Source organism: Gossypium hirsutum, chromosome D04 (assembly GCF_007990345.1).
Source record: "Gossypium hirsutum isolate 1008001.06 chromosome D04, Gossypium_hirsutum_v2.1, whole genome shotgun sequence".
Lineage (NCBI taxonomy): Eukaryota > Viridiplantae > Streptophyta > Magnoliopsida > Malvales > Malvaceae > Gossypium > Gossypium hirsutum.
Genome location: NC_053440.1, coordinates 1,667,746 through 1,724,410, shown reverse-complemented (window position 1 = coordinate 1,724,410; position 56,665 = coordinate 1,667,746). Strand labels below are relative to the sequence as shown.

General features: G+C 35.5%; 4 protein-coding genes and 2 long non-coding RNA genes across 10 annotated transcripts; 1 reads left to right on the top strand and 5 right to left on the bottom strand.

Annotated features, from left to right (window-relative positions):
• Positions 1–770: 770 nt before the first annotated feature.
• LOC107931610 (cytochrome P450 714A1) lies at positions 771–4,981 on the bottom strand. Of its 2 annotated transcripts, none has more exons than XM_041091610.1 (5): positions 3,602–4,981; positions 2,576–2,802; positions 2,236–2,489; positions 1,491–1,863; positions 771–1,399 (listed from the first exon to the last, which is right to left on the bottom strand). In XM_041091610.1, the coding sequence occupies exons 1-5, from the start codon at positions 3,888–3,890 to the stop codon at positions 974–976; spliced, it is 1,569 nt and encodes a 522-aa protein (XP_040947544.1). In that variant the 5' UTR covers positions 3,891–4,981; the 3' UTR covers positions 771–973. The 2 variants fall into 2 exon arrangements, with proteins under 2 accessions (XP_040947544.1, XP_040947545.1); XM_041091611.1 differs by having other exon boundaries at positions 2,236–2,486; positions 3,602–4,599.
• Positions 4,982–19,469: 14,488 nt separating this feature from the next.
• Positions 19,470–22,371, bottom strand: LOC107931563 (uncharacterized). The gene is made up of 3 exons (XR_001693269.2): positions 21,513–22,371; positions 20,825–20,865; positions 19,470–19,977 (listed from the first exon to the last, which is right to left on the bottom strand). It is a non-coding gene; the product is annotated as an uncharacterized lncRNA (long non-coding RNA).
• A 1,041-nt stretch (positions 22,372–23,412) lies between these two features.
• On the bottom strand, positions 23,413–25,645 carry LOC107931603 (pentatricopeptide repeat-containing protein At1g10270). Its single transcript, XM_016863539.2, has one exon. It carries the CDS (start codon positions 25,568–25,570, stop codon positions 23,684–23,686), a length of 1,887 nt encoding a protein of 628 aa, XP_016719028.2. The 5' UTR covers positions 25,571–25,645; the 3' UTR covers positions 23,413–23,683.
• Positions 25,646–27,079: 1,434 nt separating this feature from the next.
• On the top strand, positions 27,080–32,833 carry LOC107931539 (uncharacterized). 3 transcript variants are annotated; one of them, XR_005912311.1, is made up of 6 exons: positions 27,080–27,274; positions 27,611–27,646; positions 27,749–27,869; positions 28,760–28,994; positions 30,218–30,301; positions 32,585–32,833. It is a non-coding gene; the product is annotated as an uncharacterized lncRNA (long non-coding RNA). The 3 variants fall into 3 exon arrangements; XR_001693264.2 differs by lacking the exon at positions 30,218–30,301; XR_001693263.2 differs by lacking the exons at positions 30,218–30,301; positions 32,585–32,833 and having other exon boundaries at positions 28,760–29,262.
• Positions 32,834–35,244: 2,411 nt separating this feature from the next.
• Positions 35,245–38,871, bottom strand: LOC107931536 (protein PLANT CADMIUM RESISTANCE 10). 2 transcript variants are annotated; one of them, XM_041091609.1, is made up of 3 exons: positions 38,458–38,871; positions 38,015–38,247; positions 35,245–35,681 (listed from the first exon to the last, which is right to left on the bottom strand). In XM_041091609.1, exons 1-3 carry the CDS (start codon positions 38,646–38,648, stop codon positions 35,602–35,604), a joined length of 504 nt encoding a protein of 167 aa, XP_040947543.1. In that variant the 5' UTR covers positions 38,649–38,871; the 3' UTR covers positions 35,245–35,601. The 2 variants fall into 2 exon arrangements, with proteins under 2 accessions (XP_040947543.1, XP_016718935.2); XM_016863446.2 differs by having other exon boundaries at positions 38,487–38,871.
• A 3,831-nt stretch (positions 38,872–42,702) lies between these two features.
• Positions 42,703–48,543, bottom strand: LOC107931605 (acetyl-coenzyme A synthetase, chloroplastic/glyoxysomal). Its single transcript, XM_016863541.2, has 18 exons — positions 48,150–48,543; positions 47,719–47,865; positions 47,459–47,614; positions 47,250–47,372; positions 46,970–47,138; positions 46,336–46,418; positions 46,121–46,222; positions 45,959–46,047; positions 45,768–45,858; positions 45,076–45,189; positions 44,594–44,670; positions 44,391–44,469; positions 44,166–44,234; positions 43,903–44,078; positions 43,693–43,749; positions 43,491–43,581; positions 43,288–43,386; positions 42,703–43,194 (listed from the first exon to the last, which is right to left on the bottom strand). Exons 1-18 carry the CDS (start codon positions 48,351–48,353, stop codon positions 43,009–43,011), a joined length of 2,112 nt encoding a protein of 703 aa, XP_016719030.2. The 5' UTR covers positions 48,354–48,543; the 3' UTR covers positions 42,703–43,008.
• Between the last annotated feature and the right edge of the window lie 8,122 nt (positions 48,544–56,665).

Sequence of the window (56,665 nt, the reverse complement as noted above, 5' to 3'; positions counted from 1 at the left end):
AATTTTTAATCGGACTTAAAGCAATTGAATATCCTTTTTAAATCTCACCATGAAAGTTTTGAAAATCAAAAGACAAACTTATTCTCGAGGACTAAAAATGCCATGCCCTAATGTATTGGGTGTGTCATTTTATTACTCCAAGATAAAGAGGTCTTTGGTATTCGCGTCGATTTATCCATGCATCTTTTATAAAATTAGCACTAATAAGAGAGGGGAAAGATCGTATTTTAAAAGCTTTTCAAAGTTTCAACACTAAGACATAAGATGATCAATTCGGTACCAATTTTGGGCGTTACGAGGGTGCTAACCCTTCCTCGTGCGTAACCAACTCCCGAACCTGTTTTCTCAAAATTTGCAGACCTAAAATTATTTTCTAGGTGATCCGACCACACCTTAATAAAAGATCGGTAGCGACTCCATTTCCATTTTCAAAATCGATACCTATTTTAAAAAATAAATAAATAAAAAGTGGTTTCGACATCACATAATCCTTGTCCCTTTTCAATAAGAGAATGAAAAACAATTTTTTTTCTCCTGATTTTTAGCATTTTTAGTTGGATTTAATTTTTTTTTTCAATAGGAAAAATCTGATTTGTCATTCTCCTATTAGAAAGGGATAAGATGACGTGGAATCACAGTTTCATAAAATCTTTTCTCATCTATGCAAAAGTGGACAGGAATGAATCAGACAATAGTTATCCCAATTTGGCCCCTTTACAATCCAACTTGGTTTGATTCGAAACACTTACCTAATATCACCAAGTAATTAATTAAAATTTAATTTGATCGAAAATAAACATAAAATAAAACTTGTGTAGCAATACAGGCAGTATTGGAAAAGCATGCACGCACGGAATTAAGAGATCCAGATTTAGCAAGTGTAGCAATTGCAAGCAGAAGCAGGACAAGGAAAAAGATAAACTAAAGTCGTGCCTTTGTAACCTACTTAGGAATAGGATAGGATAGGAAGGTGTTAGATGTTTTGAATTAGAATATGTACACCATTACCAGGCTCTACGATCATTCTATAAGCAGGAGAATGTCGATATTTGGGCGACAGAGAGAAAGTAAATTTGGAGATAATGAGGGCAAGGACAATTTTTAACTGAACCATTGCCATGTTTCTGCCTAAGCACAAGCGAGAACCCACTCCAAATGGAATATAGGCTTGAGGGTACTTGCAAGCTTTAGAAACGCCATCACTGAACCTCTCTGGCTTGAATTCATTCGCATCTGAACCCCAAATCTCAGCGTCCCGATGCAGAGTTGGTATCAGCGTCCACAAGCACGTTCCCTTGGGAATAGTAACATTTCCAAGTTGGATCTCCTCAAGCGCCTCCCTTGACACAAATGCCGCTGGCGGATATAAACGCAAGGCTTCTTGAATCACCATCGTTACCTGCAACCAACACCCTTGTATAATTTGTTAGCTTTAACTTTTAACAGTAATGAGGAATGTGAACTGAGATGTGCTCATTAATTTTACTTACAGTTTTCAGGCGGGACACCGAGTCTGCATCTGGCAAGCTGCCCCCGCAAACTTGGGCCACTTCTGCTCTAACACGAGATTGCCAATCAGGCTGCAGCGCAAGCAGCATGAGGCACCAGGAGGCGGCAACCGCAGTAGACTCGTGGCCAGCAAAATATATATTCTTGCAGTTATCAACTATGAAGCGCTTGGATGAATCCTCACCAAGACTTTGGTCATTCAATGCCCCTTCCAGTATCAAGTGCAATAGATCCTTCTCTGATGAACATGCCTCTTTGCATTTGCTTTCCCGCTCTTTCACTGTTTCCCAGATTAGGGACTCTATCTCTCTCTCCAAACTCAAGATCTCATTTTGCTTCTTCATTGGCAGAAGTCTGCATTTTCAATTGCATGAATGTCTATAAAAGACAAAAGGGTATAAACACATGTATATCTGGTCAAACTAATGTGAGATTCATAACTCGTTGCCCCAAGTATCATCATTCATACCAACTTGTAAGGTATTATCCCTTTTACCCATTGTATTTCATGGTTTTTTCTACACAAGACCCTGCCTTTGCTGAGCTCCTTGGGAATATTTTTAGTTGATCACTCTAGATAACTATTAATCAGTTGTCTAATGTTTTTAACATTAAGGGATATGATGGAAACTTGGAAGGAATGAAAGAGAGGAGATAACATCTATATGCAAATTGACAGGTAGATGATTTATCTGAAACTCATGATTAAGACAAGCACGTACGTACCCATAGCCTGGAACTCCGAAAAGAAAGCTTTGCTTGGAAATAGCTGTTTGAAGTTTCCTAAGCTTGGAAAATATCTCCCTGCCTTTAGCATAAGAGCTCCCAAAACAAGCTCTAGCGATGACATCTGCTGTGAAGCCCCTCAAATCCTCATCCACTCTAATGTCTGCCATCACACCACTTTGGGCCTCAATGCTGTCCTCCCACTTTCTTACAAGAGGTTGCATGGACTCCACCATTAGCCCCACCATTACCTGCTAAATTAAATTTCACTCCATTAATTGCATTGGTTTCATCATTGCTGTTAGTTTTGCACGTGACTTATATAACTCTTAGTGCATACCTTGACCTTGTCCATGAAGAACTCAGGGGCAATTATTTTCCTCTGCTGTGCCCATAGGGGGCCATTGGATCTCAAAATGCCATTGCCGAGCATAGGTGCCAGTCTCTTTGTTATGTAAGAGGGCTTACCTAAATCCAAACTAATGTATTGGTTCATTTCTTTCACAAGCTCTGCCTGGTTCACATACAAGTGCTGCCTTGTCCCTGTTGAATACGTGTATATTGGACCTGCATTTTTACCAAAATTGATTGCTAGACGATGTTCATGTAAATCTTAATAAATACCATGTAGGACAAAATTTATAAAGGTAAAAAGAAATTTCTTATCTTTTACACGCGTCACGTGCGCATTTATGGACAAAAACTATAACGCAAAAGAAGAAAGAAAGCGAGGGGTAAATAATTGATTGACCAATATACGTGTTGGATATTGAATTATTAATGAATAGGGACCAGGTCTGAAACTGAAACACAAAGTTGACTGAAAATCCGCGTTTGCCCCCGCAATGCCAGCTCTGTTCCTGGCAGTTCTAGTTTTAAGGCTATTCCCTCAGATTCATGACTTGTTAAACACTAGACCAATCTCCTTCAAATACTCCTACTAATATTATATCTTCAAGTCGTTGTCAGTGTCACCCACCCACCCTGTCTGTGTGTTGTGTAATAAGTTAATTAATTTTCCGTAGAAGAAATTAAAAATAAAATTAGTGCTGGTTTTCTTATTTCTCCACACTGTACAAATTGTGGAGATTTATGTGACACTGTAGAGTAATATACCCCCAAAGAATCTGCGCCTCTGTTTCTCTTCTGGGTTGGTTGACAAAGTTTACCCAAAAATGATCCATACAATATGATGTTGCATGTGATAATTGCAATGGTACAGTGACAAACATTAAGAAAAATGAAAAACAGAATAGCAGAGTTGTAAAAGGAGTGTTTGCAGAAATATCCCACTTCATGGGGGGAAAAGGAAACAATGAGTTGTGTAGCTTAGTAGTTAAGTAGTAGAAGAGAGGAAGGGTGTTACCGTATTCCTTTCTCCACTGCACGAAGTATGGGAAGAGAGAGGAAGTATAGTCGTGGGCAACAATATCGGCATTATTAGGAGTGGAGGTGAGAGCATTCAATTGGATCTTTTGCATCTCAGGGAGGTTGCCGTATATGAGTGAAGGTGATGGACCTTTGATACCCTGCATCCACAGCTTCCTCCTCAGCCTTTCCGACCTGAACCACATGCTGTTATACAGATGATGAACCAAAAACCAAACCGCTCCCACAACAGCAACACTTATGGACAAAATATGGGACTTGTCCATTTTTTTTATTTTCCAACTTTAGTTTTTCCTATAGCTATAGATTATGTATTATTCGAAAGCAGAGGGAGGGAACATGAATGAAGGTGGCGGAAGCAAGAAGATGATGAGCTTCTATTTATAGCAACCAAGTAGGTGGAGTAGAGAGGGGTAATAGCCTATAGAGACATTAAGCTGGAAGCAAAGGGGTAAAGAAGCACGCGCATGTCATTTTCACATTCACCCTCCTATTATTCGGCCTCATAAGTTGATTGGACGCATTGGACTGACGTTTGATAGACCTCGACCCCAAGGTTATTGGATTTGGGAGATTGAGGGTCCAGAAAGGGACATCACTTAACCCTTTATTTATATAATAATAAATTATGCTCTATATACACCAACTTGTTGCATTTATGTTTTAATCACTACTCAATCACTATTATTGTCTACTTATACGGTTCCCTTGCTTTAATTCCCTGGATCAGTGACAGTAAATTAGACTAGTAGTGAACTACCTTAATCATACTAGGTTGATTTATAGGTGTTGTAGGATTAAAATAGGAATTAGCCACTAGATGAGATGCATGAATTTCTGAGAAATGTATGACGATGGCAACTGTTTTGTACTACTAGTAATATGGAGATATTCATTTGTATGGAGAACAAAACAAAATGAGTGACCCACATGGGATAATGCAATGCCGACAATTGGGGTCAACAGTGAGTGGATGGATGAATAAGCTAAAAAAGTAATTATAATAACAATAATATTTGGTTGTAGTAGAAGAAAATGAATATATAGAGAGAAAGAAAGCCTTCTCTGTATCGGTATCTGTTGCGGAAAGGATCGATTTGAGAACTCCGATATGACTACAAGTAAATTGACCGGAACGAAAAATAAAGTGAACACAAGGATTTACGTGGTTCGGCTTTAATGCCTACGTCCACGGGCAGAGGCGAAAAGAAATTTCACTATAACAAGATGAAGATTACAAGTGTTTTACACTCAAGACACAACCCGAGAACCTCACAACTCTCAACCCCTATAGAAAACCCGAAAGCTAAAATCCTAGCTTTCAAAGAACAAGCTTTGCTCTCTCTTGGTTTGGGATGATGAATATGGCTAATGAACCTCTCTATTTATAAGAGAGTTCAAGGACATAATTGTCCAAAACTTTGGCAAAGATTTGTGGTTGAAAATGGACACCAACAACCATCCACTAATCCACTACCACCAACAACCCACTACCAACAACAACAATCCACTACCAATTTTAAGCCATTTCTTAACAAATCTCCACCTTGGCTTGAAATTTACCAAGCTGAACATCATAGTGAATTCCTCGAACTGGATCACCTCTTCCAAACGCCTCTCTGGCGCTAATCAATCCCGAATACCTATCAAGTCCAAGCAATGCTTGAACTTATATGCAGGGATCACCTTAGTTAACATATCTGCAGGATTCTTCTCGGTAGCAACCTTGCTGATAACAATGTCACCTTGCGTAACATGTTCCCGAACAAAATGATATCTGACATCAATGTGTTTGGTCCGTTCATGAAACATCTGATTTTTAGTCAGATGTATGGCACTCTGGCTATCGCAAAATACAACAGTGAAATCCTGTTGTAAACCCAAACTGCTTACTAGACCTTTCATCCACAATGCTTCTTTCACTGCTTCTGCTAACGCCATATATTCCGCCTCAGTCGTAGATAAGGCTACGGTAGACTGTAACACAGCTTTCCAACTAATGGCTCCTCCAGAATAAGTGAAAACATAACCCGTCAGAGATCTTCTTTTGTCCAGATCTCCAGCATAATCAGAGTCCACATAGCCCGTGACACTGCTAGTGCAGTCACTCTGATCATATACCAAGCATAAATCTGCAGAACCTCTCAAGTACCTGAGAATCCATTTCACGGCCTGCCAGTGTTCCTTGCCAGGACAACTCATGTATCTGCTGACCACACTAACTGCATGTGAAATGTCTGGACGAGTGCAAACCATTGCATACATCACGCTTCCAACTGCACTCGAGTATGGAATGTGAGACATTTGCTGCTTTTCTTCATCAGATTGTGGTGACAACTCTGCAGAGAGTTTGAAATGTGGTGCCAACGGAGTACTCACAGTTTTCGCTTTATCCATGCCGAAGCGTTGAAGAACCTTTTCAATGTAGTTCTTCTGCGACACACGAAGCTTGCCCGCCTTGCGATCTCTGTGAATATCCATGCCCAAAATTTTCTTGGCAGCACCCAGATCCTTCATCTCGAACTCACCACTCAACTGCGACTTTAACTTGTTGATTTCCGACATGTTTTTGGAAGCAATTAACATGTCATCAACATACAGCAACAAATAAATGTGCGAACCATCTGAGAGCTTCCGATGATAGACACAAGCATCATAGTCACATCTTGTGTAACCATGCTGAATCATGAAGCTATCAAACCGCTTGTACCACTGCCTTGGGGATTGTTTCAATCCATATAAAGACTTCTTTAATAGACAGACATGGTCTTCTTTACCAGGAACTGTAAAACCCTCTGGTTGACGCATGTAGATTGTTTCCTCGAGCTCACCATGCAAGAACGCCGTTTTTACGTCAAGCTGCTCAAGTTCTAGATCAGACTTGGCCACCATGGCAAGTAATACACGAATGGAAGAATGCTTTACGACTGGGGAGAAAACTTCATTGTAGTCAATCCCCTCTTTCTGAGTGAAGCCTTTAGCAACCAATCGTGCCTTGAATCTAGTTGCTTCAACCCCTAGGATGCCTTCCTTTTCTTGAAGACCCATTTGCAACCAACTATCTTCTGGTTACTTGGCGGCTTAACCAACTCCCAAGTATGGTTCTTGTGAAGAGATTCTATCTCCTCACTCATAGCAATTGCCCACTGTGCCGACTCATCACACGTGACAGCCTCATTATAACTGGAAGGTTCTATACCAATGGACTCCGCCACACTGAGCGCGAAAGACACCAGATTAGCGTAACGCGGATTTGGTTTGATTTGTCTCTTCGTTCTTCCAGTGGCAATGCTATATGGTTTTTCTTGAGGTGACTCATCTTCATCGGAATCTTGCACCTCAACTTGATCATCCTGGACTGAAGTACCTTCCGTAGGAATTGGAGCGTCCACCTGACACTCCACCTGCTTCTCAACACCGTGATCTCCCATTCTATCTGACACCTCCTTTTCCCGGGAATTTGTGGTGGATCGAAGCATGGATGACTCATCAAAAGTCACATCTCTGCTGATGATGAACTTGGACGAAACCGGATCAGGACACCACAACCTGTATCCTTTCACCCCTTGGCCGTATCCAAGAAATATGCATTTCTTCGCCCTCGGTTTGAGTTTTCCCTCATTTACATGAGCATACGCAGGACAGCCAAACACTCTTAAACCAGAGTAATCAGCAGGAGAACCAGACCATACTTCCTCAGGAGTCTTCAGCTCAATAGCTGTTGATGGAGATCTGTTAACCAAATAACAAGCAGTATTAACAGCTTCAGCCCAAAATTCTTCACCGAGCCCAGCATTTGATCGCATGCAACGAGCTCGCTCCAAGAGAGTTCTATTCATGCGTTCTGCAACTCCATTTTGTTGTGGTGTTCGACGAACAGTGCGGTGTCTCACTATTCCTTCATTTTTGCAGAACTCATTGAATTCACCTGAGCAAAACTCCAAGCCATTATCCGTCCGGAATCGCTTGATCTTCTTTCCTGTTTGATTTTCGATCAAAGCTTTAAATTGCTTGAAGTTGATGAGAACCTCATACTTGCTCTTCAGAAAATACACCCAAACCTTTCTCGAGTAATCATCGATAAAGGTAAGCAGATATCTGTAACCACCTTTAAAAATTGTCGGAGAAGGCCCCCAAAGGTCAGAATGGAAGTAATCCACTGTGCCTTTTGTCTTGTGAATCCCAGTGCTGAACTTTACCCGAGTCTGCTTACCGAAGACGCAGTGCTCACAGAAATTCAACTTTCCTGTACACTGCCCAGACAATAATCCTCGTTTGCTTAGCACCGATAAGCCTCTCTCGCTCATATGCCCGAGCCGCATATGCCATAACTTCGTGGTGTCAGAATCTAGATCATCTGATGATGACACTCCCGCAACACCTGTAACCGAGGAACCATCGAGGAAGTAAAGGCCCCGCTCCAAATTACCACGTATCACAGTCAAAGCACCCGAGAATACCTTGAGAACTCCACCTTCAGCAGAGTACCGAAAGCCTTTCTTGTCCAACGTACTCAAAGAGATCAAATTTTTCTTCATTTCTGGAATGTGCCGAACATCAGTTAGAGTTCTAACAATACCGTCAAACATCTTTATACGAACTGTGCCAATCCCCATGACTTGACATGCGTGGTCATTTCCCATTAGTACTGAACCAGAATGCTTCTCGTATGTTGAGAATGCATCTTTCGAAGTACTTATATGAAATGTAGCTCCCGTATCAAGAATCCATCTCCCACCAGCGTAAGAGTCGGATACTGCAAGAACGATCTCGGCATCACTTGAAGAATCTGCATCAGCTACATTCGCACGATCATTTTGTTGCTCCTGTGATTCTGATTTCTCCTTCCTTTTCGGACAATCTACCTTCATGTGCCCGTACTTCTTACAGTAGTAGCACTGTATTCTCTTCTTGGACTGCGATCTAGGATGGCTTTTACTTGAACTTCCACCCTTTGCCTTGGATCTTCCTCGAGCAACCAAGCCTTCGCCTTCATTGTTTTCGACCACCTTACCAGTGATTTTCTTCCTCAACTCACTGGAACTTAAGGCATTTTTCACCTCCTCTAGAGTCAGGTCATCACGACCGTACATCATTGTATCAACAAAATTCTCATACGAGGGAGGCAAAGAACACAAAACAATTATTGCTTGGTCCTCATCATCGATTTTGTTATCGATATTATTCAAATCCATGATAATGGAATTGAATTTATCCAGGTGCTGGGAAACAGGTGTACCTTCCTCCATCTTCAGGGCATAGAGTCTTTGTTTGAGGTAGAGCCGGTTCGTCAATGACTTCGTCATGTACTTGCTCTCTAACCGGAGCCACAAACCGGACGCGGTTTTCTCATCCGCTACTTCTCGTAGCACTTCATCTCCTAGACATAGCAGAATAGCACTATGTGCTCTTTCTAGCATGTCATCCTTTTGCTCTTCCGAAAGCGTGCTTGGTAATTTATCTTTACCAGACAATGCTTTTAGCAATCCTTGTTGAACCAGCACTGCCCGCATCTTGATGCGCCATAAACTGAAACTATTTTTCCCGGTAAATTTCTCGACATCATACTTAGTCGATGAAACACTTGTAGCCATAATTTGGAACCTTTGAATGAATGATAATATTTTCTTCCTGATGTGAAAGATCAGACAAAGCTGCAGTCACAGGGCAATTCAGAAAATATTATCACTCCTTCAACTACGCTCTGATACCAATTTGTTGCGGAAAGGATCGATTCGAGAACTCCGATATGACTACAAGTAAATTGACCGGAACGAAAAATAAAGTGAACACAAGGATTTACGTGGTTCGGCTTTAATGCCTACGTCCACGGGCAGAGGCGAAAAGAAATTTCACTATAACAAGATGAAGATTACAAGTGTTTTACACTCAAGACACAACCCGAGAACCTCACAACTCTCAACCCCTATAGAAAACCCGAAAGCTAAAATCCTAGCTTTCAAAGAACAAGCTTTGCTCTCTCTTGGTTTGGGATGATGAATATGGCTAATGAACCTCTCTATTTATAAGAGAGTTCAAGGACATAATTGTCCAAAACTTTGGCAAAGATTTGTGGTTGAAAATGGACACCAACAACCATCCACTAATCCACTACCACCAACAACCCACTACCAACAACAACAATCCACTACCAATTTTAAGCCATTTCTTAACAGTATCTGTACTATGCCTGGTTTGGTGCAAAACGGAAATGAAATAATGCAAAATGAGTGGTCCAAAGACGAGGAAGATAAGTGGGAGGTCAAAAGAAATTGAAGAGATCTGGGGAGGGAGTGAGGACCATCAGCAGCACCGTCTAATTAGTATTATTCACTTCATAGAAGAATACTCCTACTATATCCTTCCTTTGCCTGAAGGATCACTTCCACCTCAGCCTTTGTACCGATTTCTTCATATCTAAATCGGGCTGTGTGGGGCTTTGCTAGCCATGCACCACCTTTTCCTTTCGCTTAAATAGGAGTAGCAGGCGCTATTAATTTCATGTAATCCCCTAGTAAAGTATTCATTTACACTACTAAAAATGTTTTCACTTGTAGGTGGTATTCACCTGCCACAATTTGTAGTATCAAATTAAGTATTTTTAGGCATTTAAAACAACTTATTTTTAATTCATTTTATGTCATTTTAATACATTTTTAGTTTTAGTAGCTTAGATTTAATTATTAGCAAAATAAGCGATTTTATGCTTTTTTCTAATATTTTGACGACCCATTAGGCCAACGCGGGCCTTAGGAATGACTAATAGACTACTTGAGTGTGCAGGGTGTCATTTCAGGCCAAAAAAATATAAACAACAACTACATAGGCATGCAAAGTCACAACAAAGAACTTTGAAGCCAAAAACGTAATCTTGGGACGAAATAGGACGTGTGTGTATCCGTATGCCTAGACCGACCAGGTATCTTAGGTGGTAAACCTTAGTGAAGATGAGACCTGACAGGTATTCTTAGCTTAGGGTGGTAAATAATTCAATTAAAGTTAATTAATAGCTTAATTATATAATTAGGGATTTAATCGATCATAGGTCGAGAGCTCGAACCGTTGATACTAGAAATAGGAAATTCCATTAGGTTAATTACTTTAATTGGTTTAATTAGTTTAATTAATATTTTAATTCTGAATCAACACTACTAACTCGTGACTCAAATAGATTAATAATTATTTTAATAATAAATTTCTTCAATCTGCAATCCCTTTGATATGATCCTCATAATATTTACCAAGTGTTTCGTTGTAAACTAATTATATTACAATTTGACATGTTCGCTTCCAGATACCACGATTTTTACTCTAAACGTTCGCACATCTGGAGACAATTATATATAATATAACAAGGTACATAGGATATATATGTGAATGGCGTTCTCCCATTTTTTATTTATATCTAATATATTTTTAAACATGAATTTAAATATTTATTAATATCCTGGCATTCCCAAACATTTTTAACTAATATTTATTAATTAACATATATTATAAATTTTTATCTATAATTTTATATTTAAGATAAACTTAAAATCTATCTAATTTTAATAAATATTTTAAATATTAAAAAGAGTATAAAATATAAAATGAATCTAGATATGACTCGTATATTAAAATATTGATAAACTTAAAAGTAATTAAATTTTATACGGGTTTGTTATGAAACTTAGGAAAAGAAAGAGAACTGAATTTCAATCCATACTAGTACCTAGGAACTATATATGGAAACTAACTAGTCAAAAAATCTAAGTTATAGCCTACTTTGCATGCTAAAATACAGATTTATATTAATATAGAACAAATCTTAAGTTATAGCCTAATTTGCATTTTAAATTATAGATTTAAATTAACATCCCCCTTCAAACTCAAGGTGGTGCTGTGGATTGTAGCTTGAGTTTGGAAACTAAGTCGTGAAATCTGATTGGAAGATGTGTCTTTGTGAAAATATCTGCGATCTGAGATGATAAGGACACAGAAGCAAGGTGTGGAGTGCCCAAGTAACATGATGTTGTACAAAATGACAGTCAACCTCTATGTGCTTTGTACATTTATAAAACACATCATTATAAGCTATCTAAATTGTACTGTGATTATCACAATGTAGAACAGTAGCAGTAGGAGATGAGAGTCCTATATGTGATAGCCAGAAATAGGGCTTAATCGGAACAGTGGTTTCGTAACCACAAATCTGAAGTGAAATAGTTTAATTTTATAAATTTTTATTAATTACCGATTGATTGAAATATTGTGTGAAAATATGAATAGGAAATTTTAATGATTTAGTGCCTAATTGAATTTTTAGGACTAAATTAAGAAAAATGCAAAGTGTGACTAATTAGTGATTAAAGGACTTAATTGAATTATTGCATGAAAATGGAAATGTTTATGTGACAAATATACCATAAATTAGTGTTATGGACACATAAGGGTAATTCTAGAAAAATATCTAAGTAAGTGGGTCAAGGGCATTTTTGTCAAAATTGAATAAAAGACAAAATAAGATGAAAATAAGTGTTCATCTTCTTCAAAAATTAAAGAGCTTGCTGCTGAAAATTTCATGTCCCAATAGCTAGGGTTCTTGATTTTTCTAAGCTCAATTGTAAGTGATTTCTTGCCCCGTTTTTAATTATTTTAGTATTTTTATGTTTATTGAAGCTTGAATTTCATGTTTCTACCATTTATTTTAAATGAAATTAAAGTTTAAAAATTGATTCATTCATGATATAGTTCTAATTTGATGAGTGATGATAGATAATGAATGTTTGAAGTGCTAATTACGAGTTTTACTAGATGAATTTCGATCAAAATGTTGAAAAAGGACTAAATTGTGAAAGATAGTAAAGTGTGCATAAAGTTGTGATTTTGTGAAATTGAGGGCTGTTATGAGCATGAAATATGATTTGGTGAGGTTTGAAATTTAAGAAATTTAGTGAATTTTATTTTTATGAGCTTTGGGATGAAAGTGTAATTTTTGAAAAGTTATGGGAAAAAATGTAAGTTTGCCAAAATATTGTGTATGAATTGTATTTGAATGGAATGTTGATAAAATATATTAAATTGTGTTAATATAGATCAAGAAAGAAGAAATAGTGGAAGTGATCGGGGAAAAGAGAAGGTTATCGACTAATTTACGAAAATAGTCTTTTTGCATCTGAGGTAAGTTACGTGTAAATAATAGCAATATATTTTTATAAATTGTGAATTATATTTGATATGTGAATTAATATTGAATGTGGAAGGAAAATTGTTCATGAATTATTCAAGTGATAAAGTGTTTAAAATAAAGTGTTAAGTGTAAATTCCCGGTTGAACTTAGGAATTGAAGTGGATACAAGTGACATGTCACTAGAGACCAGTGTTACAGTGTTACAGCGAGTCCCGGGTGCTGGGTGATCTAGCATGTGTTGCAGATACCTGACAGCTTGTATGAGTAGGCCCGTGGACATTTCCAGTGTTATTGATCAGTTGTAGCTTCGGCTACAATTTAGTGGTAGCTACAGCTACATATCAGTGGTAGCTTCGGCTACATTTCAGTGGTAGCTACGGCTGCATATCAGTGGTAGCTTCGGCTACATATCAGTGAGGCACTTATGTGCTAATTCTCTACGTATCTATGTATATTCCAAGTGTTCAACGGGATTACTAATGAGTTAAAGTGAACATGAAATGAAGTGTGTATGCAGGTACATTTGAAAGAATGAGCATATGTGATAAAGGTTAAGTGTATAAATGTATGTGCAAGTGAATTGGTAAGATTGTGCATGTGTAAGTGATTGAAATTGCTAAGAAATGTATTGATTAGTTATATGTTAAAAATGTTAATTATTAAATGAGTATTTATTGTTTACATGTAACTTACTAAGCTATTAGTAGCTTACACCTTTCTTTCTTTCCTTTGATTTATAGTGTTTTGAGCTTACTCGAATTGAGGATCGTCGGAGCCTCGTATCACACTATCAACAAACTTCTCGATATTATGTGATTTCAAAACGTTTAAAGTTATGGCATGTACAGAAACTTATTCATTTTGAGTATGTTCATATGATATGGCTAAATATTAGCTATTGAAATGGTTAGTAAAGAATATGTTTTGGTGTTATGTATGCTTAAATGGTAATGAAAACAAAGAAACTATAAAAGAGTAAAAATTTTGCAGAGAAGCAGTTTTTGGACAGCAGCAGTGACATGAATTTGAAAAATCACCAAAAATAGTATAAATGGAATTAGAGAGTTAATGATATATAGGATTAAAGCTTATCAAGTCTATTTTTACATAAAAGAAATGGTGTAGGAAAAGGAATTTTATATTTTGAGATATTTCAATTTTAGTGAAATAGGGTTATAATGATTTTTGAAGTCCTCTGTTCTGACTTTAGAAAATCATTAAAAATTGTACAGAAAGAATTATGAGTCATAATTTATATGTATATATTCCTTAGTGAGTATATTTTCTATAGAAACAAGCGGAAACACCATATGAAATCTGTACATTGTGATAATTGATTTTTAGTGAGTGGTGGTCAGAACCATCGGATAGTGAAATAGGGGAGTCTTTAATGAATAAACTGTACTAATTGGCTAAAGCAAAAATTATAAAAATTTTATGGTAAAAATATACATAAGTATAGTTTCAGGGAAAATTTACGGATTTAAATTTTGAGTTTCGTAACTCGATTTATAATTAAATTAGTGACAGTTGTGCAGGTGGACAGTTTTGTTGTAAATCGTGAAATTAGTTCTAATAGTAAATTTTTATGCTCCGAACTAGTAAGTTAAGTTAGATAACGCCTCATGCTCGACTCCGGTAACGGCCTCGGGTAAGGGGTGTTACACTATATCTTTAAGTAGTCGGCATAGCCAAAGTAACTTCGAAGTGGCACCAGCAAGAGCATGATATTTGGATTTGGTTCTAGAGTGAGCAACAACAATTTGTTTCTTACTTCGCCAAGAAATAAGGAAACCTGTTGGTGCAAGAAACAGCAACAAGCTGATTTAAGCTTGCTTAAACAGCAAGTCTCGAGACTTGCAGCAGAAACAATCAAAACTTGCAATGGAAAACAGAAAAGAAAGAGAGATTTTTTTTTTTGAAGTTTTCATTCATATTTTAAGAAGGCATAATGCCAATACATATATGGGATTACAATAGCAAAACAAACAAGTTATCACCTAATAACTTACCTAACACCACTAATTTGCCTAGTAACTTGGTAAACTTGTTTGAATACATAAACAGCTACCTAAACTTGTCATTCATCACTTAGTTACATCAAAATGCAGCTACCAACTAAGTTTGATCCTAACTAAATACAAAACATTCAATTAAAGAAACTAAATGGATAGCTTCAGCTTGCTGCACCAATTTGCTGTTGAAGCACGTTCCCTGTATGGCCACCTTTGCTGCTACATGGGAGCTGACTTCAACAAAACCAGTTAGAAAGTCAAACCATACAAAGCACGTTAAATTTTGCACACTTGATTGGGAGAATGAGAATACCCTGGTGTAGGATGCATGTAGATTTCCTCCTATAAATCACCATTGAGAAAAGGCAGTCTTGACATCTATCTGATGCAATTTCCAGCGTTTAACTACAGATATGGCCAACAGACTACAAACAGAAGTGAGACGAGCAAACATTTCCTCATAGTCAACACCATACTCTTGGGTGTATCCTTTGGCCACAAGTCGAGCTTTATAGCGCTCAACAGAGCCATTAGAACGGGTCTTGATTTTTTTACACCCATTTATAGCCAGTTGGTATCTTGTCAGGAAGAAGATCAGCTAAATCCCAAGTATGAGTTTTCTCTAATTCCTAAAATTCATCAGACATTGTTTGCTACCAAGAAGGAATAGTACTAGCCTCACGATAGGATTGGGCCTCATGGAGGGTGATAAGGGCAGAAAAAACAATGATAATCTTTTAAGTGAGAAGATGGTTCTCTTACTCGATTAGACCAACAAATAACAGAAGTAGGAATAGGATTTTTAACTGGTTCAGATTCAGTGGATGTAGAAGAGAAAGATGGAAGAGAACTGAGCTCATCGAATGCATTAGAACAGGGGAACAACTCAACAAAGAAGAAAACTTAACATCTTCCCAGAAGGTAACATGTCGAGAGATAAGCAATTTATTGGATATTGGCTCCCAACAACGATAGCTTTTATGCTCAATGTCATACACAAGAAAACAACAAAGACGAGCACGAGGTTCAAGTTAAGTAAGTTCATGAGGTTGGATGAATACAAAGCAAGCACATTCAAAAGTTTTGAAAAATGAATAATTTGGAGAGTTGTGAAAAAAGCGTTCATACAGAGAGAGATCATTAAGAACTTTAATGGGTATATGGTTGATTTTATGGAGTAGTTTCCCCCCATAATTTTTAGGACATTTGGCTAAAAGAAAGAGTGCCCTAGTGAAATCTAGGATGTGTTTATGTTTACGCTCAGCTCGGCCATTTTGTTAGGAAGTATAAGAACAAGAACATTGAACTTGAGTGTCTTGTTGAGCAAAGAATTGGAGAAGAGATGATTCTTTGTATTCTGCAACATTATCTGTACGAAAAGTTGTTATAGTAAAAGAAAATTGAGTTTTGATCATATTAAAAAAAATAATTGAAATAGCAAGTAGTTCAGAACAATTTTTCATAAAGTAAATCCAGGTGAAACGAGAGTAATGATCAATAAAAATAACAAAATATTGAGAACCACTAAAAGTTGAAATCAGGGAAGGACCCCAAATGTCAGAGTGAAAAAGTTCGAAAGGAGATGTAGTAAGTAAAAAACAAAGTTGGACGTCTAGCAAGCTAACACTCAAGACATTTAAACAACTCAAATTTGGTGGATTCTAATAATCCATGAGCCACTAAAGGACAAATTTTACTTTCAGAGGCATGACTAAGTCGAAGATGCCACTGAAGTAAAGAAGATTGCTAGGTGGTGACAGTAGAGATAGTTTTCTTAGGTAGATGTAGTGTGTTATGAATAGTAAATTTATTATTATGGCTTAATATAACATTTGGTGCCTGAACTTGACACGTTTTTCTAATTTGGTACCTAATTTTTTTTGTACCCAATTTGGCACCTAAACTTGGCTCTTTTTTCTTTTTTTTTTCTAATTTCGTGTCTAAGCTTTCCTTTTTAGGTTCAACTTGGTACCTAAATTTATTAAATGTTATACAAATTACGCATAATATTAACTGTGTTAATTTTTTTATGCTACAAAAATATTATCAGTACTAGAGGAAATTCATGTTAAAAAATAAGTATTGAGCTATACTTAACGAATTAATACTAAATAAGAAAAAAATTTTAAAACCCCAAATTAAAAGAAATTCATTATTTTTAATAAATAAAATAATTAATTAATTAAATAAAACTAAAAGTAATTGAACATATAAAATACAAAAAAAATATCATATCATCTGTCACATATCAGTCATACATTGATTATTTTTGCTACCTCATAGAAAATAACATTTTTAGTATACTGTAGTAATTTATAAAATGTTTGACAAGTACCAAATCGAACAAAAAAAATTAGGTACCAAATTAGGAAAAAGAGTAAAGTTCAGGTACCAAATTTGTCCCAAAAATATTAAATACAAACTTAAGAAAAAGTGTCAAATTTAGGTACTAAATTAGGGAAAAAGTGTCAAGTTTAGGTACCAAATTGGACAAAAAAAGTTTTAAGTACCAAATTAAAAGAATGTCAAATTTAAGTACCAAATATTATATTAAGCTTATTTTTATGTAATGTATATAGTGTATACTTCACCTATAAATTATACGAGTATGCAAACTAGTATACATATATAGGGAGGCGTTTGACACCTCGCAAGCATAAAGGACTTAAAAAGAACCAAACATATTTATACATAACGACAAATTGATGTGTGTATAGCGTGGATGTCATTTTCTTATCCAATGAAGGGTTGTCAATCTTACATTAGTGAGGAATTCTCTTTTTTCTTCTTTGCTATATAAACACATACGGCTAAGTTGTACAAGATTAAAATCACAAATTTTGTTACTGTTGAGGGTTTTTTTAGATTTTGGATTAAATTAATAAAATATGTAAGTATTGGAAGACTAAATTTATGATCAGACTAATAAAAAAACTCACCTAACGATAATTGATGGAGAGGAGAAGTGACTAAAATATTCAAATTTAAAAACTTCAGTAACTAAATCCAAAAAAGTAATAATTAAGTAACCGAAAACAAAAACCAAGTGCATAATTGAGTGTAACTGGTAAATGAAACTTGATTCTTTAAAGGGAAAGTGAAAAAAAACACGTCAGTTTGCTACAAGTTTAGTCTGACTATTCAATGTTGTGTTCAGTAACAGTATTGATCAGATAATGAAACAGAAACGAAAAACAGAAAAGTAAAGAGATTTTGCACACAGTCGTTTGTTAACGCAGTTCGAAAATAATTCTATTCTACGAAGCCTCGTTCGGTGAATGATTTTTATTCAACAATCTTCTAAATCACTTATTAGTTTAAGCCCAATATACTCTTACACAAAAAAAATCATTGCAGCCCCAATACCGACCCTAATTATTACCAATCACTCAACCCAAAAAACTTCACTTACATCAAATAAAAACTTTCCAATAAAAGTCTTAACACATTAGTGCAAAAATACTAAATAAAATATACACAAAAAAACCAGCTAAAAGCACTCCAAAATACACCTACAAATGTGTGGCATAACAGCTTATTTATAAGCTTCACAAACAGAAAAGATAAGCTCAAATAAATTGAGATCAACGTAACTTTTTGTAGGCCACATATATTAAAAAATATTTATTAATAAAGTCTCAAATAGCATAAATCTCCTTAAAAATAGTCATAAAACATGTCCTTTAGATTGAGAAAAACTCTGATCATAATCGAGTCGAATTCAAACTTTTAAACACATTTAAGCGATACACACCACTTCGATTTTGGCTTTAACTACTGAAATGAGAACTTCCAAAAAGTCTATTTGCTTATTAAAACAACATCCAATAAGGCTCACGTCAAAAAGGACAACATATATATGTCCAAGCTGTCTTGTGTCTTGATTGGCTAAATCTTTAACTGATTAGGTCACTTAACAAATATTGTTGGACAACATTGACTCTAATAGAAAGTTATAAATCTCTCTATTTGGTTTGTGTTTTCTTGCTTATTAATATTTGATACTTTTGACATTATAACCTATAAATTTTTTGAAATATAAGTTTTATCACGAGTTGTGATTATCTATATTTGTTTATATAAGTCTAAATGTGTTGATTAGTAAATAAATCTTAATACTTTGGATATTATGATTTAATGATGTTTAGTTGTGTTTACATGTGTTAAATTGATATTCTGTATTCGTGTAATATTTGGGTATATTTTAAATACAATTAGGTGAGGTTTAAATGTTTGAAAATGTTCATTTTAGGTCATTCGGCCATTAAGTCTCGAGACTATTGAAACGAATTTCATTTAAATTTTGCATTCAAGAGCCTATAGACTCAAAACATATTTGTAATAATCTTGAGACAATTGTTTTCGAGACAAGTGACATTTGTCTCGAAACAAGAAAACATCAAAGATAAATAGATTTTGCCCTACTCCAAGTCTCGAGATAAGAACCTCTTCTCTCTAAAGATTCAAACATCAAAACAAACAAGAGAACCTAATTTCGAGACATAAAGAATTTTGTCTCGGGGCACAATTGTAGCATCTTGAGACATACTAACTTCAAAGCTAGAAGTCCCGAAATAATTTTTGACCAGGTCTCAAGATATAGATATCCCTGTCTTGAGACATAAATTTGAAATTTAACAATCGAGTTAGAATTTGTATATTAAAATTATTTTGATGATTGAATTAATTGCATTTGTGTTACATTAGCTTAATTTGCTTCACAACTTAATATGACATCATAGTCGAGTCTTATATCCATGGATGCGTACTTTCCATTCACCCTTTCGTACTTCCTCAGATTCTTCTGTATTGTCGATTGGATGCTGCTAAAGTTAATGAACGTGAGATTTCTAACCTTGAAAATATCATCTGTCTTTATATGCTCCGGTGGTATGCATATATTTCCTTGGGAAGCCCATCCTCACTAACAAAAGCTTCATCAACATCCTACTCAAAGCAGCCAAAAAGGCGAATCTCATGTTCAACACTAGGACACCATTCGTCGCTTTCACATATTCTCTCTTCATAGTCTTAATTTTCCTTTCTGCATAATGCAATCTCCTTAAATTCTTTAATATAAAAGGCGTCTCTTTTTTTTTTTTTGGTTATTGTGGCCATTAACATTGCCTCAGCAGTTTGAAGTCCAGATTTCATCATAGGACACCTCTGCATCAATATTATATTAAACTGAAAAGTTATGTATTGAAGAATTAAAGGCTGAAAAATTAAATTATAAAATTACCTAACATACTTCTAAAGAAGATTGCAAGTTAATGAGCATTTTAAGTTTTGCTTTGCATAACACAACATAGATCAAATTAAAATATTCAAACAGAAGGCAGGGACAAAGGTGAAAATTAAACTAAAAATGTCGGACATAATCCTCTAATCAGTCACAAACTAACTAATGCATCAAGAAAGAAAGTAGTAAAAAACCTGGCTAGCTTAACACCCACGATCGATTTGACATGGAAAATAACAACTTCCATCTTCAATATACACACTAAAATAAGAAACCAACTTTATGCAAAATTAAAGCACAAGTAATACATCTTAAAACAAATCAATCTATCAAAGAAACATGCTAACCACATATCTAAGAATCCAGATACCCAAAAACAACTCTATAACCATAAGCAACGCATCCTTAAAAGGTTGTAAAAATCACTTCAAAGTTCTATCTCAAGCAAAGAAAATAAACAGAGAAGATTCAAAATACGTTACTCGGACTCCGGTGTGAGTGCCAAATATGGGTACGGTTAGTTTTTCTCTATATTGGAAGGATCCTTGGAGGTCATATCCCAATATCCATGTGTCAGACACAAGTGTTAGATATGGGTACTTCATGATTCATGAAAAATGAAAAGTCCGAGCAGCATAGCAATATAGTCTTTAATTATTAAAGATTAACAATATTTATTATTGTCAAATGATTTTTTCTCGATCTTCAACTAATACCCAAAACTTTAAATCAAGAATTAAATCAAATTACATCAAGTAAAGATGATAATACCTTGAAATGAACCCTGAGACTAGAACCCCTTGCCTTACAGGCTGCACAAAATGAAATTGAATCATTGTTAAAATATTAGCACTACACAATGAATCCCAACCCACTAAACAAAATTTAAGCACGCAAAAAGGAAGTTTCACCATTTGTCTTAATCAACCAATACCTGCGATAGGTCATTTATTTGAAGGATTATATTCTTTTAATAAAATTCCAGAATTCAATTACTTAAAGGTTTGGGCATAATGATATATCTGGGTTGGTTTCTAGTTGTTGATTCTTTATATCGTGCTAGCAGAGGTACTTTGTCGAATAATTGGTATGCCTCTGCAAGTTAACAAATACTCATGTAGAGTGATCAACATTTGACCATTATTTGCTATGTTAACACCCCTTTTTGTTTAGAAGGATGGGCTAAAGATATCAACCAAATGATGAGTTATAATTATTAAAAAATTACATCAAGAAAGCTTAAATGCATCCAAAATCTAACAATATTAAATCATTAGTTAAAAACCCAGAAAAAGCTTTAAGTTTCATAACAATTTCCAATCAATAAACATAAACATATAAAGCTTAAAGATCCTCTCAAGCCCTTGAGATTCAGCTTTGAAAGATAATACGAAATGCATGCAAACAACTAAAATCAACTTAGAATTGAAACCCAACGGTAAAAAAAAGAGCAACATACCTGCAAGAATGGTGTAGGACAGCATCAAGGATATGGCTGATTCAAGAGGAAATGGTGACTAACGCAAGAAAAAGGAGTGGCTGGGTTGGTGGTGGAAGATGTTAGAAATGTAAGGGGCAAAATGGGTTTTTTATTACAGTCATTGCCCAATGACTGATTCAGTGGAGCACCGGTCACGCAACCAAACATGCCATTAGTTCTGCAAATCCAACTAACCATAAGAAAAGCTTATTGATAGAAATGAGCAGGATGTCTGAATTGAGAAGATCGGTGCTGGTATGATCTTGTTGCAGAGCTTCCTGAGAGTGTCACTGATAGTGACATTGCAAGGAGGTCAGCAGAAGTTAAATTGGAATCTGATACTACTAATGGAGCAGAAAATATCAATGACTAGTGAAAACTGGAAGACAGTTCATGCCGTGCAGTAGATATCACAGATAAATTTGATGTAGAGGAAGCTAATGGAAGGTCGAAAAGCTCAGCTGAATAGAGTCAACAGAGTTGAAACAGATATCCAGAGAGATGATGGAAAATTAGTCTGTTTGCTGTAGGAAGCCTCAAACTGAAGACATAAAAAATCCACCACAAGAGCAGAGGTGGATTTTATGACCATAATAAGGAGAAGAGAAATCAAAAACTGACGCAATAATGCTGGAATGCCTGCTGAAAAGAAGAAAATTAGAGCAATGCAGACACATTCTTAAAGAGGGGAAAGCATAAATAGCTTCCATAGATGTGAATATTTTTGTCAAAAGGATCGTCCAGGGATTTAAATTGCGGTTGCGATCGCGTTTTCGGTCGCATTGCGTTTATCGCGGTTGCGGACATAACGGATGCTATTGCGGTCATTGCAGGTATCGCGGTCGTGAATTTTACATTACTTATTGTGTATTGCGGGTATAGCGGGTTTCGGCAGTAGCGGTTTCGGACGGTGCCGCTACCGCTATATAACGGCCGCTATTTCGGTAACGGACCGCTATTTAAATCCCTGGGATCGTCCAACAAAAACCAAAAAATCTGTTAAGAATTCCCAAAAAGCTACTTACGAATCTTTCTCAACCTGCTAATACAAGGAAACTCCAAAATCTTCAACCACAAAGAAGGTTTCATCAATTATCTCCCTTACCTGCTATGCTTGTAAGTCGTAGCCCTCAACACCATCACCAAGAGCAGCAGGGACATCACCGCTAAAACTTCAGGTGGAATCCCTTCTGCTGGCAGTATGCCGACACATCCCAAACCTCAGTTAGCACAACCAGTACCTTGACCAAATCTGAAAATGAGAAGTTCCCTGCCAAAATGAAGAAATGAGAAGGCAACCGAGACCAATAAACTAGGATTAGCAGGTGTGAATGAGAAGCAGCAAGAAATTTTGATTAAAAGCAGCAAAATGACAAAGACAAGTTTCAGCAACACCTGGGGATTCTTCCAGTATAGTTCCAGTGAAGTCTAGTTTGTATAATAAGGCAACAAAGAAACGTAGCGTAGTTCCACTGGAATCAAATCCATTTCTCCATAAAGGTTCAGGATTGATACAATCAGTCTTGTTAACAAGACAAAAAGTCCACCTCAATTGGAAAACACTGATAATTCTTTTGATCAGGCTAACATTCCTTTTGATATGCATCATAAAACCACCCTTTTGAGCTAGGAGCTCTCCCTTTGTCTCTATTGAGATTCTCAATGAAAATGTGATAATGTGAATTCATCTAATCACAAACAAATCTAAAGTATGCTCTCGCACACACACACACACTCTCAGAGATACCAAGTGAGATTGTATTTGTAGCAAAAAATAAGGAAAATTTCACATAACGTTTAATTCAACAAGCATCAATAGCAAATATGCAGTTGAATATACATATATATCACGTTAAACCCAAGAAGTAACTCCACCAAATAAACCTTAAATAGCTTTGCCAGGCATCCTGACTGATGATTAGTGTTATTACTCAACCCAATGACAAATAATAAGCAGTTCTAATACAATTTTTGGCATAGAGTTAATAGAGAAGTCAAACAAGGCACAAAGCTATTGTATCAAACTTTCAAATATATTTGAGAGATCTCCTCCAATACAAGAATAGCTAAACCATCACAAAAACAGATGCGCAAACGTGATCAGTTCCAGGGTGACAAACTGAACGAAACCTTTCACCCTGCATCAATATCTAAGTTGATCTCCATGACAATGACTGCTGTCCTGGCATTTGAGAAGCTCCTGAAAATTGCTGTCCACCTGCCATTTGTGGAGAACCTGATGACTGCCATTCACCCATCTCAGCAGGTCCAGAGGGTGACCGTGGTGACTGTCCAAAAGGTCGAGGTTGACGCCCAGGGAACCTCCACCTATTTTCATTTAAAACTCTATCAAGTTCTTCATTCCTCCCAACTTTCCCAAAAGCTCCACGCACGAACTCCTGCAATGCAGGAGTAACACCGATGGAATACTTCATCATCTGGTCCAGAACATCTAGGCTTTTGTCTAGCTCATCAGCATTGCAAAGCCCTCTGACTACAACATCATAAATAGAGGCATCTGGTTTAGGCTCTTTCTCCCCCATTTTCGCCAAAAGTGTGGCTACTTCCAAGTTCTTACCATTCTTTAGAAATTCACTGAAAACCCTGGTTCCAAAACTGGCAACCACCCTCAAACCAGTCTCGACCATCTTGGTAAAAGACCGCAGAGCATCATCAACCCGCCCTGCTTTCAAGTATGCGTCAATCATGGTTCTATACATTGGAACATCTGGTGTCAAAGACTTACCACACAATTCTTGGAAAAACTTCTCCGCCTCAGATAGCATCCCATGTTCACAAAACCTTGTAATAATATTATTATAACCAGCCACGTCCATGGCAAAAGGCTTGGATCCAGGCTTCGTTCCTACCTTCTTAAATGTTTTAATGGCCTCCTCAATGTTCCCCAACTTGAAACACTCATTCACCATGATATTGAAAGTATCTGAATTCACCGCCTGTGTGTTAGGAGGGGTATGATTATCCAACATATCTTCGAACAAGGTCCAAGCTTCTTTGGTCTTCCCATGTTTAAGCAAAACCTCCAAAAGGGTATTACAAGTGGGAGGAGGCATCTTAAATTTCCTATCCAACAAAGACTTATACGACTCCATGGCCTCCTTATCTTTTCCCTGATTAAACCACCATTCCATAAACGTAGCATTGACAACCCCGTCATAAACCAAACAACGCTCTTTCAACTCATCAAACAACTCATTGGCTTTGTCCAAATTCCCCAAATTCAAAAACCCTGATATAAGGTTGTTGAAAACCAAAGAGTCGGCACCGTGCCCTTTATTCAACATCTCCCTCAGCAGATCCACTGCTTCCCCTATCCTCCCAGCATCGATCAAGCCCTTGGTCAAGTGCCTATACGTCACCGGAGAGGGGTTAAAAGGTGCCTTCTCCAAAATCTCGTGGTAAACTTGGATAGCAATATCAACTTCACCCCTATCGCAATGGGTATTAATCAAATTGTTGTAAGAAACAACATTTGGAACAAGATCAGATTGCTTAAAGAAAAAATGAAAAAGAGCAATTGCCTCGTTGAAGCGTTTGTTGCGGTACATGGCCGCGATGATAGCGTTACAAGTGAAGACGGTGGGACGAGTAGAGGAGAACACGGAGGAGCGAGCAAGAAGAGAGGCGGCGTCTAGGTCGGAGGCGCGAATAAGCGACTGAACACGGTTGTGAAGGTTAAGGCGATGGCCAACGAGGGCTGAGGTGCTGTCTGGAAGTCTTGGGGCGTTAGGGTCACGAGTGGGAGGGGCAGAGGGGGCAGAGGCACGAAGGGCATGTATCGGAGGCTCAATTCGCAAACGGCGCTTGCGCCGGCGGCGTTCAGCAGCGGCTTCTTCTGCTGAAGTGAAGGCGTAAGAGCGTTGGGGTGGGGGAGGGGTGGGAGGACCTTGGATTGGATTTTCGGAAGCAGGGTTAAGCGCTACATTGTGGAAGAAGTGGGTGAGGAGAAGAGAAGCGGCGGGCTTGGGAGGGTCTCGGTTGATGGAGCGGAGGAGGAGGAGGCGGAAAAGGGACATAGTCGAATTGAAAATGAGAGAAACAAAAATATGCTAAAACCCTATACAGAAACAAGTCCTGCTTAAATCTTAAACCTTAGCACTTGCTGTCTGATATTTAATACCCAACTTTTTTTTAAGTTACTGAATTTTGATCCAAGTGATAAAATAGTCACTGACCATTTACATCAAAGCACTTGTGACGTTCGTGGTCTGATTTACTTAAATATTGAGTTAGTCATTAATCATGCATATGTAACTCATATGCTTTGATATAAGTGGAGGTTTATGCTCTAAAAATAATTGAGCTCATAGTTGATATGTTGGGTACATGATTTGTGTATGGCATGGCTTTACTAGCAATAGTGGAATTTATAGTTCAATTAAAAAATTAATGATATCCTCATATTGGCATTGTGTGGATTGATAAATATGGAATATGGCAACGAGTTGCTTGTTCTCGAACGAGTCATTTATCATAGTTATTTGTTGATAGTGGTCATATTAATCATTAAGAAGACACAATGGTGACAATGAGATAAAATAAAATTGTATTGAGTGAACGAATTTAACTCAAATGAATCAAGGATATCATATGAGGGTAACACACATAATGAAGTCATTGGACAAAACAGCTGGATGAATTGTTCTCGTAAAGAGTATTCAATACAGAGTTTTCAATCATGATACTTCTTGTGGACTGACTCCATGATTAAGTAATTGTGAATTATCGGAACGATGCTTCTAGACATAATTGCAATTACTAGAGCCTAATTGTATATGTTCGATTGGTCCATCCGCTAGCTTAACAAAAGCTTCATCGAACTGCATTTGAATCAGAAGAAAATTCTACAACTTTGGAAATAATTTAATTGAGTCAAATTATTCGATCTGGAATTAAATTAAGTGGTTGTGAGAATTGTTCAACTAGAGAATTTGATTAAAGAAATTTTTTGAAAAATTAATTTAGAAAACCTAAGTGATTTTTAGGAAAATTAATTTTGATTAAGTAAAATTAAATTAATCAAATTAATTAAAATTAATATGATATTTTTGAAAATTAAATTTCAAGTCAGATAATTGGCCCAATGGGTAATTGAACTTGAAAATTGGACCTGAGATCATAAATTGGGTCCCGGAGCCTAAAACCGAGACCAATACTCAAAAACTGGTTAAACCAGACCTAGTATGTGAAATCGGATCGACAATCCAATCGGTGGCTAGACCAAACCTATCGGGTGGTCATTGAACCAGACCGACCGGCAATTAGGGGTGTGCAAAATTCGGTTAAAACCGAAAAAATTCGGTTAACCGACCGAATTCGGTTAATCGGTCGGTTAACCGAATATTTTCGGTCGGGGGTCGGTTAAGAATTTTTTAAATTTTCGGTTAACGGTTAAATCGGTTTGAAACCGGTCGGTTAACCGAAAAAATTCGATTTAACCGAATTTTGCAAGGTAATAGGCCTTAAATTAAGCCCAGCCGGCCAGCCCAATATATTTTTTCTCCTCCAGGCTCCAAGCCCAAGAACTAAGCCTTTTCTCAATAGCACTCACTTAGCAGACAGCAAGCAGCCAAGCACAAAGTCACAACTCACAAATCTGCCATCGGGTTCTCAACTTCTCATTTCTCAATCTGAATCTCAGATTTTCAGTCGGGAAAATCCACCATTTTTGCTATCCATTTCTCTTCCAGCACACTAATTGACTAATACCCAGAGGCCAGGTTTGGTTTCTTCTAATTTCCCTTTGTTTTTTTTTAAATTTTAGGGTTTTGTTTTCATTTCTCTCACTGATTGAACTTTGAAGTGGCTTTGGAAAATTAACAGTGGAGACTAAACCTTGTTATGGCTTTATATAGATGCACATGTGCACATTTTATAACTGCTTTCAAGTGAAATTGGGATGAATACTTCTTTTAATGTATCAGGGTATTTGTTTTTATCTTATAGGTTCTTCCCTTGATTGACTGCTAATGAATTATGTTATTTGATTTTATTCTCTTCTGTGCTTTATTTATTTCATTAGTTAAGTGTTTGACAGACATTTTGTTATCTTTCAGATATTGTTTATCGGGGTCGTCTGATTCTATGATCAGGTACACAATTTGTTTATTGTTTCACTGTTGAACCTCATGCTGTTTTCAACCATAAATAATTTAAGACCATGCCTTTCAAGCAGTTGTAATTTTAACTTGTAGGCTATGGGAACTTGGTCAGCAACGCTGTGTGCATTCATATGCTGTGCATACGGATTCTGTTTGGGCACTTGCAAGCACCCCAACCTTTAGTCATGTTTATAGTGGTGGTAGAGATCTTTCTGTAAGTGTATATTCATGCCAAACCATTTTAATGGACAAGTTTATCATTTTTTGCCAATGTTTTGATGTAGAATTTGACAAGATAGTTATGCCGATGTAGGACAATTGGCTGATTAGTATTTCAGGCTTGTTTGAGATTAAAAGATGGGAAATTATGAGAAGAATTAGGGGTCTATAGATATAGATTAGATGTAGGCAAAACCCTGTGCTGTGCTAATACCATTATAGGTTGAATGGTAAATTAAGGGCTAAGGGTTTAATTTGAAAATTAATTTTTATGAGTAAGGTTATGGACTGAAAACAATCTTAGAAATTGCAGAGCAAGAAAGGAGAATAAGTGATCTAGGTGCTTTGCTCATAGAGTTGCATTTCCTTAAACATTGCACTGGGGCAAAAGCTTGTCACTATAGTTGCCAAAGTTCTTGTAAATTTTTTGTCTAGTAAACCATGCTCATTAATGGAGATTTAGTATTATTTATTCATACAAACACATGGGATCCAGAGTAGGAAACTTCCAAAACTGACTTAATGCGGTTACAACTCTTATACAATGAATAGAAACTTAATAGCATAAGAAAACCAAATATGGATTCACTGCATCAAATTCTTCAATTTCCTCTAAATTTTTTTTGAAACCACTCAAATATGTTTGACATTTTAAAATGAAGTGAACAGAAAATGAAATAAAACGTTGCAACTTTAACTCAATGAAACTTAATGTTAAGACTTTAAAATGCCTGTTCTAGCTTAAGTTTCTGAATTGGTCTGGTAATGAATAAAGGCCATAATTTTAAATATTCTTAGCATAATCTTTACACTTTCTGACATCCTTGTCTGTTACTTGTAAATATTTAGCTTTAATTCTGAACTTGTGCTTTGTACATACATCAGTTATATTTGACAGACTTGACAACTAGAGAGTCTTTTGCTTTGCACAAAGGAGCATCCGATTTTGCAGCTGGCATTGCATGATGATAGTATATGGGTTGCAACGACAGATTCTTCGGTTCATAGATGGTCTGCTGAAGGAAAAAATCCTCAGAAGGTCTTTCAAAGAGGTGGTTCATTCTTGGCTGGAAACCTGTCCTTCTCCAGAGCACGAGTTTCCTTGGAAGGGTCTACCCCAGTAAGTATAGTGTGTGTGTATTCATGTTTGTATATGTTTTGGCTTACAACAACACACCACCTTGTTTATCATGAAAATTTCTCATAAATCTTTTTTTTTTCTCACTTTCATTAATTTGTGTCAAGTATTACTAAATACGTTGAAGTATTAATGTTCCTGTTTCATTTGTTTCTTGCTCACCCAACCCCAAGAAAAAGAATAAATATTAGATTGTCCTTTTGTTAATCATGATATGCTTTGTTATGTATATCCCTTTGATGCTTGGCTATGATTTGTTTTAAACTTTATCTTCTATCCTTCTCCCTTCATTTCTGTGCTGACATTGTCAATTTTGTTAATTATATAGTGATTTAAATCGGTTAAGTCGGTTAAATCGGTTAATCGGTTAAATAGGTTAGATCGGTTAAGTCGGTTAAATCGGTTAATCAGTTAAATAGGTTAAATCGGTTAATTTTTAACCAAAAAAAAATCATATGATTTTCGGTTAATTCGGTTAACCGAAAAAAATTCGGTTCGGTTAATATTTTTTTTTTAAAAATTCGGTTCGGTTAACGGTTAAAAAATTTTGGAGGTTGGTTAATTCGGTTTTAACTAATTCGGGTCGTCGGTTAACCAAATGCACACCCCTACCGGCAATAACCGAACTGGCTCGAGGTATCGTAAAGGCTTTGCACCTGCATCACTGAACACAGCGGTGTCGACGGCTCCAACAACGGCATTCCAGTGGCCGACCGTGGTTGGTCTTCGGTGGTTGAGCAGTGGAAGAGTTACACTCTTACTAGGACTCTACCAGAGAATTTGATTTCAAATTAACTATTCCAAAAATAATATTATTTTAATAGTTTAATATTAAATTTAACTTAATACCTATCTTAATAGTATTTTATTAATTTAATATTAAAGTGATTATTTTAATATTAAATTTAATTTAATATTTTTCTTATAAATAAATATTCTATTATTTTAATAAGATTTAATATTAAATTTAAATATTAATTTAAATTTAATATTAAAGTGATTAAGTTTAATCATAGTTGAACTCTCTAAACTCTCCCTATATAAAGAGACTATTGGGTCATTATTTTACATACACTTGAATTCAAGAGAAAATTGTATAGAGAAAATTCTCTGATATTTTTTTATTCATAAATTGACCAAAAAGTTTAGAGAAATTATGAAATTACCCCATTGATAATTTTTGTGAAAAATTTTCTGATTCGAAGCGAGCCCACACTCAATAGATGTGAGCTTGAGGATAGCGGAGAAGAGTGCTCGGACGAAACGCGCATCCTAGACAAATCGAAAAGGTACAATTTTGATTAAGTGTTTATTACTTTAGATATCACAACCAAGATCTTGTTTTGGAAAAAAATTAAAACTTTATTTTCCCTAAATTTATTTTTTGCCGCGTTTTCCAAACTCGTTTTCTCCAACACTTACACCTTAGGTGTTCCCCGTGTTTATAGTCCCGATGGACTACCAAAAAGCCATAACGTCTTTTAGTTATGGTCTTAATCTCGTTTACCATGATGCCATGGCGTCTTTCAGCCATGGTCTTACTCATTTTTGTCATGATGCCATAACATCTTTTAGCTATGGTCTTACTCAATTTAGGCATATAGCCTCCGATCGGTTCCATGACCTTGCCATGATCTTCACTCTCATTTCATTCATTCCATTCTTTCGTTCCACTGTTCTTAACCTTGATGCTCGAACACCGTAGTGTCCCCTCTGCAAGGTTCGAAGTTTCGCACATCACGTTTTGCACTCAGCAAAACCCTATGACAGTATCTAACAAAACCATCTATTTTTCTCGTTCCTAACTCTACCTAACCCATGGTTAGTCACCCCTAACATAATATGCATGCATTAATCATACATATCATGCAGAACATCAGTAAGTAATGCACTACGCCAGATAATCATTCATCAATTACCTAATATTATGATCAACAATAACATGGCAATTACTCATAACCTCATATAAGAGGACGAAGTGCAGACTCTCATTGTTTTTCCATCATTAACAGCTTAGCTAATCCAAACGCTAGAACTTCCTTTGTTCTAGTGGCTAAGCATGACAACCATGTTATGGTTAAACCAATGGTGGTAAATTTTTAGAAACACAGAATCTTAAATTATACAGAATCTTTGAAAGCCTTGTTCTACTTTTTTCCTCAGTTCCTAAACATAGAGGAATATAAGGAAACTAACCAGTTCCTCAATTTCTCCACCATTAGGTTTAGATTTACCCTTTTGTTACGACATGCAGAGATTTCTTCATTCGCATTCCCTTTCTCTTTAGAATGATTGAAGGAGATGATGTTAGGGGGAGGTGAAGACTACTAAACAGAATTGAGAGAATTTTGTCTTCACTCTCGCCTATATATATACTCCTTAGGCATGGTCTTCACGGGCCCTTCCCACCATTCATTCTTAATCATTTTGTCTCCCACTTTGGATCTTGTCAGTTCCATTCCAACCGAACCAGAATTAAAATCCAATTATTCACATTTCAGTCTCTAAATTTTCTAATCTTCTACCAGAGACCGACAATTTCTTATTCCGTTAAACTGAATCCTAGTTTTCCAAACCCTCGAGTCAATTTGGGTAACTAGGTGTTACATACTCATTTTGTGTTTTGAAAGGTAAGTTCTTGTGGAACTTCTACCCTTACTTGTTAAATAGGTATGCTTGTATTTATTTTCATTACATCTATGTTTGAGCATAGTTAAGGTTTTGGTGGAAATTGGCTTACATTGCTAGTAAATGTGATTGAATTGAAACAAAATAAGATAAATGATTGACATTATATATGTTAGTGTAACTAGGGGAATGTCAAAGATCATTAAATGTATGTATAATTCATGTTCAGATTCAATCGACAGAACTCAAAAATTGATATGTGACAGTATAGGGTATGAATATGCAAATATGAATGATTGATGCCCATGTGAACTTAGTAAAAGGCTAGGATACAATTGACACGCCAATAGGATCAATTACGCGATTGTGTACGGGATAGTTGATGATATGAATATTATGATAGGTTATTTCGGGATCTAGCATTTGTTGCGAATCATCGAGTATTCATTGTCTCCACGAAGACTTTGGTATGGTGGAGGGATGTATTTGAATATGTTTAAACATTTGATGCATACAAGCTTTGCACTTCAAGGCCTTAGTGTGGTGTAGTTTATCCATATGTTCAAGTCCGTTTTACTAGAGTTCATTGGACGAAACATTGAAATTGAATCTTAAAATTGAAAAATAAAATGAATCGAATTTGATAAACTAATATGATACATGATTCACATGAAATGGTATAAACTTATGAATTGATGATAGAATATGGCTTTGAGATGAGTAGATGTGGCTTGGTACAAATTTGTGATGCTTTGAGCTATGTTATAATGTTTGATGCACATGAATGCTTATGTTTCTTATGCTCACTTTGTTGTGACATTAAGTGCCATGTTCTAGCTAAATGTATGCCAAAACATTTGTTAGTTAAATGCTCACCTATGAACAAGGTAAGTGTTGTAATTTCCACTTGAATGTTCACCTATTGTTATTCTCTCTACATATAGATCTCCAACTTGCGGAACTTACCAAGACGGATCAGTGCAGATAACACACTATTATCAAGACGGTAGAAATGTTCATTTTGGTTCCTAATATTGTGACATGTATATAGGGTCATTTTGTTATATAAATTATCATCTTCAATGTGAATGTCAATATTGTGTTTATGGTTAAGGTTATGTTTGCATGTTAAGCTTGACATATGGCTTAGTTTTGTCTAATTTGATAATGCTAATCCCATTTGGATTCTTGAATTCAAGGGTTACATAGACCTTATGTGTTTGAACTTGGAAATGTGGTAACTTGGTATGTTAAGGTTGGTAAATGGCTTGGATATGTCTAGACTTTGATCATGAGTTTTGTACCATTTGAGCATTTGATTTCAAAAGTGTGATAAGTTTAATTTGGTATAATTTGGCATGATATGATATTTGACGAAATTGGAATGAAATTTTATTGTGATGTTTGTCATTATAGGTCACAAAATTTGGCATATTATGTGAAATGATATATTGAAACCAAAAGGGATTGAAATTGTTGTATTCTGCCTACAAAGTCACAATACCACCTCATGAATGTGGCGACACCATCTTTCAACATTGTGACGTCCCCTGTTTGAGGTCGCAATGCTAACTTGATAAAGTTTGGAAACTTTACATTTTAGTCCTCAAGTTGCGATGTCAACCAAATGTTCTGGAAGTTGTAACATTGTACCCCTAAAGTCAAAACTCCAGCTCGAAACATTTTGGAAACTTTGTAGTTTAGTCCTCCAATAGTCTCAGGGTTATAAAAAGAGCTTTCTTAGCTCTTATAAACCCTATATAAGATAATATATTATAAGATAATGATGTAATGATCACGGTTGTGGATATATTGTGTTGAATGAATAGAAATGTTGCAATTGATTATCGTTGCTCCAACAATGGTTGTGACATCCTGTAGCTTGGATTTGGCGATCGAGTCGAGCAAGGAGTGTTACAATCATGATAGTTTAAAAAATATTCTTAACTCTTATGAAAGCCTAGGTACATGCCTTACTAAATTACCATTCAAGAGATTTGGTGCGACGAGTTTTAGGCTCCAACAATTTCATTCATCGAGGATCCATGGTGAAGGCGACACCAAGAAACTGAGATGGGGGCAATCGAAGAGAAAACACAGGCCAAGCCAGGAGCTGCTAACAGGAGGAGGACCCCTGCAAGTTGGCCAACAAAAAATTCTCAAATCGCTAGTAAAAGGACGATGAACGAGAAGGCGAAAGGCAAGATATTATTTTGTCGGTGGAAAGAGAAAGACAAACGAGAAAAGTAAAAGAAAAAAACTTTAAAAACAAAAGGAGGACAAAAAAAGAAAGTTGGGCAACAACTGGTATAAGGTCGACCGCACCAGCGAAACGATAAAAGGGCGTTTTGTTTGCTTAAGGGTTTTTTTAGTTGCGAGCTTTTAGGCATACACATTTCTTACATATTCGTACATACCCAATTCATGTTTATTAGTCCTCCCATGACAACCAAATTTTCCCTATACAATATTAGTTCATAAAACATTTTATAAGCAAGGTTTATTAAAACTCAAGTTCTCAAGTTACTCAATTACAAAACTTTAAATAGTGAAAGCTTACAAACATTCATCCACATGCTTATTTCCATATTTATAATACATATTCTTAAATTCCCTAAACATGTTATCATAATAAAATATGAGTATCTAAGGGTACTTACTTATTGGATGCATAAATACTCAAAATCAAGCTTTCAAGTACTTGAATTCATTTGTGTCCAAGCTTGAGATTTCATTTCTCAATATTTCCTCATTTTCATGAACAAAAATACGACAAGAATGTTAATACATAATCTTTCAAAGCTTTCCCAAAGTAATTAATACCAAATATCAAACTAGGGAAGATGAAAAACACAATTTCTTACCTTAATGAAACTTTATCTCTCTAGCTTCAACTTTCTCTCTCAAGACTCAACTAGGCCCTTGCTGCAAATGGGGAAAATTGAAGGTGGAAATAAGTTTCCAAGTGATTTTGACAAAAATTCAAGGTTTGGGTGTTGAGTTTTAGAGAAATCTTAAGAAAAAAACATGAAAAATGAGAAAGAAAGAGAGCCTCCATGGAAAAGGCTGGTCGGCAGCACAAGTTGGTAGAGACGAGTTTTCTCGTATTTATTTTCCCTTTTTAAACCAATTAAAAATATTAAACCAATTAAAAGTTACATACATTTGTAATGTGTGGTCTCAATCCATCGTCATACAAGATCTCATTTTGTTGGAAAAATCGATTTGAAACAACAGAAATAAGAACAACAAATTTTTTTGAAGTTTCCATTAAAACCAGACTATTTGTGATGTTTATAACAATATATCTATCACCAAAATTATAAGTATTTTGAGAATATTGTTCTTAGAAAAGAAGTTGTATTACATCTTAATAAAAGAAGTATTATTCTTAGAAATCTGAATCTTTTTACGAGATAAACCATCGGTTACAATAAATTGTTCGAAGAATCGGGATAAAGGAAAGACAATTAATCTAAACTTTCCCGTCAATCACCTGCTGACAATCATAACACCTGCCAAGTTAAGATGCCTAAGTGGATATATTACATCAGATTGCTCCCGGAATCAAATGGTGATTTGGTTCATCCAAGCAGACTTAATCTTTCATAATTAATATGCTACAATTAGAGCCTTTTCTAGCAGCACTTGGAGACATTTTTACATAAATGCAGCCCAAAAACAAGAAAACCAAACAAGTGGTGTGGTCATACTAATACAATCTAATATCATATTAGAGACCTTCCTTCATGGTAGTAGTCTTAGAACAAAAAAGTTAATAGATATCCTGGTGCTGGGAGAAGATTTGATAAAACATATGAAACAAGTACAACCCACTACAGAAACAAAATTCCAAGTAATAGCACCTCATTACTAGAGACCTGATGATTCCATTGTCTGGACGTCTGGTGCAGTTACGACAGCCAGATTAAGATCAGGGGGTTTAGGGTCCTCTGCCCTTTCACGAATCTCCCTGTACTCTTGACAAATGGCACAAAGATGGCAGAAAAAGTGAGTAGCAAAGTCCCCACAAGGTGCTTCCTGCATCAAGCATTAACAAATACTATTAATAGTTAGCAAACGATGCATCCAATGAAAGTGTAAGCGGATGGATAGAAATCTTATTAAGCTGCTTAACATATAAAAAGAAAGTTGGTGTCACCCAATGTAATTCATTCTAACAGATACTGCCGAACGGAAAAAAAGAAGAAAGTTACTATTAGATTATTTCACAAAATCCTGTTAATAATAGTTGAAACAATTTGCCTGTGTATGAAAAATATTTAAGATTGTTTAAAGGTCAAACCTTTACATTGTTGATAACGTAAGATCCATTAATTTTGAGTATGATGGCAGGATTAAATTCTTAGATATCTCACCAAAAGTAAATGAGGTGAATACAAAAATCACTCAACTTATGTGCTAAAATATAACCATTTCCCATCTTTGAAACCTTGTACTTAGCAGTACTTCTGAGTTCATTTACCATTTTGCATCCAGACCATGTTAATAAAAGGTATGAGATACAAGCACTTTAAATCTAATAAAAAGAACCCAAAAGTATTTCCCTATAATCTAGTCTCAACAATCCCTAGTAACTGTACCATCTATACACATTGTGACATGAGTTACAAAGAGAGGTTTCCAAATAAGTAGACTTCACGTAAAATATACGCGTACTTTGTGCAAGTACTGAGGGGAACTTGTTATTTTTCCCCTGCTGATGAACTGTTTGAGAATGCTTCTTGTCCTATTGTGTATATCCATAATCCCTGATAATTCAGAAAAAGGGTGTTCTAATGAAGTCACATGATAATTACCTAGAGTTGAGGCCACCTCATGGAAGGTTACCTCCTGGAACTCCACTTCATGGCATAGTCACTTTCTTATTAGGATTTTAATGCTTTGTGAAGTAATCCTATCAATTCAATTGGTGGAGCTCAATTTTAATGGAAATAATAACAGGAAAGAGGGAATCTTTCCATTCTTTGGCCTTCAAAACCAAAAGGCCTTTCCTTTGGGTCTAATATTGTTAAGTATTTCTTTCCATGGAAAATAGAAATTAGATCTCAAGAGTAAAAGTGATTCGAAAAAAAAAAGTGACTCAACCAATTGATTAATGGTACCCAAAAAACCAATGGAAGGGTGAATGGCAGTTCAGTTTTGCAAAAACAGTTCCCACTGTCCCATGGCATGTTAATAAGAAATTGATAATGGAATACGATCAATGTGCTTCAAAGATAATCCTCCTTGTGAAGAATAGTCAACAGTCAGATACTAAAACATTAAAGCAGTTAATGCATTGAGCAAAGAAGCTAATTGAAGGATTAAGTTAAGATTACTTGGAAATTGGCCCAAGGATAACTATCAATGAATCCAAAAAGATATTTTCTGTTTGCTACTGAAAAGAACTTCAGCACCAGCTATCTAGGTTTCAGACACTTTGTATCTAATCACAGTTGGAAAAGACAAAAAAGGACTCCATGTTTGAACCATAGCACCAACTTAAAAATACATTTTCTCCTAATTAAATACACCAAAGATGCCCAAAAACACAAATTATCCACACCTAACTTACATCACATGGTTAAAGCCTGAAGTTTCCTAGTAAAGGATCAAATTGTTATAAAACTCCCTGGTTAAGAATCAGTCCTTTAAACCCTTATTGAAAGAGAACTATTCACAAACCATGCTCACAAATATGATACGAATATCCTCCAATAAATTAAAAATCTTGATTTGCTCATGAAAGGGAGACCTAAGTGGGAGTTTGGGACTAGCAATAACTTCATGGAGAATAACATGATACTACTATTGGGAAATATGCTATATTAAAATCATTTAGATAAAATCTTATGCATGCATATGTATTGCTTACTATCCATAAATTAATCTTGGTTAAAATTTGAAATTACACAGGTTTACATATTAGCTTCTGACACTGTCACTTTCTTTCCCGTACAATGGGGAGGCAAATAAACTCAGGAAATGAACCTAACTTTCAAATATGATCAATAAAAGTAAATAACTCCAAATATAGTCCATCTGTATTCTCTAGCTAGTAATATTTAACAAAAGTAAAACCAATCATTTAGAGAAAATATGTGGGCAGAGTGGCAGCACGGTTGCAATAAGCTAAGCAGTATGCGCCGTTTTCAACTTCTTAGGCTCTACTTGGTATGGAGGATGAAAAGGAATGAGAATGAAAATTTTGTTAATCTAATGGTTAACCTACAAAGTAGGAAAGTAGATATGAATCTTAACTATTTGATTAACTAATGTTCCCTCCTCACTCCTTTCCATCCTTCATATAAAGCAAAGCCTTAAAGTTTAAACAAAATTAAGGATGAAAACAGAATTAGATATGCAAATACCTGCAAATTGTATCTGGAGCGAAGTGCCCTCCGATAGCCACAAGCATAACAGGAGATAAAGCATCCAAATCCAGGTAAAGACAAATAGAAGCCTTGAGTTAAGACGCAGCAGAGAGTGTTGACAAGGGCCCAAAGAATGAAATGGGTGATGCAGGATCCGACTAGAGTACCAGAACCCAAAAATTCTGCATTCTTTCCAAACAAATAGCAGGGGAAAAAGAGACCTATACAACCTGTGCATTGCAATGGGATACAAGTATTATTATTCACCAAATCACAGTGAGTGACAGTCTCAAACTCAGTTGAGCAAATGACCATATATTCTTTGCACAATCACCTAAGACTTTTTTATTTTATTTCATTAACTGTGACAATAGAAGCCTAAAACTCTGTTGGATAAAATTTCCCGAATTTCTCCAATCAAATAAAACTCATAGAGGCACCTGACAAACCAAAAGTCAAAGTAGCATACAGCTCTGCATGTCATCGCAGCAAGCACAGATTCCAGAAGACCACTGAACAGACTGAGACTGCGGCGGCGACGGCGACGGCCTTGGTTCACCATCCCCCTCCCCAGTAGGACGAGGAAGGTCTTCGTCCGACTGCCCCAAGGGTATGTAAGGCGGTGGGACATAGCTGCTTCGGCTTTTCATCTTGAGTTGCTTCTGACCGGAAATTGTGTTTTTTGTCTTCGAGACTGGCGATTAAAGGATGGATTTGGAGCCTCAGATCTGAATCTGATGGCGTCAACACGGGCATTTTCTTTCTTCTATTTAGACGATGAGCAAATGTAACTTCCTTTTTACTCGTTCGGGTGTTGTTAAGGTAAATTCGCATGCCGGTGGGCTTAAAGAGCCGGTCGCATTGTGTTAAAAAAGAAGAAATATAATTAAAATATTAAATTATTTAAAAAATATTATAATCAAAATTTTATGTATTCAATTATAACAAATTAAAATTTATGTATCAAATTGTAATTTAAATCGAAATTCATATAACTAAAATGTAACAATTGAACCCAATTTAGCCTAACCTACCATTTTAACTAGTGAGATTTATCCACAAACATTCACAAATAAAATATTTTAAAAATTATAGAAATCATAAAGAATTATTAAAAAATTAAAAATTGTCCATAATTTATAGTGACATTCCATTCCATATGTGCAGATGTTGATTAGATAATCTCTCTTGAAGGAAGAAATAAATACATAATAAAAGAGAAAAAGAGAGTGAACCTAATGACTCATTAAACTCCAATTCATACGGAAAAGATGCAATTTATGGTTTTTATAATGTTTATATATTTTTTTTCTAAATTTTATAATTTTAATAACTCTAGAATGAATATTTGAAGCTGGACGCTTATTTGTCTAGGTTCATTCTAGACTTTTTTTAAATAATATTTTTTTTTATTTTCTTGGAATTTTTTAGTTGAGGTAAAACACCATGTTAACATTTGTTAGTTGACATGGTGTCAGTTAACGGCCACTTCAGCGTTGTCGTTAGTTTCTAACAGTAAATATAGTGTCCGTTAGGTCAAAATTGTCAATTCATGGCTCAATTGGGTGCAAAAAGTTGGACGGGGCTTAATTGATTTTTTTAAAATACTTCAAGGGCCTTTTATATCATTAAGCCTAAAATTTAATTTGATTAAAATACTCAACAAATCTCCCTATTAACTTGTATTTCCATAATGCCATATTTACCAAAACCTGCCATGGGTCTATCTTGAACTATGCAGGGAATTAACTGAGTCGAATCTGTGCTTAGAAGCTGGAAGACTTCTAGCTTTCGACTTGTGCATTGCCAAATCAAAACTAACCCGGATCTAATTTTCACGAACATAGTGCCCTAACTTTTCAAAACCTGCATCCAAATGAGAACCTCGCTTTAACGAAAAAATCATACCTTTTTCCCTCTTATGACCAAGTTGCATTCGCTCCAAACGAGTTGACTTCAACTTCGTAACGGATGAGGGACGTCTGATTTCACTAGTCACTGTAGAACCTTCCAGAATATAAAGATTGTTGGTCCTTTTACCTCTTAACAAAACGAGAGCCTTACGAGACACCTTAATATCGCTCGATTTGATGTTGATTTTATAACCTTTCAAGTCTAAAATACTTAAGGAGATGAGATTCTTTCATAAATCAAGTACATACCTAACATCTGAGAGTGTCCTAATCGTCCTATCGTGCATCCTAATTTTAATAGTACCAATACTGATTACCTTATCGGATGAATTGTTTCTCATGCGCATAACTCCACCTTCAACCGAATTGTATGTGGAGAACCATTCTCTATTTGGACACATGTGGAAAGAACATCTTGAATCTAGGATTCATTTGGACGTAAGCTTGGAGTTATCGCTTGTTGACACTAACAAGAAATCATTACCGCTTTCATCAGCCAAAGCACTAGCTACATCTTCCTTGTTACTCTCAGCAACCCTTTTATTTCGCAGTTTATAACAATCTGTTTTGACATGACCTAACTTTTTACAATAGCGACACATTTTGTCTTGCTTCTTTGATGCTACTTACCTATCCGCCTTACTATCCGAACCAAACTCATTGTCGAGTTTGTCTTTACTCAACAAATAACCCTTCACATTCTCGAGCGAGAGTCTATCTTTGCCATAAATCAAGGTCTCCCTGAAAGACTTATATGAAGAGGGTAAAGATCACAGCAATAGCATAGCCTGATCTTCATCGTCAATCTTAACCTCGACATTTTTTAAATCATTCAAAAGAGTAATAAATTGACTAATGTAATTTCTAAGAAGCTCACCTTCGTTTATGGGAAACGTAAATAAACGTTGTTTCAACACTAAATAGTTAGCCAGAGACTTAGTCACATAAAAAGTTTCTAACCTTTTTCACAAGGCGGATGGTGTTTTCTCCATCAATACCTCCTACAATACCCTATTCGCAAGACACAATTGGATTGCAGACAAGGTCTTTTAATCAAGCTCTTCCCATTCTGTCTGATCTAAATTCTCAGGCTTTTTCCCGGTAATGAACTTTTTCAGGCCAGTCTGTCCTAGAATTGTCATCATCTGAACTTGCCACAGATTGAAATTTGTGACGCCATTGAACTTCTCAATGTCAAAACTTGTTATCATCTCTGAACGGCTTGATCTACGAAAATGAACTAGTTTTGAACCACTTGTTGGGGGTCAACCCGATTAAGAAACGAGCAAGTAAAAAATAGCGAAAGAAATTGAGAAATTGAACACAAAAATTTAACATGGAAAAACCTTCCAAAGAGGATAAAAAATCATGGGTAAAGATAATTTTACTATAATGACAAAAGATTGAAGAGTATAAAAGATGGAGATAAAATCTAAACCCCGAAACCCGAAAATAAAGAACCCTCAAAACGTAAACACAAAATTCTCCAAAAGTGTTATGGGTTCTAATCTTTAATGGGTGTATTTTCTAAAGTTGTAAAAGAGTTTATTTATAGGCTAAATTCGTAGGTCAAATAATAATAAAATAACCTAGACTAATCAGAATTCGATTGAAACAAATAAACATAGTTTAACTTGGAGATTATCTCTCAAATTTGATTGAAATATGAGGCATACTCAACAAAAAAAAAATATTTTTGTATTATTTAATAAGTTTTGTTTCCATCGCTAAAAAATGTATGATTTTCATATTATTTGAGATGTTTAGTTATTATTATTTGATACCAACAGTTTTACTATTTTGTATTTTAATAATATTTACATAATTGTGAATTGTGAAATATTTTGTTAAAGGCAATGAATTATTAAAGTCATAGTTCATTGTAATGGTTCTTTATAGGTGAAACTTCGACTGGTATTCAAATGACAAGTTATTTTTTTATCACTTAATATTTGGTTGTTTTTCACTTTTTTTTATTTTCATTATTTTTAAAATATCATTTTATTTTTTCCATTATTTTTTATAATTAATAGATTTTTATTATAAATTAGATCATTTATCATTTAATTAGCAAATATTTTTTAAAAAAATTATAAAAGTTTGTTATTTAATAAATTTTAAGAATCAAACACTTAAAATCACGTGCAATACATGTAGTATGAGAACTCGTACACTAAAAAAGTCAATAATCTCAAACTCTTAAAATTCAATTAAAAAAATCAGAAAAATGATTATTAACTTACAATTATTTTTCTCAAAAATCAAAAGCTTAAAAAAGTCAACTACAAAAATAATCTCTTGTGTTTGTTTAAGTTTGCGTTTTGATCACTGATGTTTTAATTGTTATGATTCGGTCACTAGCGTTATCGATTTATAACGATTTGACCACTTGTCATGGATTGATATTTGGTACACTAACAAAATGGCTTGGATAACATGGTCTCCATGGTAATGAATATGAGGATAATGCACTTCAGCGCACTTGAACCCACGTGCTCTTATATTGGCAACAATACACATGCCAATCAAACTAAGACTCAATTGGCGCATGATAATGAAATTTTAAATTTGAAGAATTTTTAAAAAAAATAATTTTTGGTATTATCGTTTTTTTATCATAATTCTTTAATTTTTTTTAAAAATTTAAAATATTTGTTCACATTTCATATAGTTTGATACCAATTTATCTATTTCTTCAATAAAAAAACCCATAATACAATAACTACCATCATACTTTTACTCCATAGGATAGAAGGATACTTAACAAAGATGGGAAGAAAAAGAAGTACAATTATTATTATTATTATTGTGATGGTGATTATTGTTTTCAGAGTAGAATTGTACATTGGTCTACAAGTACCACCTAGCTCGCATCGCATCACATGATATATAAACCCGCACTATGGTTTAAAGTACAACAACCTCCAAAGACAAACATAGAGGAACCCTAGGATGAGAAATACATTAGTAATGACAACAAAATGAATAATAATAGTTCATCAATCAAACTAGAAGTAGAAGGAAAGCACAAACAACAGTGTTCAACTCTGACCCACTTCTGCTACACTTGTAATTGTTTCAGCTATCCGCAAGTGCAATAAGCTGATCAACTACACCCGGTTCTGCAAGCGTGCTTATGTCTCCAAGTTCATCTAACTGTCTGGATGCGATTTTCCTCAGAATCCTGCGCATGATCTTTCCACTCCTCGTTTTTGGGAGGCCAGGTGCCCAGTGTATCTTGTCAGGTGCTGCAAATGCTCCTATCTGCATCCCACATGAATATTCCTTAGATTACAACATACCTAAGATAATGCAGCTACCATTCCCACATCAACCATTGGAACAATAAATTCAAACCTGATTTCGCACTGTGAGTATAAGGCTCTTCCGAAGTTCTTCACTGTAAGGAACACCTTCCACAAGAGTAACAAAGGCATATATGCCCTGTCCTTTAAGCTAACATCAAGGAAAAATGAAAGTTTAGACTTACTAACCACAAGCATGCTTTGGGGCTATTTAGGCCATCATTCTTAAACAGATGCAACAGACCACTTGATTACCTCATGCTCAACACCAACCACAGCAGCTTCTGCACATTGAGGATGAGAAACTAGAGCAGATTCCACCTCAGCTGTGCCAATACGATGTCCACTGCAAATATTAAGGTTGTATCATTCGCAGGCAGTAGAAAAACAAAATAATAATAAGGAACGTGAAGCCATTCAACAAGCCAGATAACAGCAGAGCTTCAGTAAAATATACCTAACATTGATAACATCATCAACTCTTCCAGTAAGCCAGTGGTACCCATCCTTGTCCCTGAAACAGATATAACAGTAACTCAATGCTGGTGCCTGGGCTAGAATGCCATCAGTGGATAAATGGATAGGGATAAAGATTAGCAATCAATATTTTGCACTAATAAAAGTCCAGACCGATCAAAAAGAAATTTCAGTGTTAGGACCATCGTACCTACTGCAGCCATCACCCGTAAAATAATATCCAGGGAATGGTCTAAAGTATGTTGTCTCATATCTCTCATGGTCACCGTAAAGAGTTCGAAATGCACCAGGCCATGAGCCTTTCACACACAAATAACCGCTACACTCACCATCAATCTCAGTTCCTTTCTCATCCACTATGACAGGCTGCAGTTGTAACAGAAAAAAAAATTATGAAAATTTTTGAAAGAAAAAAAAAAACCTCTAATTTTTAGTTACAGTATTGCAATAAACCTGAACTCCAAAGAAAGGAAAGGTGGCAGAACCAGGTTTCTGCGGCCAGGCACCCGGTAGAGGAGTAATCTGCCAGTTAAGACATGGAAAACAATAAAAAAGTTGAAATATGCACACAAAGCAGAGTAAATTCAACTAAGTCATCAAGGTAAAAGGTTATAATAATATTTTCCAGGAAATGCTACCAAAATATGTAACATGAAGAAATAAAGGAAAAAGAATTACCATAAAGCCACCTGTTTCAGTTTGCCACCAAGTGTCAGAAATAGGGCACCTAGACCCTCCAACTACATTAAAGAACCACCTATGGTAACAAGGATTGTTTTAGGTTAAACACTTTCTTTTTACATATAGAAAGCATTGGAGATAAAAGAAAGTTCAAAAACAGAAAACCTATTGATTAAAAGAAATTATATAAGGCTGAAAACCTCCAAGCACTTGGATTAATGGGCTCGCCAACACTTCCAAGAACACGCAGAGACTTCCGTGAGTAGCGTGTAACATACTGCAAAGACAGTAATTGTGAAATCAATACAAAGTCTAGATATGCATCAAGTGGAACTCAAATACATTCTTCCGAAACATAACACCCCAAGCAAAATAGTTCTTCGCAGGCCCAAAAATAGTTTCGCAGATCATGCAAGTTAACATTCATGCCAGAATTAAACAAATAGCTGAATGCTTGCAAAATTGAATGGAGTTGCTCTGATCTTTGTCACTCTAATTTTAGTTGACAATGTTTAAAGATAAAACAAAGAAAAAAGCAGGTGGAAATTCTAAACTAGGGTGTCAAATACCAACAAAAATGAAGCAAAATAATAACAAGAAGCTCTTTTTATTTGCAGCAGTTCTGCTAAACATTTTGAACCGGAGATTTTAGAGTGTAAACAAGGTTAGAGATACAGCTTGCCTCATCACCATCACGCATGAGAGAGCGCACCAATGTAGGGGCAGTGTAGAATATGGTCACCTTGTATTTGTCAACAATGTCCCAACATCTTCCAGAATCAGGGTAATTTGGGGCCTGCATATAATATGTGGAAATATTGCTATCTATTGAAACATCTATAATATATTGAAATCAAATATCGGGTTTAAGATGAAGATTCCTGCACTCACTAATGGCTGTTATATCTCCAACGCTCAAGTTTTTCTTTTGATAAGTAATTTTTAATATATTTTTCATGTTGATATGCTGCTGCAAATTTATTCCACTTATTTCTAAGAGTCTTATCCTTGGAAATTCACCCATTTCTATAATTAACAAGAATGTAAATGATGCAAACAATAAAATATAATCCCCCATATTTCCACCATTTACTTATTTTTTTAAAATCTTAAAATAGTCGTTCTTTTATTCTGCAGCCTTTTACTACCTAGATGCTCTTTTGATAAACTTTTAGAAACACCATGACACGTCAAATCTTCTATACACCATGATGTTTCATCCAACATTTCTCTCCTTAGTCACTAATGACAATCCTAGGGAATCAAAAGTTACATTACAAACACTATTCAGTGTCAGATCTATTGCTGAATTAGTTGCCAAACTTGGAAGCCTAATCTATATTTTCTATGTTAAATACCAACAAAGAAACTTACTCCCTCGTATACAACAACTGTTGCTCCATTAAGCATAGGCCCATAGGTTACGTAACTATGCCCTGTAATCCAGCCACAATCAGCAGTGCACCTAAAGTAAAAGATACGTCAAGACCCAATATCAATAGATTACCAAACAGTGAGAATTTATAAATTCCAAAAACATCAAGGGCAAAGAGTGTCAAAATTACCAGTAAACATCAGACTCTTTGTAGTCAAATGCATATTTAAATGTTGTCGCGGTGTACACCATATATCCCCCGGTTGTGTGGAGTACGCCCTTTACAAAGTTCAAATTAGAACATAGAAAAGGACAATGAGAAACTATATACAATACTTATACCAAGCGAAACCTTTGGCTTCCCAGTGCTCCCGCTAGTATACAGTAGAAAAAGGGGATCTTCAGCATCAACCCACTCAACATCACAAGTGGTTGGATATTTTGGGACAACATCCTAGATGAAGCTTATGAAAATCAGCACTCCACAATTAAAGAAAAAGCTATTGAAAAATAATGGTTACTGGAACCAGGAGCCACCAAATACTTCTCTATTTTTTGTACACTAACCTCCCACCATACATCTCTTCCTTCCTGCCATTTAGTGCTTTCCTTCTTCAATGCTGATTGGTTTTCGTAGGTTAAGCATACATCTGCCCAAAGGAAGATATCACCATTGATAGACAACCAAATGAATATAAAAAAAAACTAAGCAAGTAGTGTCTCACTGGTGATGTGATTGACCACTTTGGTAGACATTCTTTTGGATTATCTTGTCTTATCATGATGGTAATCAGTGAAGCAATTTGAGCTAGTAGTTCAATTACAAAGCACAGGATGCAGGTAGTCATAAGTAATTAGCAACCTGGTTAAATCTACATTTGTTATGTTAAGCCAGATCTGACTAAGACATGGTACTTTCCATAAGCAATGTTAGGGAAAATGGTAACCGCGTTGCCCTTGGCTATTAAAACATTCTGAATAGCACTTAAGGAACAGTAGCACAAGGGGAGACTGTTGCCCAAGATTTTCATTGATATAAGAAACAAGTTTTCTGTTAAAGATAAGTGCTCCAATGTAGGGTCTTAAGCAAAAGTTGTAAGATTCAATGCAGGAAATAGGTTTGACCCAACTTAACTATGCATGAACTGCAAAGGAGAAAAGCATCTTCAAATCAGATACTGGTTTCTTAATGTATACCAACCTATGGAGATCCCATTCTTGGCAGATTCAACAAGGGCAGCATCAACAATGTCCTTGAGGTGGATGGTCTTAGGACCTCTTTTAACAGCATTACAAGTAATCACAACTTTTGGTTTGCAGTCCACTATTCGTTGGGCAAGAGATTCTGAAGAAAATCCAGCAAAGACAACCTGAAATGACAAAAGCGTTGGGAATTTATGCAACAATAAAAACAGAAATTAACAAAGTATTTTGGTTGCTTGACATTGTTCAACTATTTTATGTGGAAGAAGGATGTATACCGAGTGAACTGCGCCTATGCGGGCACAGGCAAGCATGGTAATCGGGAGTTCCATTAACATAGGCAAATAAACAATAACAGCATCACCCTTTCTAACACCAATACTTTTCAGGTAGTTAGCAAGCTGCAGAGAAGACACACTAAATTTAGAAGTGATTCCAATTGAGGAAGTTGAAAATATGCAGAGAATTAATATAAAGTTGAATAGACCTGGCAAACTCGGTGCAGTAGCTGGGAATAAGTGAGATGGGCATCAAAGCCAGGTTCATTGGATTCCCAGTAAAGGGCGATTTTGTCTGCAAGCCCAGCGTCGATGTTTCTATCTAAGCAGTTGTAGCATATATTGGTGATTCCGCCTTTGAACCACTGGTAAGGCCCAGAAAGAAAGAAAGTGATTCCACTTACGTTGACCCGAATGCTAAACTACATAAATAAAAAAATGGACAAAGGAAAAAGGTAGAGAGAAATACCTCGATCTTGATATCCCCTTTCCTGACATCTAGATTCTCAGAGCAGACCTGATCTCCCCATTTTTGCTTCCAGTAGAACTCCGATGACGCAATGCCTGACCAAAATCCTGCCGGGTCCTCTATTGACCTTTTGTACATCTCCAGATACTGATCTCATCTCGCCCCACAAGACAATTTTGTAAGAATCATCGATCATAAATTTAATTACTCAGAACATGCCAAATCTAGGGAGAAATGAATGAATAACAGAATACCCATTTTTGTTTTCATGTACAGTTGCTACTGCTGCTATTGATTTAGACAAACAAATAAATAAGTAAACATATGTAGTAACACCATATTTTTATTCATATTCATAGATACATGCAACTATATGTGTGTGTATGCAATTGTTCATATTCATATTTAAGAAGAGAAAAGTGAGAAGGAACCTTGTGCGGAGAAGGAATGAGAGCCTGACGAGAGAAGTCATCGCTTGGGAAAACGAAGTCGTTCTCTTCGGAAGCAAGAGCCTCCCCCAAAATGACAGCGTTCAAATGGGAAATCTTGCCGGCGCCAGAAGGCAAGGAGGCCATGGACTCCACATGTCTCAAATGGTTGGTGGTTGTCAGATTCTTGGGAGAGGAAGATGCCATGACCAATACTAGTCGTGTTGCACGACCGTGTGATTGACAAATGACGATGCCCCAATTCTTGATTCAGAAGGGCACTTTAATAACGATGAAGCTGCTGAGGGAGGAGAATCATGGGGGGGATGGTCATCATCATTTTTTAATGTACATTTTTTAAAAAAAAATATTTTTAGCTAATTCTACGCAAGCCGCCTCAATATTCAATCATGTTGACTTTTTGGTATTAATATTGAAGTTCAAAATATGCTGTAAAATCTTGAGTAAATTTGCAGTATGCACCTATTTTAAAAAATATTTAGGGTTGTAGGTTTTTTTATATTTAAAAAAATATCTCGATTTTAGAGATAAACAGAAAATATTTTTAGCATGACGTTTTCAGTTGAGTTGGTAGGAAAGCACGCTTTTAAAAAACATTTTTTACAAAATATTTTTTCTTTTAACACATTAACTCATTTGGTTAGATAGCTAAATATTAGTGGTTTTATTTTTTAAATCTCAAGTTTAATTGCTTTCCAACTCAAATTTGTATTTTTCATTTCATGTTATTCTAAACTTTTTTATTTTTGATTAATGTTTTTAATATATAAAATCCTGTGACAAATATCAACGAATGGGGAACATTTCGAAAAGGGATGAAATGTCGCATAATGGAATTTTGGAGGTCAAAATTTTTGACATTTGGGGCATAGATTTTATGGGACCATTGATGCATCCTCGTAATCGAGTTATGAATTACAAGAACGCTAAGTTTGCTCGATCGTTCTAAACTGGTAAGAATATAGAAATAGAAGTTATTAAGCAAAGATAAATAAAAGATATGTGCAATTCAGACTTTTGAATCGTTAACCAAACCCAAAAAAGAATTGAAGTTATTAAGAACCCAACCCGTTTTCTATAAAGTTTGTTAAGGAATTGAAAGTATCAACAAAGTAGAAGAATCCGAACGTGTTATCTATTGAGAGATAGGAACTTACGGTATGGTTAACCGCCACACTCCATAAAGGGATGAGAATGGGAGTGTTAAGATCCATTGGTTGAATGCCACAGGCCTTACATCTTGATAAATTTGGATATGTTCTCAAAGAACGAAATAGATTAAACTCTCAAATGTATATTGATCCAAATCTCCTTTCAAGAGTACAAAAGAGCCCTATTTATAGAACTAGCTAGGTAGTCTAATAGCTACAACCGACCATAAAAGATGGTACATGAGTGTGTGTCATACATTGAATAAAAAAATGATGCATGAATTGGCAAGTTCAATGTATGGCTGAATACTCTCTCCTTCTAGTGTATGTATATGGATGTTTATCCCCTTTACCAACGTATCTCTTTGGTTCAATGTGTTTCATATAAGTCATACAACCTCCCTTGGATGTGCATGTATTTGGGAAAAACATGTACCGGCCGAAATATTAAGGCCCTTATCGTCCATGCTTCCCCCTTTAAACATTTAATAAACTTGGAAGTTGAAAGGTATTCATGCATGTACTTCTCTTGGTGCATTGGCTATGTTGTCGTCCATTGAACTTGGTGCATAAGTGAAAAAATGTGACCAACCACATGTACCTATAAATTGTATAAATAGTGCTTATTCGAACAAAGAAATCAACACTTAGAAATAGACTCCCATGCATGAAGGTAAAACAAATTAGAACATTTGAACCTAATATAATTAGACTCAAACAAGACTGTAACATGACATATAAAAAAAATAGTAAAATAACACACTAGGACACGCCACATATGCACTCAACATAGAATAGACACAACAAACATAAGATATAAGTGGCGCATGAAAACATAATCATATAAGACAAGACTAAAACATAAAATAAAACACGTAGACTCAAAACCAATAGACATATTAAAACATAACATAAAACTCAAAAGAAAAAAGAACGGTATCATCAATTAGGATTCAAAAGGTGGTAAGCTAAATGGTCAAAAACAAAAGCACAAATAGCAAACCCAATAAAGTCTTTTCTCATATTAGCTTTGGCTTCACTTGAACGACCCAATCTTCTTGTTTACGAAGTATAAACTTAAACCCATCATCTTCATAATCTTTCAAAGACCAAAGAGAGTTTATGGGTTTTCCATAAATCCTCATCGACCCACACCTGGTTGACCCAATAATAATCCATTTGAAGATATCATTTGTCTTTTGACCCATTCATCGACCAAACAAACTGAATAATCACATGATGCAATCGTGCATACATCATACCCTCCCTCTTGAGGAAGATTTGTCCTCAAATCTGGCGATTTGCTTAAAAAAAATTTCTCGTGGTCACGGACCTTTTCGAACATCAACTTTAGGAAACCTTTTCCGAGTACCTGTAGAATAAACATATCTTGATGCACATATAAATAAATTTGGTTAGTTAAAACGCCGTCCACCTTGTACAAAAGTACAAATGTAGACTAACCACTCACAACAACTCTTTCAAACTCTTTTTTTTTATCATAAAATTCAATTTCTTTTTTTGATTTTCTCTCTTCTCTTAACACAAGTTATTTTCCTTTTTCTTTTTCTTTCAATCTTTTATATTTTTCACTCGATTTTAACACCTCATTCTCTTTTATTTTGATTCTTTTTTTTTCTTTCAAACGAACCTGATCATTGTATACTTGTTTCGGAGTCATAGGAACAAGCGTAATTGGCTTCCCATTAAACTTGAATGAATATCGATTAGTGAAGCCGTCGTGCACAACCCTCCAATCATTTTGCCATGGCCTTCCAAGTAAAATATGCCCTGCATGCATTGGAACAACATCACATAGAACTTCATTGATATATTTACCAATATTAAATGATACCAAAACTCGTCTCACCACCATCGTTCAACCATTATAGCTTATATGGTTGCAGATGTTTTGTTGTTGGCAGACCAAGCTACTCCACTAAATCTATTATTAGCAACATTGGTGCAACTACCTCCATCTATTATCATGCTACACACTTTACCATTGATGTGGCGTCGGGTGTGGAAAATATTTTCTTTTTGCTACTTTTCATCCTTAACGTGTATGTTTAAGTTTCTTTTTATGACAAGGAGTTCACCTTCCATTGGGTACTCTAGTTCACTTGTATCTTGCAATAGTGGCATAGGTTCTTCTTTGGCATCACCTTCAAATTCAATTTCTCTGTTGTCTTTTAGGATCATCACGTTCCAATTAGGGCATTGGCTAGTAATGTTCCTCTTTCCCAAGTATTTGAATGAACATCTCTTAATCGACCTAGTTGAACTTCGTTCTTATTTTTATCTAAAACAAATTCCTTTTTGTTATCTTTAGACATGCCAATTTTACTTTTCACTTGAGGCACCATATCCTTCTTGTTTACATTTTGGCTTTATGTAGAGGTAGAACCAGAAGTGTTATCTGCTCTAAAAGATCCCTTCTTCTTCAACCAACTCTCCACCTTGATCACCATGTGTACCACATCTGTGAGTTCAACATAATGTTGTAGCTCCACTATGTGGGCAATCTCTCGGTTAAGTCCGACCAAAAATCTTGCCATGGTTACTTCATGATCTTCCTCGATATTTGCTCGGATCATTACGACTTCCATCTCCTTGTGGTAATCCTCTACACTTTTGGACCTTTGGATGAGAGTCTGAAGTTTCTAATATAAGTCCCTATGGTAGTGACTAAAAATGAACCTTCTTTGCATAATAGCCTTCATTTCGGCCTAGGTCTCCATCGATTGTTCTTCATTTCTCCTTCTACTAAGGTTAGTTGATCTCACCAGATTAAGGCGTAATCAATAAATTCAATGGTAACTAACTTTACCTTCTTTAATTCAGAGTAGTTATGACAATAAAAAAACAAGTTCTATCTTCTTTTCCTACGCCAACTAAGCTTCAAGGTCATTCTGCCCTTGAAATGAAGGGATTTTCAACTTGATGCTTCTAATGTTGTAACCCCCTAAACTCAACCTGGACGTTATGGTCGAATCTCAAATATCACATTGGTTATAGTAATGAACGCAAAGAATTATTTAACTATTTCTATCGACTAACGTTGTTATTTAAAAATCGTCATTTTGATTTGCTTGAGAAAAACCAAATAGCATCTATAAGTTTTCTTTTGGAAAGAATTTGTCAAAATTAGTTATCTTTAGAAAACTCTAGCTTTGAAGGTTTACAGAAAACATCATATTTCAAAACTGTCGCAGTGGAAAATATCTTAGCTAACTCTCGTTTGTTGATTTGAAATCGTAATTTTGACATGTCTTGTTAAATAAAATTTTAATGAACAAATAACATTGAGTTTCAAAAACGAAGTTTTATATTTGAAATATCAACATTGAGTTGAGTTGTCGATTAGGTTGAAAAATTCAGTTTTTCTTACTAAGTTTATAAATCAATTTAGATGATAGTTTTAAAAATTCAATCATGCATAATCACCTAAAAACCCAAATACCAAATGAAATGTCCCAAAGTACAGTCCAAAATAACAAAAAACAATCCCAAAATACCAAGTTTATAGTGTGATAATTTTTTTGAAAAAAATATTCGAGTACACCTCTGTAAGCTGAGCCCATGCCCTAACCTCGATTAGTATTTGTAAAATCAGAAACTTAAAGGGGTGAGCTTTTAAAGCAACGTGGGTCAATTTACATAGCAACATCAATTTAAACAGAATCTCAACAGTATAACATATCACATGTTCATAAACACACAATCTTAGAATCACATTTATCAGTATGCATATCAATGATGTCGATGCAACGCTTTTTCAAAAACAATGCAAATTTCTAGAAAATATTTCCTACCCATCTCCGTTACACACCATAATGAGTTCCCCAAAACTTGTTCATCCAATAACATACCAATAATGTGGACAAACCACCAGACAATGCAGCCAAGCTGCCAAATACAGAATGTTGTGGTTAAGCCACCAGTTAAGTCATCTTAGGTTGCACAACAACGATGACCCACCACCCCGGGTTGCCCGACCATGATGGCTTACTAATGTAAACTGTCAAAACTTCCTACGTACATTCGTATCCCAACCCCATGCATGTGATATGACATACAAAACATAATTTTCAGTAGGTATGCGAATCAAATCCAGTATAGCAACATGTTTAACATGCGAATCAGAATCAGTATAATGGCATGCTTAACATGAGAATCATAATCAGTATACTGACATGCTTAACATGTGAAACAGAATCAGAGCAATGGCATGCTTAACATGTGAATCATAATCAGTATAATGACATGCTTAACATGTGAATCAGAATATCAACAAATCGGTGGCATGTTTATTTTACATGCATATTCAATAATGTCATGTATCACATTACATGAGTATAAGGAAAACATATATCAACACATTTAACAGAAAATCACAAAATCACATACATAATATCACAGATCTGAAGTTTTAGAATCGCTTACTTGGAATCCTCCTTTTCAACGGATTTTATCAATCCAATTAAATACTTAGTGTATTCACCCATTTTCACTTTTTAGAGTTTTTCTTAAACAATTATTTAATATTTTCAAATTTTTATGATTAACAAAAATATCATATATTTTAACAAGATAGATTCCCCACACCTAATTTTGCAAATTCTGATGATAACAACTTCATTTCCAACTCTAAAGGAGGAGATCAATTCTTGAGTCGTCAGGTTTAAAAAAAATTCATCAAAATAATGTTATTTTAATGAATAATTCTCATTTTAGTGATTAAGTAAAATACTTACTTAATTGGCTATCCAAACGTACTCTTCAAAAAAGTGGGGTACAAATATGATATTTACGAATATCACTTCAGTAATGCATAATAAACCTCACGTCAGAATTGCCTTAATCAAATATAAAAGTACGAGAAAATATTGTGAACGGAAGATCTTCAATACCTATGCAATAACAAAAGGATAGGGGCTCAACAACTTCCCACGACGAATCGATTAGGGAGGAAGATTTGCAAGTAGACAGAATACAAAAAATATATATAAAAAGATGAATTAGAAAATAGGATATGGATAAATCCCTCTTAAGATCAAAGTACTAAAATTGAATAATTAGAAAATTGATTACAAGTAGAGGAGAAGAAAAGATAAAAAATGAAGAAATTCAGTGGTGGTCGGCGGCGACGGCGTGACAGCGATAGCGGTGGTTTAATGACTTCTAATGGTGGTGAGATGGAGGAGAAAGGAAGAGAATAGGCGATTTAGGTGGTGAAAATGAAAGAAAAAGAAAGAAAGGGGGAGGAGCAAGGGGGAGGACGACAAAGAAAGAGGAGGAGAGCAAAATGAAAAATAAAATAAAAAGTAGTATGAGTATTGTCTAGGTGCATAGGACAACACACTATGATAAGGGAGGAAAAATGGTATGTTGAGGGGACAATGGCATGGAAAATGATCATGGGAGTGAAAAGGGGGCTATTGAGGGAAAGTTGACTCATGCAAAAGTTGTCCAAAAAATTTAATTAGAAAGTACGAAGGCTTGATCTTGGGACCTTTTAGAAAAGGGTTTCACCTAACCACTAGGCTACTTAAATTCATGCACTAGTGAATTAAAGTAAAAAAATATGGGGCGTGAAAAAGGTTGTCATCAACTCGCTCACAGTCTCGGCTTTCTTTAGGCCTTTGATTGTTTAGGCCCATGCTAAGTACAGAAGCCCGTTCATGACCTTCATCATCATGTCCATAGTATTTGTCATTGTCGAACTTATTGGAGATCTCCCCCTTCGAGACCTTTCCTCCATACGTTCAAGACGCTTACTAAGCTATTCGAAACCTTCTTGCATCATCCTTCACATTTCCCACATTATAGCTTGCATTTGAAGGTTGGGAACTCCACCTCTTTCACTGGGTTCATGTTCGTCTTGCGACATAATGGCTATAAAACAAACCAAAGATCAGTAACAAAATTAAATCTCTCGTTCACCCACCCTCACAAATCGACAAAGCACTCAACTGGTGTTTCACTCAATTTGGCTTTTACCACTCTATTGCGCTCACCACCCTTGCCTTTTACCACTCGATTCTCTTAAGTCCTTTAAGAATTTGTTTGGAACGAACTTAAACAAAATTGTAGTCTTATGGTGAAGAATGTTTGTGGCAATTATTCTGAGAAATAAGAAGAAACGGTGAAAATTGGCAAACACTAACAAGATGAAAATTTTGACAAATAAAAATCACACAATCCCAAATGATATCAAATGGTGTAAAATGATATCACAACAACTAAACACACTTTGAAAAATTTTCTACACTTTTTCTACTCTAATTTTTTTAAAATTTTTTTGTGCTCTTCTCTTTTTTTCCATGAAACTTTTTTTTCATAATTTTTTTTAATATCGAAAGATAAAATAACTGTCATCTGATTAGAAAACTAGCTCTGATACCAAATGATGCATGCTTGTAATCGAGTTATGAATTACAAGAATGTTAAGTTTTCCTCATCGTTCTAAACATGTAAGAATATAGAAATAGAAGTTATTAAACAAAGATAAATAAAAGATAGGTGTAATTTGAACTTTCGAATCGTTAACCAAACCCAAAAAAGAATTGAATTTATTAAGAACCCGGCCTGTTTTTTATAAAGTTTGTTAATGAATAATAAGTATCAACAAAGCAGAAGAACTGAGACCCACTATCTATAAAGAGATAGGAACCTAGGGTATGATTGACCGCCACACTCCAAAAAGGGATGAGAATGAGAGTGATAAGATCAATTGGTTGAATGCCACAAGACTTATATCCTGATAAGTTCAGATATGTTTAGATATGTTCTCAAAGAACGAAGGATATTAAACTCTCAAATGTATATTGATCTAGATTTCCTTTCAAGAGTACAAATTATTGAACAAGCTAGGTAGTCTAATAGCCATAAAAGATGGTACATGAATGTGTGTTGTACATTGAATAAAAAAATGATGCATGAATTGACAAGTCAATGTATGGCCGAATACTCTCCCTTTGTAGTGCATGTAAATGGATATTCATCCCCGTTGCCAATGTATCTCTTTCGTTCAATATGCTGCATTTAAGTCTTATATAATTATACATATCAAATATCATATTTTTTTGGTATAACTAAAGTATCCTTCATGTTTGTTTTACTGTCCATGAAAGTTAATTCTTTCATGGATATGTGGTTACCCCTTCTAACAACGTCATCTCTAAGATTGAATTTGCGTTCTCTATTAAGAGTGCAGTGTGCCTTATTTGAATTTGTATTCTCTTTTAAAAGTGCAATGTGCCTTAGTAGTATACTCAACACTTGATTAAAGAATCATATATTATATCATGTTCAAATATGAGTTCGAAATAAATGTAAGAAATT

Excerpts from the sequence above, each read along its gene's own strand:
- LOC107931610 (XM_041091610.1), bottom strand. The coding sequence starts at position 3,890 with ATGGACAAGTCCCATATTTTGTCCATAAGTGTTGCTGTTGTGGGAGCG. Across the intron at positions 2,490-2,575 it reads TCTTCATGGACAAGGTCAAG|CAGGTAATGGTGGGGCTAAT; the intron begins GTATGCACTAAG and ends AATTTAATTTAG. Across the intron at positions 1,864-2,235 it reads TTCGGAGTTCCAGGCTATGG|ACTTCTGCCAATGAAGAAGC; the intron begins GTACGTACGTGC and ends TTGAAAATGCAG.
- LOC107931603 (XM_016863539.2), bottom strand. The coding sequence starts at position 25,570 with ATGTCCCTTTTCCGCCTCCTCCTCCTCCGCTCCATCAACCGAGACCCT.
- LOC107931536 (XM_016863446.2), bottom strand. The coding sequence starts at position 38,667 with ATGAAAAGCCGAAGCAGCTATGTCCCACCGCCTTACATACCCTTGGGG. Across the intron at positions 38,248-38,486 it reads CTGCGATGACATGCAGAGCT|GTTGTATAGGTCTCTTTTTC; the intron begins GTATGCTACTTT and ends TGCAATGCACAG. Across the intron at positions 35,682-38,014 it reads GCTCCAGATACAATTTGCAG|GAAGCACCTTGTGGGGACTT; the intron begins GTATTTGCATAT and ends TGCTTGATGCAG.
- LOC107931605 (XM_016863541.2), bottom strand. The coding sequence starts at position 48,353 with ATGGCATCTTCCTCTCCCAAGAATCTGACAACCACCAACCATTTGAGA. Across the intron at positions 46,048-46,120 it reads GGAGCACTGGGAAGCCAAAG|GGCGTACTCCACACAACCGG; the intron begins GTTTCGCTTGGT and ends AACTTTGTAAAG. Across the intron at positions 43,750-43,902 it reads ACGGGTGATGGCTGCAGTAG|GGACAAGGATGGGTACCACT; the intron begins GTACGATGGTCC and ends TATCTGTTTCAG.